The sequence below is a fragment of the Arachis stenosperma genome, chromosome 7, assembly GCF_014773155.1.
Source record: "Arachis stenosperma cultivar V10309 chromosome 7, arast.V10309.gnm1.PFL2, whole genome shotgun sequence".
In the NCBI taxonomy this organism is placed as follows: Eukaryota; Viridiplantae; Streptophyta; class Magnoliopsida; order Fabales; family Fabaceae; genus Arachis; species Arachis stenosperma.
The window spans coordinates 40,961,705-41,033,793 of NC_080383.1; the positions used below are offsets into that span (position 1 = coordinate 40,961,705).

General features: G+C 40.4%; 1 protein-coding gene and 2 non-coding genes across 3 annotated transcripts; 2 read left to right on the forward strand and 1 right to left on the reverse strand.

Moving 5' to 3' along the window:
* The first annotated feature begins 25,311 nt into the window (after nt 1-25,311).
* Nucleotides 25,312-25,419, forward strand: LOC130942306 (small nucleolar RNA R71). The gene has a single exon (XR_009070882.1). It is a non-coding gene; the product is annotated as a small nucleolar RNA R71 (small nucleolar RNA).
* Nucleotides 25,420-31,787: 6,368 nt separating this feature from the next.
* LOC130942881 (small nucleolar RNA R71) lies at nt 31,788-31,895 on the forward strand. The gene has a single exon (XR_009071427.1). It is a non-coding gene; the product is annotated as a small nucleolar RNA R71 (small nucleolar RNA).
* Nucleotides 31,896-45,571: 13,676 nt separating this feature from the next.
* LOC130939729 (uncharacterized) lies at nt 45,572-45,934 on the reverse strand. Its single transcript, XM_057867816.1, has one exon. It carries the CDS (start codon nt 45,932-45,934, stop codon nt 45,572-45,574), a length of 363 nt encoding a protein of 120 aa, XP_057723799.1.
* Nucleotides 45,935-72,089: the final 26,155 nt, after the last annotated feature.

Sequence of the window (72,089 nt, forward strand, 5' to 3'; positions counted from 1 at the left end):
CTAGGCTGGCCCAGTAGCCAATTTCAGGAAATTCAGGGAGGAACTCCTGCGCCCTCCTTTTGATAGAGTTGTCTTGTATTTGTCCTTCCATTGACTTCTTGGTGATTGGATGTTCAATGGGTATGAATTCATCTACTCCCATCTTTACCCCAGCCTCTTTACAGAGCAAGGAGATCAGGCTTGGGTAAGCCAATTTGGCTTCAGTGGAATTCTTATTTGCAATTGTGTAGATCTCACAAGCAATCACATGATGAACCTCCACTTCTTTTCCAAGCATAATGCAATGAATCATCACTGCTCTCTTGATAGTGACCTCAGAACGGTTGCTAGTGGGCAGTATGGAACGCCCAATAAAGTCTAGCCAACCTCTTGCAATTGGTTTGAGGTCTCCCTTCTTGAGTTGGTTTGGGACACCCTTTGAATTGGTTATCCACTTAGTTCCAGGGAGGCATATGTCCTCTAGAACTTGATCCAACCCTTTATCTGCTCTCACCATTCTCCTATTAAAGGATTCAGGATCATCTTGCAGTTGAGGTAATTTGAAGATTTCTCTTATTTTGTCCAGATGGAAGTACATAACTTTCCCTCTGACCATGGTTCTGTAAGTATGGTAAGCGGTTCCAGTCATTCTCTGCTTATCTGTTAGCCACAGATTTTAGTAGAATTCCTGAACCATATTCCTTCCAACCTTTATCTCAGGATTGGTTAGAACTTCCCATCCTCTGTTTCGAATTTGCTCTTGGATCCCCGGATATTCATCTTCTTTCAGATCAAATTTAACTTCCGGGATCACTGACCTCAGACCCATTATTTTGTGATAATGGTCTTCATGTTCTTTGGTTAAGAACTTCTCTTGATTCCAAAGATTCTTTGGATTATTCTCTTTCTTTCCTCTTAAATTGGTTTGTTTTCCCTTAGGAGCCATGATCTTGACGAATCTTGGCTTAGTGATCACGGAAAAGCACACCAAACTTAGAGGTTTACTTGTCCTCAAGCAAAAGAAAGGAAAGAAGAGAGAGAGGAGAAGAGCAAATTCGAATGGTGTGGGGGAATGAGGGGGCCGAACATGTTTATATAAGGGGGGGAAGGAGATTTCGAAAAAATTGAAAAGAGATTTGAGAAGATATGGAGAGAATTTGAGAGAAGGGTGAGTTTTTGAACAAGATTTGGGATTGATTTGAGAGAGATTTGAAGAATGGTTTTGATTTTTTGAAGATTTGAAAGTGAATGATAAAAGGTTGAAGTGTGTTTATGTGGAAGTGTATGAGTAAGAAAAGGAAAGTTTGGAAAAAAATTTGATTGGGAAGCAAAATCTTGGTCCCCCACCTTTCTGGCGTTAAACGCCCAGAATGGCATCCACTCTGGCGTTTAACGCCCATTTGTTGCCCATTGTGGGCGTTTAACGCCCAGCCAGGTGCCCTGGCTGGCGTTAAACGCCAGAATCCCCTTTGTCACTGGGCGTTTTGCTAAACGCCCAGGATGCTGCACACCTGGCGTTAAACGCCCAGAATGGTGCCCATTCTGGCGTTTAACGCCCAAAATGGCACCTTTACTGGCGTTAAACGCCCAGAATGGTGCCCATTCTGGCGTTTAACGCCCAAAATGCCCCTTACTGGCGTTTTTTCGCCAGTAAGCTCTTTTTCTCTGCTTTTTGCGCTGAATCCTTCTGTAACTCTGTGAATTCCTTCATTTTTGATACTTGCCTTTGTAAAAACAAAACATATAACCTGCTAATGACTGGGTTGCCTCCCAGCAAGCGCTTCTTTACTGTCTTTAGCTGGACCTTTACTGAGAATCACTCAAGTCTCAGTTTTGAGCATTCCTGCTCAAAATTGCCTTCAAGATAATGCTTGATTCTTTGTCCATTAACAATGAACTTTTTGTCAGAATCAATATCCTGAAGCTCAACATATCCATATGGTGACACTCCTGTAACCACATACGGACCCCTCCATCGGGATTTAAGTTTTCCTGGAAACAATCTGAGCCTAGAGTTGAAGAGCAGAACTTTTTGTCCTAGCTCAAAGACTCTGGTTGACAACTTCTTGTCATGCCACTTCTTTGCCTTTTCCTTATAAATTTTTGCATTTTCAAAGGCATTGAGTCTGAACTCCTCTAGCTCATTTAGCTGGAGCAATCTTTTTTCACCAGCTAACTGAGCATCCATGTTTAGGAATCTGGTTGCCCAGTAGGCTTTATGTTCCAGTTCCACGGGCAGATGACAGGCCTTCCCATACACCAGTTGGTATGGAGAGGTTCCTATAGGAGTCTTGAATGCTGTTCTGTAATCCAAACTCTTTGCCCAATCCTTTCTTCGGGCCATCACAGTCCGTTCTAGGATTCTTTTTAGCTCTCTGTTAGAGACTTCAGCTTGCCCATTTGTCTATGGATGATACGGAGTTGCCACTTTGTGGCTAATTCCATATCTGACCATAGCAGAGTATAGCTGTCTATTGCAGAAATGAGTGCCCCCATCACTGATTAGTACTCTGGGAACACCAAACCTGCTGAAGATGTGTTTCTGGAGGAATTTCAGCACGGTCTTGGTATCATTAGTGGGTGTAGTAATTGCTTCTAGCTACTTAGATACATAGTCCACTGCTACCAGAATGTTAGTGTTTGAGTATGATGGTGGGAATGGACCCATGAAGTCAATTCCCCATACATCAAACAATTCTATCTCTAATATCCCTTGTTGAGGCATGGCATATCCGTGAGGCAAGTTACCAGCTCTTTGGCAACTGTCACAGTTACGCACAAACTCTCGGGCATCTTTATAGAGAGTAGGCCAGTAGAAGCCACATTTGAGAACTTTAGTGGCTGTTCGCTCACTTCCAAAATGTCCTCCATACTGTGATCCATGGCAGTGCCATAGGATCCTTTGTGCTTCTTCTCTGGGTACACATCTGCGGATCATTCCGTCTGCACATCTCTTAAAGAGATACGGCTCATCCCATAGGTAGTACTTGGCATCTGAAATTAATTTCTTTCTTTGCACTCTGCTGTACTCCTGTGGTATGAACCTCACAGTTTTATAATTTGCAATATCTGCAAACCATGGAGCTTCCTGGATGGCAAAGAGTTGCTCATCTGGAAAAGTCTCAGAAATCTCAGTAGAAGGGAGGGACGCCCCAGCTACTGGTTCTATTCGGGACAGATGATCAGCTACCTGGTTCTCTGTCCCTTTTCTGTCTCTTATTTCTATATCAAACTCTTGCAGAAGCAACACCCATCTTATAAGCCTGGGTTTTGAATCCTGCTTTGTGAGTAAGTATTTAAGAGCAGCATGGTCAGTGTACACAATCACTTTGGATCCCACTAGATAGGATCTAAATTTGTCAATGGCATAGACCACTGCAAGTAACTCTTTTTCTGTGGTTGTGTAATTCTTCTATGCATCATTTAGAACACAGATGGCATAATAAATGACGTGCAGAAGCTTGTTATGCCTCTGTCCCAACACTGCACCAATGGCATGGTCACTGGCATCACACATTAGTTCAAATAGTAATGTCCAATCTGGTGCAGAGATGATTGGTGCTGTGACCAGCCTGGCTTTCAGGGTCTCAAATGCCTGCAGACACTGTGTGTCAAACACAAATGGTGTGTCAGCAGCTAGCAGGTTGCTCAAAGGTTTTGCAATTTTCGAAAAATCCTTTATGAACCTTCTGTAGAATCCTGCATGCCCCAGAAAGTTTCTGATTGCCTTAACATTGGCAGGTGGTGGTAATTTTTCAATTACCTCTACCTTTGCCTTATCCACCTCTATTCCCCTGCCTGAAATTTTGTGCCCAAGGACAATTCCTTCAGTCACCATAAAGTGACATTTCTCCCAGTTTAAAACCAGGTTAGTCTCTTGGCACCTTTTCAGGACAAGTGCTAGGTGATTAAGACAGGAGCTGAATGAGTCTCCATATACTGAGAAGTCATCCATGAAGACTTCCAGGAATTTCTCCACCATATTAGAGAAGATGGATAACATGCATCTCTGAAAGGTTGCAGGAGCATTACACAGACCAAAAGGCATCCTCCTGTAGGCAAACACGCCAGAAGGGCAAGTAAATGCTGTTTTCTCTTGGTCCTGAGGATCTACTGCAATTTGGTTGTAACCTGAATAGCCATCCAAAAAGTAGTAATAATCATGACCAGCCAGTCTTTCTAGCATTTGGTCTATGAATGGTAAAGGAAAATGATCCTTTCTGGTGGCTGTATTGAGCCTTCTGTAGTCAATACACATACGCCACCCTGTGACTGTTCTTGTAGGAACCAGTTCATTTTTTTCATTATGAACCACTGTCATGCCTCCCTTTTTGGGGACAACTTGGACAGGGCTCACCCAGGGGCTATTAGAAATAGGATAAATAATCCCAGCCTCTAGTAATTTAGTGACCTCTTTTTGCACCACCTCCTTCATGGCTGGATTTAGCCTCCTCTGTGGTTGGACAACTGGTTTGGCATTATCCTCCAACAGGATCTTGTGCATGCATCTAGCTGGGCTAATGCCCTTAAGATCACTTATGGACCACCCAAGAGCTGTCTTGTGTGTCCTTAGCACTTGAATCAGTGCTTCCTCTTCCTGTGGATTTAAGGCAGAGCTTATAATCACTGAAAAAGTGTCACCCTCTCCCAGAAATGCATACTTCAGGGATGGTGGTGGTGGTTTGAGTTCAGGTTTGGGAGGCTTATCCTCCTCTTGAAGAATTTTCGAAAATTCCTTTGTTTCCTCTGGTTCTTCCTGATCAGGTTGAGCATCCTTGAAGATGTCCTCAAGCTCTGATTCTAGGCTTTCAGTCATATTGATCTCTTCCACCAAAGAGTCAATAATGTCAGCGCCCATGCAGTCATTTGGTGTGTCTGTATGCTGCATAGCTTTCACAGCATTCAACTTGAACTCATCCTCATTGACTCTCAGGGTTACTTCCCCTTTTTGTACATCAATGAGAGTTCGTCCAGTTGCTAGGAAAGGTCTTCCTAGAATGAGAGTTGCACTCTTGTGCTCCTCCATTTCCAGCACCACAAAGTCAGTTGGAAAGGCGAATGGCCCAACCTTGACAATCATATCCTCTATTATGCCTGATGGATGTTTAATGGAGCCATCAGCAAGTTGGAGGCATATCCGGGTTGGTTTGACTTCTCCAGTCAATCCAAGCTTTCTGATAGTGGATACAGGTATTTGATTGATGCTTGCTCCAAGATCACATAGGGCTGTCTTGGTGCAAGCACCTTCTAATGTGCATGGTATCATAAAGCTTCCTGGATCTTGAAGCTTTTCTGGTAAGCTTTTCAGAATGACTGCACTGCATTCTTCAGTGAGAAATACTTTTTCAGTATCTCTCCAATCCTTCTTATGACTTAAGATCTCTTTCATGAACTTAGCATAAGAAGGTATTTGCTCAAGTGCCTCTGCAAACGGAATCTTTATTTCAAGAGTCCTTAGATAATCTGCAAAGCGGGCAAATTGCTTATCCTGCTCCGCTTGGCGGAGTTTCTGAGGATAAGGCATCTTGGCTTTATATTCTTCAACCTTAGTTGCTGCAGGCTTATTCCTTACAGAAGTGGTTGAAGAATCCTTTTTAGAGGGATTACTGTCAGCACTCTCAGGTGTCTGATCCTCCCTTGGCGTCTGAACGCCAGGAATGGGTGAAGATTGGGCGTTTAACGCCAACTTCTCCCCCTTTTCTGGCGTTTGAACGCCAGAACTGGGCAAGGAATGGGCGTTTAACGCCAGCTTTCCTTCCCTTTCTGGCGTTTGAACGCCAAAAGTATTCCTCTCTGGGCTCTTACTGTCCTCAGAGGGATTTTGGGCAGTGGCTTGGTTATCCTCTGTCAATTGTTCCTTATTTGACTTTTTGCTCTTTTGAGTGGTGTTGTTCAGTCTCTTCCCACTCCTCAGTTGAACTGCTTGACACTCTCCTGTTATCTGTTTAGATATCTGCTGTTTTGCTTGATTCAACTGCAGTTCTATGTTCTTGTTAGCAACTTTAGTTTCATGGAGCATCTCTTTAAATTCTGCTAACTGTTCTGTCATCAGGAGCAATTGTTGATTAAGCTCAATCATCTGTTCTTGAGGATTAGGATCAGTGACTACTGCCATGACTTCCTCTTTTGGAGAGAACTCATTGCTAGAGTATAAATATTGGTTTCTAGCAACAGTGTCTATAAGCTCTTGAGCCTCTTCAATTGTCTTCCTCATGTGTATAGATCCACCAGCTGAGTGGTCTAAAGACATCTGAGCTTTTTCTGTAAGCCCATAGTAGAAGATGTCTAACTGTACCCACTCTGAAAACATTTCAGAGGGGCATTTTCTTAGCATACCTCTATACCTCTCCCAGGCATTATAAAGGGATTCATTATCCTCTTGTTTAAAGCCTTGGATGTCCAGCCTTAGCTGTGTCATCCTCTTTGGAGGGTAAAAATGATTCAGGAATTTATCTGATAACTGTTTCCATGTCTTTATGCTTGCTGTAGGTTGGTTATTCAACCACCTTTTAGCTTGATCTTTTACAGCAAATGGAAACAGTAATAGTCTGTAGACATCCTGATCCACCTCTTTATCATGTACTGTGTCAGCAATTTGTAAGAACTGTGCCAGAAACTCAGTAGGTTCTTCCTGTGGAAGACCGGAATACTGGCAATTTTGCTGCACTATGATAATGAGTTGAGGATTTAGCTCAAAGCTGCTTGCTTTGATGAGAGGTGTACAAATGCTACTCCCATATGCAGCTGTAATGGGGTTAGCATATGACCCCAGAGTCCTTCTGGATTGATCAATCCCACTTAGGTCCATAGTGGATAAAGGGAATTGATATGGATTGCAAACAGATAAATTTTGTTTTTTTTTTTTTTGAATTAACTGAAAAAATAAAATAAAATAAAACAAAAGGAAAATAAAAAAAATAAAAAAATTCAAAAATTAAAAGAAAATAAGATCAAAGCAAATTGAAAACTGAATCAATTAGTTAATTAAAAAGATTTTGAGATTAGCAATTAGAAAGATATGATTGAAAAATTTTTATGAAAAAGATTTGATTTTTGAAATGAAGAAAGAGAAAAACAACAAAATGACACCAAACTTAAAATTTTTAGAAAATCAAACACAATTTTTCGAAAATTTTAAGGGAAAAACACAAAGAGGACACCAAACTTAGAATATGAAACTAGACTCAACTAAAAGACTTTAAACCAACAAAAATAAAACAGTCCTAATCTAAGTAACAAGATAAGCCGTCAGTTGTCCAAACTCGAACAATCCCCGGCAACGGCGCCAAAAACTTGGTGCACGAAATTGTAATCACACTTTTGCAATCCCGCACAACTAACCAGCAAGTGCACTGGGTCGTCCAAGTAATACTTTACGTGAGTAAGGGTCGATCCCACGGAGATTGTCGGCTTGAAGCAAGCTATGGTTATCTTGTAAATCTTAGTCAGGATATCAAAGATTATCAGGGTTGATTGTGAAAAGTAAAAGAACATGAAACAAGTACTTGTTTTGCAGTAATGGGGAACAGGTTGAGGTTTTGGAGATGCTCCATCTTCTGAATCTCTGCTTTCCTACTGTCTTCTTCATCAAACACGCAAGGCTCCTTCCATGGCAAGCTGTATGTAGGGTTTCACCGTTGTCAATGGCTACCTCCCATCCTCTCAGTGGAAATGTTCAATGCACCCTGTCACGGCACGGCTATCCATCTGTCGGTTCTCAATCAGGCCGGAATAGAATCCAATGATTCTTTTGCGTCTGTCACTAATGATGACAAGTCATCTTAGCCTAGTTTTACTAGTCTTTTTTCTTTTGCTTTCACTTGAATTATGCACTTTCTTGAGGTCTAAGCAAGCCAATTTGGGTAGATTTTCATGCTTCCTTTGATTGAATTAACCATAGATGAATTAATGCAATTTCATGAGGTTTTATGCTATATTTGATGCATATTAGGATAGAATGAATATCTCATGATTTTGAGCATAGCTTTGATGTATTTGGTTGATTAATGATAGGTGAAGAAAGCTTGAAGAAAGGTTGAAGCAAGAAGGAATAACTAGAAGCAAAGAGAGGACAATGAAATAAGTGAAATTGAACCAGGAAGCAAAAAGTTGGACTTGAAGTTAGCCCTCAAACTTTTGCACAAACTTTTGGGTGAAAAGTTAGCCTCAAAGTTAGACCCCTAACTTTTGGGCTAACGTTAGAATTTGAAAATCACCCCCTGGGCTACTAAAGTTTGCGCCAACGTTAGACCCCTAACTTTTGGGCTAACGTTGGCATGAGAAAAACCTCCCTGCCACCAAAAGTTTGCGCCAACGTTAGCCCCCTAACTTTTGGGCTAACGTTGGCACATGAAGATACAAGGGGAGGGGCAAAAGTTTGCGCCAACGTTAGCCCCCTAACTTTTGGGCTAACGTTGGCGCCATAGGTGCATTAGGAAGGGCCAACGTTGGAGCAAAAGTTAGACCCCTAACTTTTGCACCAACGTTGGTATCAGCAAATTAGGCTATCTGATATGAAAAGTTGGAGCAAAAGTTAGACCCCTAACTTTTGCTCAAACTTTTACTCCAACTTTTGCAAAACTCCAACCCGATTCAATTGGTTCACTTTGGTTCCTCTCCAAACTCCAAAAGCAATCAACCAAGGCCTCTTTCAACCCAATTCCACCAAGAGCAAAGGCCCAAATCAAAGCTTGAAGATCATTTGAAGAAAGTGTATAAATAGGATAGAATTCAAGTTCTTCGGGGAGCTTCCCTTTTTAGTTTTCATAGAGCTTTCTTTTCGGTTTGCATTGGGAGCTCACTTTTACATTCTAGCATTGTTGTTTTAATTCAAGAGAATTGGGGAAGAGAATTGATCTCTCTTCTTCCTTGTTCTTGCCAAGCACTTTTTACTTTCCTTGCTTCGGATCTTGGATTGGAGAATTGAAGGAAATCTGTTTCAATCTCACCTTGGATCTTGTTTATTTTCACTGCAATTGAATTTCCATTTCTGTTACTTGCTTCTTCATCTAATTTCTTTGCAATTTACAATTTCCTTGCAATTGTTCTTGTTGGATCTAAGAAGGCATTGAGATCTAGACTTGGTTTTCTAGTCTCTTGGGTCCTGAGATCCGGATTTCCGATTTACCACTCCCTGTTTAATGTTTCCATGCTCATTTACTTTTCTGTTTAAGATCCGGTTTGATCCAAGCCATTCTCTAATTCTCTGCTTGTTGCAATTTTACTTTTCCTTGTTTAATTTCTGCAAATCCAACTCCCAATTCCCTTTACAATTCATGCCATTTACATTTCTTGCATTTTAAGATATTGCAATTTACATTTCTTGCGTTCTAAGTTTCCGCCATTTAATTTCTTGTTCTCTTTAATTTCATGCCAATTACCCATTCCCTTTACTTTCTATGCAATTTAAATTCTGCAAATCACAAATCACTCAACCAAATCTTGATTCGCTTGACTAAATCAACCACTAAACTAAAATTGCTCAATCCTTCAATCCCTGTGGGATCGACCTCACTCCCGTGAGTTATTATTACTTGATGCGACCCGGTGCACTTGCCGGTGAGTTTTGTGTCGGATCGTTTTCCGCACATCAAGTTTTTGGCGCCGTTGCCGGGGATTGATTAGATTGACAATGATTAAGTAAGGTGGTAGTTTAGATCAAGCACTTTTTCTTTATTTTTAATTAACCCACTAACTGTTTGATTTTTTGCTTAAACTAACTAAAACTTCAATCCAGCATTAGATTAAAGTGTCACTACCTGAGTGTGTTTCTTATGCTCTGCTTGTATGTCAGGTACAAGAAGAACCACACCCACTTTTCAGGAACAAGACGAAAGAACTCTTAGGAGGTTAAGAAGAGCTGAAAGAGGGAAAAATATTGTTGGAGAAGAGGAATTCGAAGAAGAATTCCAAGATATGGAGGAACATTCAACCAATCCACTTGGTGGAGCAGACAACAACAATAACAATCCACCCCAGAGGAGAGTTTTGGCCTCCTATACCTTTGCAAATCCTAGACATTGTGGAAGCAGCATTTTGGCTCCAAATGTCAATGCAAACAATTTTGAACTTAAGCCACAACTCATCACTTTGGTTCAGAACAATTGCTCTTTTGGTGGAGGATCACTTGAAGACCCGCACCAACACTTATCCACCTTCTTGAGGATATGTAACACTGTCAAAACTAATGGTGTGCCTCCTGACAGTTACAAACTGATGCTATTCCCATTCTCTCTCAGGGACAAGGCCACTCAATGGTTGGAATCGTTTCCAAGGGACAGCATCAACAACTGGGATGATTTGGTAACCAAGTTCCTCGCCAAGTTTTATCCACCTCAGAGGATTATAAGGTTGAAGGCTGAGGTACAAACATTCACACAAATGGAGGCTGAACCCATTTATGAGGCATGGGAGAGGTACAAGGCTCTAGTCAGAAAATGCCCCCCTGCCATGTTTAATGAATGGGAGAAGCTGCAAAACTTCTATGAAGGCTTAACATTGAAATCCCAGGAAGCTTTGGATCACTCAGCTGGAGGTTCCTTGCAACTCATGAAAACTGCAGAGGAGGCTCAAGAACTCATTGATATGGTGGCTAACAATCAATATTTCTTTGCTCATCAAAGAAACCGCCAACCATCACAAAGAAGAGGAGTAATGGAGCTAGAAGGAGTGGATTCAATCCTGGCTCAAAACAAATTAATGCAGCAGCAAATTCAACAACAATTTGAGCAAATGACCAAGAGGATTGATGGCCTCCAAGTTGCGGCAGTTAACACTAGCCAACCATCAACCACATGGGGGCAAAATGAAGAAATTCAAGAAGAGCAACAGCAAGAACAAGTCCAGTACATGCATTCTAGTCCGAATGAAGTCTATGGTGATACTTACAACCCCTCATGGAAGAATCACCCCAACCTCAGATGGGGAGACACTCACAACCAAAACCAACAACCATGGTAGAGGAACTCAAACCAAAATAACCCAAGAAACAACCAAAATTACAACCAGCATCAAACCAACCAAAACACTTACAGAAAACCTCAAAACAACTACCCCAACCTCAACCCATACCAATCCAATAACCAACCCATTAACCAAAATGCCCACCATCCACCACCCACAGCTCACAACCCACCACAAGCACCACCTGAATCCCAAAGACTCACAAACCTGGAGACCATGAGGCTTCCATGAAGAGCCTAGAGAGGCAAATCGGGCAAATCTCCAAGCAAATTTCTGTTGAGAGACCTTCAAGCTCACTGCCCAATGACACAATCCCAAATCCCAAGGAGGAATGCAAGGCAATACAATTAAGGAGTGGGAGAACATTGATGAGCAACAATGACACTACAAAGAAGCAAGCAGAAAGCATCAAAGAACCAACAGAGGATGAGAAGCAAACAAAGGCAGATGAAGCTAAGGAGCAATTTGTGATGCCAAATAAAAGCACTGAGAAATTCAAAGAGAAGGACAACCAGCCACAGAGTTCAAGGGAAATGACTCAAGGACAGCAGCAAATAGGAAAGAGCATCACATCTCCACTGCCATATCCTCAGAGATTCAACAAAGAGGCTAAGGACCAGCATTTCCACAAGTTCCTTGAGACCTTCAAGAAGCTAGAAATCAATATCCCCTTAGCCGAAGCACTTGAGCAAATGCCTTTGTATGCCAAATTTTTAAAGGAGCTTATCAATAAGAAAAGAAGTTGGGATGAGAAAGAAACCGTATTACCCACTGAAGAATGCAAAGCCTTGATTCAAAAAGGGGTTCCTCCTAAGCTTGAGGACCCAGGGAGCTTCTTGTTGCCTTGCACCATTGGGAATTTGACCATCACTAAAGCAATGTGCGATCTCGGAGCAAGTATCAATTTGATACCATCCTCCATGGTGAAAAAGCTGCATATAGAGGAAGTCAAACCAGTACAAATGTCTCTGGAGTTGGTAGATAAGTCAATGATATACCCTAGGGGTGTAATTGAAAATATTTTGGTCAAGGTAGACAGTTTTATACTGGGAAGGCCATTCTTAGCCACTGCTAGAGCTGTCATAGATGTAGAAAAAGGGGAATTAACCCTCAGGATGCATGATCAGAGTGTCACTCTGAAAGAATTATCAGAGGTACAATTCAGCAAGGAGAAGAAAGACTATATGAAAATTGACAAGAGAGAATCACAGTTGAAGGAGGAAAATGACAAGGAAAGTCAAGGCAACATCCCAAAGATAAGAGTTGTGCGGATTAATGAAGGAGCCCAAGAGAACACTGGAATATCAGCCACTGAGAAGAAAGGTCCCCAAGTGAAGCCCACGGCCAGAAAAGAAAGATCAACAAAAGGAAAGATGAAATGCAGAAACAAAACAAAAAGGGGTTGGAAGAATAGAAAGATTCCAACAGAGGGGCTTTCCAAAGGTGACAAAGTGCAACTAATATATCAACAGCTGGGGACAAACCAACAAACTGAGGACTACTACACTGTCAGCAACATACTCTCATTAGAGCATGCTGAAATTGAACATCAGAGAACAAAGAAGAGGATCACAGTCAGGGGAGACAAATTGAGGCTCTACAAGCACCAACCACCATAAAAGAAAGCCTCAATGTCAAGCTAATGACAATAAAAGAGCGCTCCATGGGAGGCAACCCATGATTTAAGATTCATGTCATTTTAAATTCAATAAGTTATGATCATTTGAGCATGAATTCTTTTCTCTTTTCATGAACATATCCATTGATTGCATGCACTGTTTTAAAACATATGATGGGAATTCTAAGTTTGGTGTGCTTTCAAGCACACTGAACCAATGTTACAAATAATTCCGTTTTACATGCTTAAAGTGTCTTGACAAAGCATATGGCCAAACACTAAGTTTGGTGTCCACATAGCTTCATGAAAGTTAGAAATTCATGCATCAATAATCATACAATTGTTATTTTCCAAAATCTTATAAATGGAAAAATCCTTTTCCGGTAATGAAGGCAGCAATTGTGATGTACCCTTTGACAAGAAACAAGTTTGGTGTTCATCAAACTTTGATGCACCGATTTAGGGACACAATTGATCCTTCATAAAAAAAAAGGGAAAAAAAAAGAAAGTGTGATGAAAACAATTCTTATAAACATTTAACCAAGTGTGACATTGGGATTTCACTAATTGGAGGAAGGGACAAAATTTTTTTATGACCAAACATTAAGTTTGGTGTCCTCCAAGGAGAGTCACGGTTCAAATGAGTATAAGGATTGATGATTAGTATAATGGTAATAAAAGAAACACTCTAGTCACGGTTGGATGAAGCTAATGTATGTTGTCTTGTTGTGATGACTAGGAAGTCAAAGAATCTTCAATGAAAGGGACAAGACAAAAGGAAAGCATAGCATGAGGACAAAATCTCATCACATACATCAAAAAGAGAATCTGCCACTCCCTGAGATGATCACGGCAAAGACAATTGAAGAAGCAAGCTTTGTCTTCATTCTTCCTTACATGCACACCTTTGATTCACATAGTATCTAATTGCATCCTAGCCCTTCATTGTTCATTTAAATAACACACCACCTTCAAGCCATGCATATGACCGAATCCTTGCACTCCAACCTTTTAAACTTCATTCCCTTCATCACTTCTCAACATAATAAGCTCAGCCTCAAAATTTCTCTTGCTCCATACACACATCAAAAATCTCCAACACACTTCACTCCTTCGAACTTCAAGAAGCTCAATCGATCAAGTGATCATGGCCTCCTCCTCAAGAACCAAACGGAAAAAAGGAAAAGAGCCTGTGGTGGAGGAGAGCACCCCTGAATATGACCGATGGAGATTCAAATCTTCATACCATCAAATGCAAATGGAGTGGATGAACGATAAAAAGATCTATCCTGAAATTCCATTCTCATTGCCGGATGATGGATGCCAAGAAATGAAGAACAAAATTCAAAAGAGGAGGTGGGAGGAACTTGCATCACCAGCCACCCGAATCAATGCCAATATTATAAGAGAGTTTTATGCAAATATCCCAAGGCTTGACATGCGTGAGCCCCCAACATACAAGAGCTATGTGCGGGGAGTGGAAGTAGACTTTAGCTCGGATGCAATCAAGAAAGTCTTGGGGCTAAAGTCAGTCCGCTTTAGTGAACCGGGATACCAACAAAGATTGAATGAAGATCAGGATTATGATGAGATTGCTAGAGATATTTGTATGGAGAACTCTGAGTGGGAAGGAGATGGCAAGAACAAATATAAGTATTTGAAGAGATGTAACCTCACCCCGGAAGCAAAAGGATGGTATGAGTTGATGAAAAGATCAATTCTGGGCACAGTGAACACCTCAGAAGTTAACAGGGAGAGAGCTGTGATGTTGCATTGCATCATTGTGGGAGGAGAGATCAAAGTTCATGAAATCCTTGCAAAAGATATCCAACGGCTTGCTGAGAAGAATTCAGCCGGGTCTTGGTTATACTACCCAAGTACCATTTGGAGGTTGTGTGTGAAGGCTAAAGTGCCAATGGAAGATGAGAATCCAATGTGGTTAAGCCAAGGCATGCCCATAACCATTGAAAGAATGACAATGACTCCCGAAGCACATCAAGGCCGAAGGCCACATGGAAGAAGGCAAAGAGAAGAACCAATGGAAGAAGATGAGCTACACCTAGAAGAAGAACCACAAGAAGAGGAGGAACAGCCGCACTTTTTCCCACATGGCAACATGGATATGACTCAAATGCAAGAAGCAATTGGAAGATTGTCACAACAATACACAAGAATTCAAGAAAGGCAAGAAGAGTACCATTCACAATACTTGAAGCATCAACAAGAGCAAAAAGAATGGCAGCTGAAAATGATGAACCAACAAAATGAGTTTGAGTCAAAATTCCTTGCGATGCAAGAAGAGCATGCCTTTCAATCTCATGAAGCATTTGAGAAGTTAGCACAAATGCAGGCCGAAACTATGAGGGCTCTCAATGAGTTTACAACCCTCCAAGATGCAAGATATGAAGTCCAAGCCGATTACAACATTAATGGTCAAATCAAACTGAACTATATTGGAGAACATCTGCACAACATGGATCCAGCATTTCCAATTTTTGATGAGTTTTTGGTGCACGAAATTGTGATCACTACTTTTCAAAACATAAACAATCCCTAGTAATGGCTCCAAAGACTTGGTGCTCAATACCATGGCATAAACACAACTTCGCACAACTAACCAGCAAGTGCACTGGGTCGTCCAAGTAATACCTTACGTGAGTAAGGGTCGATCCCACGGAGATTGGTGGTATGAAGCAAGCTATGGTCACCTTGTAAATCTCAGTCAGGCAGACTCAAATGGGTATAGTGGTAAACGAATAAAGCAATAAGATAAAGATAGAGATACTTATGCATATCATTGGTGAGAGCTTCAGATAAGCGTATAAAGATGCCTTCCCTTCCGTCTCTCTGCTTTCCTACTGCCTTCATCCAATCCTTCTTACTCCTTTCCATGGCAAGCTTGTGTAGGGTTTCACCGTTGTCAATGGCTACCTCCCATCCTCTCATTGGAAATACGTCCCTGATGCTCTGTCACAGCATAGGCTAGCCATCTGTCGGTTCTCAATCAGGCTGGAATAGAATCCAGTGATTCTTTTGCGTCTGTCACTAACGCCCCGCCCTCAGGAGTTTGAAGCACGTCACAGTCATTCAATCATTGAATCCTACTCAGAATACCACAGACAAGGTTAGACCTTCCGGATTCTCTTGAATGCCGCCATCAGTTCTTGCCTATACCACGAAGACTCTGATCTCACGGAATGGCTGGCTCGTTTGTCAGGCGAGCACTCGGTTGTCAGGCGATCAACCATGCATCGTGCAATCAGAAATCCAAGAGATAAACACTAGGGCCTCGAATGCTTGTAGAACAAGAATGGTTGTCAGTCACCTTGTTCATAAGTGAGAATGGTGATGATCCATGACAATCATCACCTTCATCAAGTTGAAGAACAAGTGATATCTTGGACAAAGAACAAGCGGAATTGAATGGAAGAACAATAGTAATTGCATTAATACTCGAGGTACAGCAGAGCTCCACACCTTAATCTATGGGGTGTAGAAACTCCACCGTTGAAAATACATAAGAACAAGGTCTAGGCATGGCCGAATGGCCAGCCTCCCAAAGTGATCTAAGATAGCATAAAATTAGAAGATAGCTACCAAGATGTCTAATACAATAGTAAAAGGTCCTACTTATAGAAAACTAGTAGCCTAAGGTGTACAAAGATGAGTAAATGACATAAAAATCCACTTCCGGGCCCACTTGGTGTGTGCTTGGGCTGAGCAATGAAGCATTTTCGTGTAGAGACTTGTCTTGGAGTTAAACGCCAGCTTTTATGCCAGTTTGGGCGTTTAACTCCCATTTAGGTGCCAGTTCCGGCGTTTAACGCTGGAATTTCTTGAGGTGACTTTGAACGCCGGTTTGGGCCATCAAATCTTGGGCAAAGTATGGACTATCATATATTGCTGGAAAGCCCAGGATGTCTACTTTCCAACGCCGTTGCGAGCGCGCCAATTGGGTTTCTGAAGCTCCAGAAAATCCACTTCGAGTGCAGGGAGGTCAGAATCCAACAACATCTGCAGTCCTTTTCAGTCTCTAAATCAGATTTTTGCTCAGAACCTTCAATTTCAGCCAGAAAATACCTGAAATCACAGAAAAACACACAAACTCATAGTAAAGTCCAGAAAAGTGAATTTTAACTAAAGACTAATGAAAATATACTAAGAACTTAACTAAAACTACCAAAAACATACTAAAAACAGTGCCAAAAAGTGTACAAATTATCCGCTCATCACAACACCAAACTTAAATTGTTGCTTGTCCCCAAGCAACTGAAGATCAAATAAGATAAAAAGAAGAGAATATGCAATGAACTCCAAAAACATCTATGAAGATCAGTATTAATTAGATGAGCGGGGCTTTTAGCTTTTTGCCTCTGAATAGTTTTGGCATCTCACTTTATCCTTTGGAATTCAGAATGATTGGCTTCTTTAGGAACTCAGAATCCAGATAGTGTTATTGATTCTCCTAGTTAAGTATGATGATTCTTGAACACAGCTACTTTATTGAGTCTTGGCTGTGGCCCAAAGCACTCTGTCTTCCAGTATTACCACCGGATACATACATGCCACAGACACATAATTGGGTGAACCTTTTCAGATTGTGACTCAGCTTTGCTAAAGTCCCCAATTAGAGGTGTCCAGGGTTCTTAAGCACACTCTTATTGCCTTGGATCACAACTTTATTTCTTTCTTTTTCTTTTTCTCTCTCTTTTTTTTTTTTCGTTTTCTCCCCCTTTTTTTTTTCGTTTGCTTCTCTTTTTTTTTTTTGTATTCACTGCTTTTTCTTGCTTCAAGAATCATTTTTATGATTTTTCAGATCCTCAGTAACATGTCTCCTTTTTCATCATTCTTTCAAGAGCCAACATTCATGAACCACAAATTCAAAAGACATATGCACTGTTCAAGCATACATTCAGAGAACAAAAGTGTTGCCACCACATCAAAATAATTAAACTGTTATAAAATTCAAAATTCATGCAATTCTTTTCCTTTTCAATTAAGCACGTTTTTATTTAAGAAAGGTGATGGATTCATAGGACATTCATAACTTTAAGGCATAGACACTAAGACACTAATGATCATAAGACACAAACATGGAAAAACATAAGCACTAAAATTCGAAAAACAGAAGAATAAAGAACAAGGAAATCAAGGAACGGGTCCACCTTAGTGATGGCGGCTCTTCCTTCCTCTTGAAGGTCCTATGGAGTGCTTGAGCTCCTCAATGTCTCTTTCTTGCCTTTGTTGCTCCTCTCTCATGATTCTTTGATCTTCTCTTATTTCATGGAGGAGAATGGAGTGTTCTTGGTGCTCCACCCTTAGTTGTCCCATGTTGGAATTCAATTCTCCTAGGGAGGTGTTTAGTTGCTCCCAATAGTTTTGTGGAGGAAAGTGCATCCCTTGAGGCATCTCAGGGATCTCATGATGAGAGGGGTCTCTTGTGTGCTCCATCCTTTTCTTGGTAATGGGCTTATCCTCATCAATGGTGATGTCTCCCTCTATGTCAACTCCAACTGAATAACAGAGGTGACAAATGAGGTGAGGAAAGGCTAACCTTGCTAAGGTAGAGGACTTATCCGCCACCTTGTAGAGTTCTTGGGCTATGACCTCATGAACTTCCACTTCTTCTCCAATCATGATGCTATGGATCATGATGGCCCGGTCTAAAGTAACTTCGGACCGGTTGCTAGTGGGAATGATTGAGCGTTGGATAAACTCCAACCATCCTCTAGCCACGGGTTTGAGGTCATGCCTTCTCAATTGAACCGGCTTGCCTCTTGAATCTCTCTTCCATTGTGCGCCCTCTTCACATATGATTGTGAGGACTTGGTCCAACCTTTGATCAAAGTTGACCCTTCTTGTGTAAGGATGTTCATCTCCTTGCATCATAGGCAAGTTGAACGCCACCCTCACACTTTCCGGACTAAAATCCAAGTATTTCCCCCGAACCATTGTGAGATAATTCTTTGGATCCGGGTTCATACTTTGATCATGGTTCTTGGTGTTCCATGCATTGGCATAGAACTCTTGAACCATCAAGATTCCGACTTGTTGAATGGGGTTGGTAAGCACTTCCCAACCTCTTCTTCGGATCTCATGGCGGATCTCCGGATATTCACCCTTTTTGAGTGAAAAGGGGACCTCGGGGATCACCTTCTTCAAGGCCACAACTTCATAGAAGTGGTCTTGATGCACCCTTGAGATGAATCTATCCATCTCCCATGACTCGGAGGTGGAAGCTTTTGCCTTCCCTTTCCTCTTTCTAGAGGTTTCTCCGGCCTTGGATGCCATAAATGGTTATGGAAAAACGAAAAAGCAACGCTTTTACCACACCAAACTTAAAATGTTTGCTCGTCCTCGAGCAAAAGAAGAAAGAAGAGAGTAGAAGAAGAAGAAATGAGGAAGAGGGAGATGGTGGTGTATTCGGCCAAAGGGGGGGAGAAGTGTGGTTTAGGTTGTGTGAAAATGAAGGGTGGTGCGCGAAATTGTGAACAATACTTTTTCACAACTCAAATAATCCCCGGTAATGGCTCCAAGAACTTGGTGGCTCAATACCATGGCATTACACAACTTCGCACAACTAACCAGCAAGTGCACTAGGTCGTCCAAGTAATAAACCTTACGTGAGTAAGGGTCGATCCCACGGAGATTGTTAGTATTGAAGCAAGCTATGGTCATCTTGTAAATCTTAGTCAGGCAAACTCAAATGTATATGATGATGAACGAAAATAACATAAAAGATAAGGATAGTGATACTTATGTATATCATTGGTGTAAGAGCTTCAGACAAGTGTATGAAGATGCCTTCCCTTCCGTCTCTCTGCTTTCTTACTGTCTTCATCCAATCCTTCTTACTCCTTTCCATGGCAAGCTCGTGTAAGGTTTCACTGTTGTCAGCAGCTACCTCTCATCCGTGCAGTGAAAGCTAATGCACACACTCTGTCACAGTGCTGCCAATCACCGGTTTGGTTCCCTCCCCTACCGGAATAGAATAACTCTTTTGCGTCTGTCACTAACGCCCAGTAGGTTACAGGTTTGAAGCACGTCACAGTCATTCAATCATTGAATCCTACTCAGAATACCACAGACAAGGTTAGACCTTCCGGATTCTCTTGAATGCTGCCATCAGTTCTTGCCTATACCACGAAGACTCTGATCTCATGGAATGGCTGGCTCGTTTGTCAGGCGAGCACTCGGTTGTCAGGCGATCAACCATGCATCATGCAATCAGAAATCCAAGAGATATTCACTAAGCCTCAGATGCTTGTAGAACAAGAATGGTTGTCAGTCACCTTGTTCATGGGTGAGAATGGTGATGGGCGTCAATCATCACCTTCATCATGTTGAAGAACAAGTGATATCTTGGTAAAAGAACAAGCGGAATTGAATGGAAGAACAATAGTAATTGCATTAATACTCGAGGTACAGCAGAGCTCCACACCTTAATCTATGGTGTGTAGAAACTCCACCGTTGAAAATACATAAGCATAAGGTCTAGGCATGGCCGAATGGCCAGCCTCCCAATGATCTAAGATAGCATAAAACTCAAAGATAGCTACCAAGATCTAGATGTCTCTATACAATAGTAAAAGGTCCTACTTATAGAAAACTAGTACATAGATGAGTAAATGACATAAAAATCCACTTTCGGGCCCACTTGGTGTGTGCTTGGGCTGAGGAATGAAGCAATTTCGTGTAGAGACTCTCCTTGGAGTTAAACGCCAGCTTTAGTGCCAGTTTGGGCGTTTAACTCCCAATTAGGTGCCAGTTCCGGCGTTTAACGCTGGAATTTCTTGAGGTGACTTTGAACGCCGGTTTGGGCCATCAAATCTTGGACAAAGTATGGACTATTATATATTGCTGGAAAGCCCAGGATGTCTACTTTCCAACGCCGTTCAGAGCGCGCCAATTGGGCTTCTGTAGCTCCAGAAAATCCACTTCGAGTGCAGGGAGGTCAGAATCCAACAGCATCTGCAGTCCTTTTGAGTCTCTGGATCAGATTTTTGCTCAGGTCCCTCAATTTCAGCCAGAAAATACTTGAAATCACAGAAAAACACACAAACTCATAGTAAAGTCCAGAAAAGTGAATTTTAACTAAAAACTAATAAAAATATACTAAAAACTAACTAGATTATATCAAAAACCTACTAAAAACAATGCCAAAAAGTATACAAATCATCCGCTCATCACAACACCAAACTTAAATTGTTGCTTGTCCCCAAGCAACTGAAAATCAAATAAGATAAAAGGAAGAGAATATGCAATGAATTCTAAAAACATCTGTGAAGATCAGTATTAATTAGATGAGCGGGGCTTTTAACTTTTTGCCTCTGAACAGTTTTGGCATCTCAATCTATCCTTTGAAATTCAGAATGGTTGGCTTCTTTGGGAACTTAGAATCCAGATAGTGTTAATGATTCTCCTAGTAAAGTATGATGATTCTTGAACATAGCTATTTATTGAGTCTTGGCTTTGGCCCAAAGCACTCTGTCTTCCAGTATTACCACCGGATACATACATGCCACAGACACATAATTGGGTGAACCTTTTCAGATTGTGACTTAGCTTTGCTAAAGTCCCCAATTAGAGGTGTCCAGGGTTCTTAAGCACACTCTTATTTGCCTTGGATCACAACTCTTATTATTATTTTTTTCGTTTTCTTTTTTTTTCTTTTTTTTTCGGTTTTTTTTTTTTTTTTTTTGAATAGCAATGCTTTTTCTTGCTTCAAGAATCATTTTATTGATTTTTCAGATCCTCAATAACATGTCTCCTTTTTCATCATTCTTTCAAGAGCCAACATTCATGAACCACAAATTCAAGATACATATGCACTGTTTAAGCATACATTCAGAGAACAAAAATATTGCCACCACATCAAAATAATTAAACTATTATAAAATTCAAAATTCATGCAATTCTTCCTTTTTCAATTAAGCACATTTTTATTCAAGAAAGGTGATGGATTCATAGGACATTCATAACTTTAAGGCATAGACACTAAGACACTAATGATCATAAGACACAAGCATGGATAACATAAAGCACTAAAATTCGAAAAACAAAGGAATAAAGAACAAGGAAATCAAGGAATGGGTCCACCTCAGTGATGGCGGCTCTTCCTTGCTTTTGAAGGTCCTATGGAGTGCTTGAGCTCCTCAATGTCTCTTCCTTGCCTTTGTTGCTCCTCTCTCATGATTCTTTGTTCTTCTCTAATTTCATGGAGGAGAATGGAGTGTTCTTGTTGCTCCACCCTTAAGTGTCCCATATTGGAACTCAACTCTCCTAGGGAGGTGTTTAGTTGCCCCCAATAGTCTTGTGGAGGAAAATTCATCCCTTGAGGAATCTCAGGGATCTCATGATGAGTGGGGTCTCTTGTGTACTCCATCCTTTTCTTAGTGATGGGCTTGTCCTCATCAATGGTGATGTCTCCCTCTATGTCAACTCCCACTGAATAACAGAGGTGACAAATGAGGTGAGGAAAGGCTAACCTTGCCAAGGTAGAGGTCTTGTCCGCCACCCTATAGAGTTCTTGGGCTATAACCTCATGAACCTCTATTTCTTCTCCAATCATGATGCTATGGATCATGATAGCCCGGTCTATGGTAACTTCGGACCGGTTGCTAGTGGGAATGATTGAGCGTTGTATGAACTCTAACCATCCTCTAGCCACGGGTTTGAGGTCATGCCTTCTCAATTGGACCGGCTTTCCTCTTGAATCTTGCTTCCATTGTGCGCCCTCTTCACATATGACTGTGAGGACTTGGTCCAACCTTGATCAAAGTTGACCCTTCTAGTGTAAGGATGCTCATCTCCTTGCATCATAGGCAAGTTGAACGCCACCCTCACACTTTCCGGACTAAAATCCAAGTATTTCCCCCGAACCATAGTAAGATAATTCTTTGGATCCGGGTTCACACTTTGGTCATGGTTCTTGGTGATCCATGCATTGGCATAGAACTCTTGAACCATCAAGATTCCGACTTGTTGAATGGGGTTGGTAAGTACTTCCCAACCTCTTCTTCGGATCTCATGGTGGATCTCCGGATATTCACCCTTTTTGAGTGAAAAGGGGACTTCGGGGATCACCTTCTTCAAGGCCACAACTTCATAAAAGTGGTCTTAATGCACCCTTGAGAGGAATCTATCCATCTCCCATGACTCGGAGGTGGAAGCCTTTGCCTTCCCTTTCCTCTTTCTAGAGGTTTCTCCGGCCTTGGATGCCATAAATGGTTATGGAAAAACGAAAAAGCAACGCTTTCACCACACCAAACTTAAAATGTTTGCTCGTCCTCGAGCAAAAGAAGAAAGAAGAGAGTAGAAGAAGAAGAAATGAGGAAGAGGGAGAGGGTGGTGTATTCGGCCAAGGAGGGGGAGAAGTGGTGTTTAGGTAGTGGGAAAATGAAGGGGTAAAGAGGGGTTTATATAGGAAAGAGGGGGATGAGGGTTCGGCCATTTGAGGGTGGGTTTGGGAGGGAAAGTGGTTTGAATTTGAAGGGTGAGGTTGGTGGGGTTTTATGAATGATGGATGTGAGTGGTGAAGAGAAAGATGGGATTTGATGGGTGAGGGGTTTTGGGGAAGAGGTGTTGAGGTGATTGGTGAATGGGGGAAGAAGAGAGAGAGTGATGGTAGGGTCCTGTGGGGTCCACAGATCCTGTAGTGTCAAGGAAAAGGCATCCTTGCACCAAATGGCATCAAAATCCACGTTTTGAGCCTTTTCTGGCGTTAAACGCCGGGCTGGTGCCCATTCCTGGCGTTTAACGCCAGGTTTTTACCCTTTACTGGCGTTTAACGCCAGTCTGGTGCCCCTTTCTGGCGTTAAACGCCCAGAAGGGTGCCAGACTGGGCGTTAAACGCCCAACTGCTAGGCTGACTGGCGTTTGAACGCCAGCAGCATCTTCCTCCAGGGTGTGCTATTTTTCTTCCTGTTTTTCATTTTGTTTTTGCTTTTTTCATTGTTTTTGTCACTTCTTATGATCATCAACCTACAAAAAAGATAAAATAACAAAAGAAAAATAGTTAACCATAAAACATTGGGTTGCCTCCCAACAAGCGCTTCTTTACTGTCATTAGCTTGACAGAGGACTCTCATGGAGCCTCAGAGATGCTCAGAACCGTGTTGGAACTTCCCAACACCAAACTTAGAGTTTGATTGTGGCCTCCCAACACCAAACTTAGAGTCTGACTGTGGGGGCTCTGTTTGGCTCTGTTTTGAGAGAAGCTCTTCATGCTTCTTCTCCATGATGACAGAGGGATATCCTTGGGCCTTAAACACCAAGGATTCTTCATTCACTTGAATGATCAACTCTCCTCTATCAACATCAATCACAGTCTTTGTTGTGGCTAGGAAGGGTCTGCCAAGGATGATGGATTCATCCATGCACTTCCCAGTCTCTAGGACTATGAAATCAGTAGGAATGTAATGGTCCTCAATCTTCACCAAGACATTCTCTACAAGTCCATGAGCTTGTTTTCTTGAATTGTCTGCCATCTCTAATGAGATTTTTGCAGCTTGCACCTCAAAGATCCCTAATTTCTCCATTACAGAGAGGGGCATGAGGTTTACACTTGACCCCAAGTCACACAAGGCCTTCTTGAAGGTCATGGTGCCTATGGTACAAGGTATAGAAAACTTCCCAAGATCCTGCCTCTTTTGAGGCAATTGCTGCCTAGACAAGTTATCCAGTTCTTTGGTGAGCAAAGGGGGTTCATCCTCCCAAGTCTCATTTCCAAATAACCTGTCATCTAGCTTCATGATTGCTCCAAGGTATTTAGCAACTTGCTCCTCAGTGACATACTCCTCCTCTTCAGAGGAAGAATACTCATCAGAGCTCATGAATGGCAGAAGTAAGTCCAATGGAATCTCTATGGTCTCATTTTGAGCCTCAGATTCCCATTGTTCCTCATTGAGGAACTCAGAGGAGATTGGTACACGCCCACTGAGGTCTTCCTCAGTGGCGTCTTCCTCCTCTCTTTCCTCTCCATATTCGGCCATGTCTATGGCTTTGCACTCTCCTTTTGGATTTTCTTCTGTATTACTTGGGAGAGTGCTAGGAGGGAGTTCAGTAACTTTCTTGCTCAACTGACCCACTTGTCCTTCCAAATTTCTGATGGAGGACTTTGTTTCATTCATGAAACTTTGAGTGGTCTTTATTAGATCAGAGACCATTGTTGCTAAGTCAGAAGTATTCTGCTTAGAACTCTCTGTCTGTTGCTGAGAAGATGATGGAAAAGGCTTGCTATTGCTAAACCTGTTTCTTCCACCATTATTGTTATTGAAACCTTGTTGAGGTCTCTCTTGATTCTTCCATGAGAGATTTGGGTGATTTCTCCATGAAGAATTATAGGTGTTTCCATAGGGTTCTCCTAGGTAATTCACCTCTTCCATGGAAGGGTTCTCAGGATCATAAGCTTCTTCCTCAGATGAAGCTTCCTTAGTACTGCTTGGTGCATTTTGCATTCCAGACAGACTTTGAGAAATCAAATTGACTTGTTGAGTCAATATCTTGTTCTGAGCCAATATGGCATTCAGAGTGTCAATCTCAAGAACTCCTTTCTTCTGACTAGTCCCATTGTTCACAGGATTTCTTTCAGAAGTGTACATGAATTGGTTATTTGCAACCATTTCAATCAATTCTTGAGCTTCTGTAGGCGTCTTCTTCAGATGAAGAGATCCTCCAGCTGAGCTATCCAAAGACATCTTGGATAGTTCAGAGAGACCATCATAGAAAATACCTATGATGCTCCATTCAGAAAGCATGTCAGAGGGACATTTTCTGATTAATTGTTTGTATCTTTCCCAAGCTTCATAGAGGGATTCTCCATCCTTCTGTCTGAAGGTTTGTACTTCCACTCTAAGCTTACTCCATCTTTGTGGTGGAAAGAACTTTGCCAAGAAGGCATTGACTAGCTTTTCCCAAGAGTCCAGGCTTTCTTTAGGTTGAGAATCCAACCATATTCTAGCTCTGTCTCTTACAGCAAAAGGGAATAGCATCAGTCTATAGACCTCAGGGTCAACCCCATTAGTCTTGACTGTGTCACAGATTTGCAAGAATTCAGCTAAGAACTGATGAGGATCTTCCATTGGAAGTCCATGGAACTTGCAATTCTGTTGCATTAGAGAAACTAATTGAGGCTTAAGCTCAAAGTTGTTTGCTCCAATGGCAGGGATAGAGATGCTTCTCCCATAGAAATCAGGAGTAGGTGCAGTAAAGTCACCAAGCACCTTCCTTGCATTGTTGGCATTGTTGTTGTTTTCGGCTGCCATTTGTTCTTCTTCCTTGAGGAATTCGGTCAGGTGCTCTAAAGAGAGTTGTGTTTTGGCTTCTCTTAGCTTTCTCTTCAAGGTCCTTTCAGGTTCAGGATCAGCCTCAACAAGAATGCCTTTGTCTTTGCTCCTGCTCATAAGAAGGAGAAGGGAACAAGAAAATGTGGAATCCTCTATGTCAAAGCATAGAGATTCCTTGAGGTGTCAGAGGAAAAGAGAAATAGAAAGAAGAAGGAGAAGATGAATTCGAACTTTAATTAGATAAGGTTCGAATTGTGCATTTAGAAGGAGTGGTACTCCATAAATAGAAGGATGTGGGAAGGAGGGAAGAGAATTTTCGAAAATTCATTTAAAAGATTTTGAAAACATTTTGAAAATTTGATTGATAATTTTCGAAAATTAAAAGTGAAAAAGAAATGAAGTGATTTTTGAAAAAGATTTTGAAATTAGAAATTAAAAAGATTTGATTGAAAACTATTTTGAAAAAGATGTGGTTAAAAAGATTTAATTGAAAAGTTATGGTTTTAAAAAGATGTGATTGAGAAGATATGATTTGAAAACAATTTTAAAAGATATGATTTAAAAATAATTTGAAAAGATATGATTTTAAAAATTAATGACTTGCCTAACAAGAAAAGATATGATTCAAACATAAAACCTTCCTCAACAGAAAAGGCAACAATTTTGAGATGTTCAATCAAATCATTAATTGTTAGTAAGTATCTTTTAAAAAGGAAAGAAATTGATTTTGAAAACATTTGATTGAAAAGATTTGATTTGAAAAAGATTTGATTTTGAAAAACAAAAAATTGATTTGAAAACAAAATCTTCCCCCTAGCACCATCCTGGCGTTAAACGCCCAGAATGGTATACATTCTGGCGTTTAACGCCCAAAATGCTACCTTTTTGGGCGTTAAACGCCCAACCAGGTACCCTGGCTGGCGTTTAAACGCCAGTCTGCCTTCTTCACTGGGCATTTTTGAATGCTCAGCTTTTTCTGTGTAATTCCTCTACAGTATGTTCTGAATCTTCAATTCTTTGTATCATTGACTTGAAAAGACACAAATTAAAAATATTTTTGGATTTTTTTAAAAATCAAAATGCAACAAGAATCAAATAACAATGCATGCAAGACACCAAACTTAGCAGTTTGTGTACTACTGACACTAACAATATGAGAATGCATATGAGACACACAAAATGCTTCAAGTCAATAGAATTCAAAGATCAAAACAAAGAAATATATGCATGGATTCGAAAATTATAACAAAAACATGCATTTGACACCAAACTTAGGATGAGACACTAAACTTATGCAAGAAACATCAAATATTTTTGGTCTTTTTATGATTTTGTAATTTTTTTGTGTTTTTCGAAAATTAAGTAGGAAAAGGTATCAAAATTCTTAATGAGAATTCCAGGAATCAGTGCAGTGCTAGTCTAGGATTCCGGTCCAGGAATTAGACATGGCTTCACAGCCAGCCAAGCTTTCAAAGAAAGCTTCGGTCCAAAACACTAGACATGACCAAAGGTCAGCCAAATCTTAGCAGATCACTGCTCCAAGAGCAAAATTGATGAGAATCAACAAGCTCTTGTGGTGATAAGTTGAAACCTCGGTCCAATCAGATTAGACATGGCTTCTCAGCCAGCCAGATTTCAACAAATCATCATGAAACTCTAGAATTCCTCTTCAAGAATTTCGAAAAAAATAATACCTAATCTAAGCAACAAGATGAACCGTCAGTTGTCCAGCCTAAACAATCCCGGGCATAACACCAAAAACTTGATGTTGTTGCCGGATCTTGGCACTGATGTTACCAAAAGCTTGCTCAAAACTTGAACAATCCCCGGCAACGGCGCCAAAAACTTGGTGCGCGAAATTGTGAACAATACTTTTTCACAACTCAAATAATCCCCGGTAATGGCTCCAAGAACTTGGTGGCTCAATACCATGGCATTACACAACTTCGCACAACTAACCAGCAAGTGCACTGGGTCGTCCAAGTAATAAACCTTACGTGAGTAAGGGTCGATCCCACGGAGATTGTTAGTATTGAAGCAAGCTATGGTCATCTTGTAAATCTTAGTCAAGCAAACTCAAATGTATATGATGATGAACGAAAATAACATAAAAGATAAGGATAGTGATACTTATGTATATCATTGGTGTAAGAGCTTCAGACAAGTGTATGAAGATGCCTTCCCTTCCGTCTCTCTGCTTTCTTACTGTCTTCATCCAATCCTTCTTACTCCTTTCCATGGCAAGCTCGTGTAAGGTTTCACTGTTGTCAGCAGCTACCTCCCATCCGCGCAGTGAAAGCTAATGCACACACTCTGTCACAGTGCTGCCAATCACCAGTTTGGTTCCCTCCCCTACCGGAATAGAATAACTCTTTTGCGTCTGTCACTAACGCCCAGTAGGTTACAGGTTTGAAGCACGTCACAGTCATTCAATCATTGAATCCTACTCAGAATACCACAGACAAGGTTAGACCTTCCGGATTCTCTTGAATGCTGCCATCAGTTCTTGCCTATACCACGAAGACTCTGATCTCACGGAATGGCTGGCTCGTTTGTCAGGCGAGCACTCGGTTGTCAGGCGATCAACCATGCATCATGCAATCAGAAATCCAAGAGATATTCACTAAGCCTCAGATGCTTGTAGAACAAGAATGGTTGTCAGTCACCTTGTTCATGGGTGAGAATGGTGATGGGCGTCAATCATCACCTTCATCATGTTGAAGAACAAGTGATATCTTGGTAAAAGAACAAGCGGAATTGAATGGAAGAACAATAGTAATTGCATTAATACTCGAGGTACAGCAGAGCTCCACACCTTAATCTATGGTGTGTAGAAACTCCACCGTTGAAAATACATAAGCATAAGGTCTAGGCATGGCCGAATGGCCAGCCTCCCAAAGATCTAAGATAGCATAAAACTCAAAGATAGCTACCAAGATCTAGATGTCTCTATACAATAGTAAAAGGTCCTACTTATAGAAAACTAGTACATAGATGAGTAAATGACATAAAAATCCACTTCCGGGCCCACTTGGTGTGTGCTTGGGCTGAGCAATGAAGCAATTTTGTGTAGAGACTCTCCTTGGAGTTAAACGCCAGCTTTAGTGCCAGTTTGGGCGTTTAACTCCCAATTAGGTGCCAGTTCCGGCGTTTAACGCTGGAATTTCTTGAGGTGACTTTGAACGCCGGTTTGGGCCATCAAATCTTGGGCAAAGTATGGACTATTATATATTGCTGGAAAGCCCAGGATGTCTACTTTCCAACGCCGTTGAGAGCGCGCCAATTGGGCTTCTGTAGCTCCAGAAAATCCACTTCGAGTGCAGGGAGGTCAGAATCCAACAGCATCTGCAGTCCTTTTGAGTCTCTGGATCAGATTTTTGCTCAGGTCCCTCAATTTCAGCCAGAAAATACCTGAAATCACAGAAAAACACACAAACTCATAGTAAAGTACAGAAAAGTTAATTTTAACTAAAAACTAATAAAAATATACTAAAAACTAACTAGATTATATCAAAAACCTACTAAAAACAACGGCAAAAAGTATACAAATCATCCGCTCATCAAAGGGGTTAAGAAGGGTTTATATAGGAGAGAGGGGAGATGATGTTCGGCCATTATGGGTGGGTTTGGGAGGGAAAGTGGTTTGAATTTGAAGGGTGAGGTTGGTGGGGTTTTATGAAGGATGGATGTGAGTGGTGAAGAGAAAGATGGGATTTGATATGTGAAGGGTTTTTGGGGAAGAGGTGTTGAGGTGATTGGTGAATGGGGGAAGAAGAGAGAGAGTGGTGGTGGGGTCCTGTGGGGTCCACAGATCCTGTGGTGTCAAGGAAAAGGCATCCCTGCACCAAATGGCATCAAAATTCACGTTTGAGCCATTGCTGGCGTTAAACGCCGGGCTGGTGCCCATTCCTGGCATTTAACGCCAGGTTCTTGCTCTTTTCTGGCGTTTAACGCCAGTCTGGTGCCCCTTTCTGGCGTTAAACGCTCAGAATGGTGCCAGACTGGGCGTTAAACGCCCAACTGCTAGGCTTACTGGCGTTTGAACGCCAGCAGCATCTTCCTCCAGGGTGTGCTGTTTTTCTTCCTGTTTTTCATTCTGTTTTTGCTTTTTCAATTAATTTTGTGACTTCTTATGATCATCAACCTACAAAATAAAATAAAATAACAAAAGAAAATATGTAAAATATAATATTGGGTTGCCTCCCAACAAGCGCTTCTTTAATGTCAGTAGCTTGACAGAGGGCTCTCATGGAGCCTCACAGATACTCAGAGCAATGTTGGAACCTCCCAACACCAAACTTAGAGTTTGAATGTGGGGGTTCAACACCAAACTTAGAGTTTGGTTGTGGCCTCCCAACACCAAACTTAGAGTTTGACTGTGGGGGCTCTTCTTGACTCTGATTTGAGAGAAGCTCTTCATGCTTCATCTCTATGGTGACAGAGGGATATCCTTGAGCCTTAAACGCAAAGGATTCTCCATTCACTTGAATGATCAGTTCACCTCTATCAACATCAATCACAGCCTTTGCTGTGGCTAGGAAAGGTCTGCCAAGGATGATGGTTTCATCCATGAATTTCCCAGTCTCTAGGACTATGAAATCAGTAGGGATGTAATGGTCTTCAATCTTAACCAAAACATTCTCTACAAGTCCATAAGCTTGTTTTCTTGAGTTGTCTGCCATCTCTAGTGAGATTTTTGCAGCTTGTACCTCAAAGATCCTTATCTTCTCCATTATTGAGAGAGGCATGAGGTTTACACTTGACCCTAAGTCACACAGAGCCTTCTTGAAGGTCATGGTGCCTATGGTACAAGGTATGGAAAACTTCCCAGGGTCTTGTCTCTTTTGAGGTAATTTCTGCCTAGACAAGTCATCCAGTTCTTTGGTGAGCAAAGGAGGTTCATCCTCCCAAATCTCATTTCCAAATAACTTGTCATTTAGCTTCATGATTGCTCCAAGGTATTTAGCAACTTGCTCTTCAGTGACATACTCATCCTCTTCAGAGGAAGAATACTCATCAGAGCTCATGAAAGGCAGAAGTAATTCCAATGGAATCTCTATGGTCTCATTTTGAGCCTCAGATTCCCATGGTTCCTCATTAGGGAACTCAGTGGAGGTCAGTGCACGCCCATTGAGGCCTTCCTCAGTGGCGTCCACTTCCTCTCCTTCCTCTCCAAATTCAGCCATATTGATGGCCTTGCACTCTCCCTTTGGATTTTCTTCTGTATTGCTTGGGAGAGTACTTGGAGGGAGTTCAGTAACTTTCTTGCTCAGCTGTCCCACTTGTGCCTCCAAATTTCTAATGGAGGACCTTGTTTCATTCATGAAACTTTGAGTGGTTTTAATTAGATCAGAGACCATGGTTGCTAAGTCAGAGGGGTTCTGCTTAGGATTCTCTGTCTGTTGCTGAGAAGATGATGGAAAAGGTTTGCCATTGTTAAACCTGTTTCTTCCACCATTATTATTGAAACCTTGTTGAGGTCTCTCTTGATTCTTCCATGAGAGATTTGGGTGATTTCTCCATGAAGAATTATAGGTGTTACCATAGGGTTCTCCTAGGTAATTCACCTCTTCCATTGAAGGGTTCTCAGGATCATAAGCTTCTTCCTCAGATGAAGCATCCTTGGTACTACTTGGTGCATTTTGCATTCCAGACAGACTTTGAGAAATCAAATTGACTTGTTGAGTCAATATTTTATTCTGAGCCAAAATGGCAATCAGAGTGTCAATCTCAAGAACTCCTTTCTTCTAACTAGTCCCATTGTTCACAGGATTCCTTTCAGAAGTGTACATGAATTGGTTATTTGCAACCATTTCAATTAGTTCTTGAGCCTCTGTAGGCATCTTCTTCAGATGAAGAGATCCCCCAGTAGAGCTATCCAAAGACATCTTGGATAGTTCAGAGAGACCATCATAGAAAATACCTATGATGCTCCATTCAGAAAGCATGTCAGAAGGACATTTTCTGATCAATTGTTTGTATCTTTCCCAAGCTTCATAGAGGGATTCTCCATCCTTCTGTCTGAAGGTTTGGACTTCCACTCTAAGCTTACTCCATCTTTGTGGTGGAAAGAACTTTGCCAAGAAGGCATTGACTAGCTTTTCCCAAGAGTCCAGGCTTTCTTTAGGTTGAGAGTCCAACCATATTCTAGCTCTGTCTCTTACAGCAAAAGGGAATAGCATCAGCCTATAGACCTCAGGGTCTACCCCATTAGTCTTGACTGTGTCACAGATTTGCAAGAATTCAGCTAAGAACTGATGAGGATCTTCCATTGGAAGTCCATGAAACTTGCAATTCTGTTGCATTAGAGAAACTAATTGAGGTTTAAGCTCAAAGTTGTTTGCTCCAATGGCAGGGATAGAGATGCTTCTCCCATAGAAGTCGGGAGTGGGTGCAGTAAAGTCACCCAGCACCTTCCGTGCATTGTTTGCATTATTGTTGTTTTCGGCTGCCATGTCTTCTTCTTCTTTGAAGAATTCGGTCAGGTCCTCTAAAGAGAGTTGTGCTTTGGCTTCTCTTAGCTTTCTCTTCAAGGTCCTTTCGGGTTCAGGGTCAGCTTCAACAAGAATGCCTTTGTCTCTGCTCCTGCTCATATGAAAGAGAAGAGAACAAGAAAATGTGGAATCCTCTATGTCTCAGTATAGAGATTCCTTGAGGTGTCAGAGGAAAAGAGAAATAGAAAGAAGAAGGAGAAGAAGAATTCGAACATTAATCAGATAAGGTTCGAATTGTGCATTGAGAAGGAGTGGTACTCCATAAATAGAAGGATGTGAGAAGGAGGGAAGTAATTTTTCGAAAATTAATTAGAATATTTTGAAAACATTTTTGAAAAACACTAATTGATTTTCGAAAATAAAAGTGGAAAAGAAATCAAGTGATTTTTGAAAAAGGATTTGAAATTAGAAGTTAAAAAGATTTGATTGAGAACTTATTTTGAAAAAGATGTGATTGAGAAGATATGATTTGAAAACAATTTTAAAAAGATTTGATTTGAAAATAAATGACTTGCCTAACAAGAAAAGATATGATTCAAAACATTAAACCTTTCTCAACAGAAAAGGCAACAATCTTGAAATTTTGAATCAAATCATTAATTGTTAGTAAGTATCTTTGAAAAAGGAAAGAAATTAATTTTGAAAACATTAGATTGAAAAGATATGATTTGAAAAAGATTTGATTTTGAAAAAACTTTGAAAACTTGAAAAAATTTGATTTGAAAAACAAAATCTTCCCCTTAGCACCATCCTGGCGTTAAACGCCCAGAATGGTATCCATTCTGGCGTTTAACGCCCAAAATGCACCCTTTTTGGGCGTTAAACGCCCAACCAGGTACCCTGGCTGGCGTTTAAACGCCAGTCTGCCTTCTTCACTGGGCATTTTTGAATGCCCAGCTTTTTCTGTATAATTCCTCTGCAGTATGTTCTGAATCTTCAATTCTCTGTATTATTGACTTGAAAAGACACAAATAAAAAATATTTTTGGATTTTTAATAATCAAAATGCAACAAGAATCAAATAACAATGCATGCAAGACACCAAACTTAGTAGTTTGTATACTACTGACACTATATGAGACACATAAACACTCAAGTCAAAAGAATTCAAAGATCAGAGTAAGAAATCATCAAGAATTACTTGAAGATCCTTAAGACACATGAATGAATGCATGCAATTGACACCAAACTTAAGATGAGACACTAGACTCAAGCAAGAAACATCAAATATTTTTGGTTTTTATGGTTTTTGTGAATTTTTTTTTTATTTTCGAAAATTAAGTGGAAAAAGATATCAAAATTCTTAATGAGAATTCCAGGAATCAGTGCAATGCTAGTCTAAGACTCCGGTCCAGGAATTAGACATGGCTTCACAGCCAGCCAAGCTTTCAAAGAAAGCTTCGGTCCAAAACACTAGACATGGCCAAAGGCCAGCCAAGCCTTAGCAGATCACTGCTCCAAAAGCAAGATCAACAAGCTCTTGTGATGATAAGTTGAAACCTCGGTCCAATGAAATTAGACATGGCTTTACAGCCAGCCAGATTTCAGCAAATCATCATGAAACTCTAGAATTCATCTTCAAGAATTTCGAAGAAAAAAAAATGCCTAATCTAAGCAACAAGATGAACCGTCAGTTGTCCATACACAAGAACAATCCCCGGCAACGGCGCCAAAAACTTGGTGTTGTTGCCGGATCAAAACTTGGCACTGTTATTGCAGGGAACAAATGCGAAACCGTAGTTAGGACATTTAATTCCCCGGCAACGGCGCCAAAAACTTGGTGCACCAAATTGTGATCACTACTTTTCAAAACATAAACAATCCCTAGTAATGGCTCCAAAGACTTGGTGCTCAATACCATGGCATAAACACAACTTCGCACAACTAACCAGCAAGTGCACTGGGTCGTCCAAGTAATACCTTACGTGAGTAAGGGTCGATCCCACGGAGATTGGTGGTATGAAGCAAGCTATGGTCACCTTGTAAATCTCAGTCAGGCAGACTCAAATGGGTATAGTGGTAAACGAATAAAGCAATAAGATAAAGATAGAGATACTTATGCATATCATTGGTGAGAGCTTCAGATAAGCGTATGAAGATGCCTTCCCTTCCGTCTCTCTGCTTTCCTACTGCCTTCATCCAATCCTTCTTACTCCTTTCCATGGCAAGCTTGTGTAGGGTTTCACCGTTGTCAATGGCTACCTCCCATCCTCTCATTGGAAATACGTCCCTGATGCTCTGTCACAGCATAGGCTAACCATCTGTCGGTTCTCAATCAGGCCGGAATAGAATCCAGTGATTCTTTTGCGTCTGTCACTAACGCCCCGCCCTCAGGAGTTTGAAGCACGTCACAGTCATTCAATCATTGAATCCTACTCAGAATACCACAGACAAGGTTAGACCTTCCGGATTCTCTTGAATGCCGCCATCAGTTCTTGCCTATACCACGAAGACTCTGATCTCACGGAATGGCTGGCTCGTTTGTCAGGCGAGCACTCGGTTGTCAGGCGATCAACCATGCATCGTGCAATCAGAAACCCAAGAGATAAACACTAGGGCCTCGAATGCTTGTAGAACAAGAATGGTTGTCAGTCACCTTGTTCATAAGTGAGAATGGTGATGATCCATGACAATCATCACCTTCATCAAGTTGAAGAACAAGTGATATCTTGGACAAAGAACAAGCGGAATTGAATGGAAGAACAATAGTAATTGCATTAATACTCGAGGTACAGCAGAGCTCCACACCTTAATCTATGGTGTGTAGAAACTCCACCGTTGAAAATACATAAGAACAAGGTCTAGGCATGGCCGAATGGCCAGCCTCCCAAAGTGATCTAAGATAGCATAAAATTAGAAGATAGCTACCAAGATGTCTAATACAATAGTAAAAGGTCCTACTTATAGAAAACTAGTAGCCTAAGGTGTACAAAGATGAGTAAATGACATAAAAATCCACTTCCGGGCCCACTTGGTGTGTGCTTGGGCTGAGCAATGAAGCATTTTCGTGCAGAGACTTGTCTTGGAGTTAAACGCCAGCTTTTATGCTAGTTTGGGCGTTTAACTCCCATTTAGGTGCCAGTTTCGGCGTTTAACGCTGGAATTTCTTAAGGTGACTTTGAACACCGGTTTGGGCCATCAAATCTTGGGCAAAGTATGGACTATCATATATTGCTGGAAAGCCCAGGATGTCTACTTTTCAACGCCGTTGAGAGCGCGCCAATTGGGCTTCTGTAGCTCCAGAAAATCCACTTCGAGTGCAGGGAGGTCAGAATCCAACAGCATCTGCAGTCCTTTTCAGTCTCTGAATCAGATTTTTGCTCAGAACCTTCAATTTCAGCCAGAAAATACCTGAAATCACAGAAAAACACACAAACTCATAGTAAAATCCAGAAAAGTGAATTTTAACTAAAGACTAATGAAAATATACTAAGAACTTAACTAAAACTACCAAAAACATACTAAAAACAGTGCCAAAAAGTGTACAAATTATCCGCTCATCAGTTTTTCAAAAAGAAAAGTGAGGTAGAAGTAAACAAAGCTATGAGCCTTGAAGATAGAGTAGAGGAAGCGATGAATAAAGCTGGGTTCTGGCGGGGTCAACAGCCAACAAACATGGACACAGGGAATGCCAGCAACCAAGTATATGAAAGAAGAAAGAAAAAGCATGACAAATGAAAGGTGGACTTGCTCCTTAATCATCACTACAAAGAAAAAAACATGCATTCTATCTGTTTGAAGTGTCTTTGCATCTTTAAGAAGTTATTTTAATTAATAGTCTTTGCATTATGTTTGTTTATCTTAAAATAAGTAAGCTAGTTTAAGTTTGTGCTTGTGTGGTTACTTCCACTTGACTAAAAGCATGTTCTGTCCCCTGCATCTTTAATTCAATAAAAGAAATGTTTGAAGGAAGTGAGATAGTTCTCTGTTAGATAGAAGTATGATAAAAGTAAGTGGTGGTATGTGTGTGATTGTATAAAAGTTCACTTTTAGTGAATAAAGAGCTAGGATGTCTCCTTCTAAGAATAGAGTGGCCTACCGTATATAAGTCTCAATTAAATAAAGATCCTTGGTTAGAAAGGAAAACAAAAAGAAAGAAAGAAAAGAAATAGCCAAAAAGTGGCAGAAAAAAAAAAGAGAAACAAAAAGAAACAAGGCTGGACACCAATAGCTTGAACTTTAAAATATATGCCTGTGATGTCTTTGTACTAGGATCTGCTTGGATTAGTAAGCTCTTTGGAGTGCTTCAACACTTGGTGACTTGGATTAACTAATCCGGGATCATCAGCTGAAAGTCCACTATCAAGAGCAACCTAACTACAAGGCATTTAGTAACCCAAATAGGTGCTGGGCATCAATATTTTAAGAAGGAATGTGAGCCAAGTGTCCATGGTGAATAATGTGTCAAGTATACAGAAAAGAAAATGAACTTGCTACGCATGACTCTCAAATAAAGCCTTAGAACAAAGTAATAGCCAAGGATAGAGGAATAATGAGAAGTCATAGTAGTATGGTACTTGAAGCTTGAAGGAGACTTTCTAAGCCTAAGAGTCAGTAAGAAGTGAGTATGTGCATATCCACACAAAACCCCATGAACTACCAATAATATTCTGCTAGCATGAACATCCTCTTCCATTTCATTCTTTCTTCTTAATAATTCATTTCTTGCTTGGGGACAAGCAAGCTTTAAGTTTGGTGTTGTGATGACAAGTCATCTTAGCCTAGTTTCACTAGTCTTTTTCTTTTGTTTTCACTTGAATTATGCACTTTCTTGAGGTCTAAGCAAGCCAATTTGGGTAGATTTTCATGCTTCCTTTGATTGAATTAACCATAGATGAATTAATGCAATTTCATGAGGTTTTATGCTATATTTGATGCATATTAGGATAGAATGAATATCTCATGATTTTGAGCATAGCTTTGATGTATTTGGTTGATTAATGATAGGTGAAGAAAGCTTGAAGAAAGGTTGAAGCAAGAAGGAATAACTAGAAGCAAAGAGAGGACAATGAAATAAGTGAAATTGAACCAGGAAGCAAAAAGTTGGACTTGAAGTTAGCCCTCAAACTTTTGCACAAACTTTTGGGTGAAAAGTTAGCCTCAAAGTTAGACCCCTAACTTTTGGGCTAACGTTAGAATTTGAAAATCACCCCCTGGGCTACTAAAGTTTGCGCCAACGTTAGACCCCTAACTTTTGGGCTAACGTTGGCATGAGAAAAACCTCCCTGCCACCAAAAGTTTGCGCCAACGTTAGCCCCCTAACTTTTGGGCTAACGTTGGCGCCATAGGTGCATTAGGAAGGGCCAACGTTGGAGGTAAAGTTAGACCCCTAACTTTTGCACCAACGTTGGTATCAGCAAATTAGGCTATCTGATATGAAAAGTTGGAGCAAAAGTTAGACCCCTAACTTTTGCTCAAACTTTTACTCCAACTTTTGCAAAACTCCAACCCGGTTCAATTGGTTCACTTTGGTTCCTCTCCAAACTCCAAGAGCAATCAACCAAGGCCTCTTTCAACCCAATTCCACCAAGAGCAAAGGCCCAACTCAAAGCTTGAAGATCATTTGAAGAAAGTGTATAAATAGGATAGAATTCAAGTTCTTCGGGGAGCTTCCCTTTTTAGTTTTCATAGAGCTTTCTTTTCGGTTTGCATTGGGAGCTCACTTTTACATTCTAGCATTGTTGTTTTAATTCAAGAGAATTGGGGAAGAGAATTGATCTCTCTTCTTCCTTGTTCTTGCCAAGCACTTTTTACTTTCCTTGCTTCGGATCTTGGATTGGAGAATTGAAGGAATTCTGTTTCAATCTCACCTTGGATCTTGTTTATTTTCACTGCAATTGAATTTCCGTTTCTGTTACTTGCTTCTTCATCTAATTTCTTTGCAATTTACAATTTCCTTGCAATTGTTCTTGTTGGATCTAGGAAGGCATTGAGATCTAGACTTGGTTTTCTAGTCTCTTGGGTCCTGAGATCCGGATTTCCCATTTACCACTCCCTGTTTAATGTTTCCATGCTCATTTACTTTTCTGTTTAAGATCCAGTTTGATCCAAGCCATTCTCTAATTCTCTGCTTGTTGCAATTTTACTTTTCCTTGTTTAATTTCTGCAAATCCAACTCCCAATTCCCTTTACAATTCACGCCATTTACATTTCTTGCATTTTAAGATTTTGCAATTTACATTTCTTGCATTCTAAGTTTCCGCCATTTAATTTCTTGTTCTCTTTAATTTCATGCCAATTAGCCATTCCCTTTACTTTCTATGCAATTTAAATTCTGCAAATCACAAATCACTCAACCAAATCTTGATTCGCTTGACTAAATCAACCACTAAACTAAAATTGCTCAATCCTTCAATCCCTGTGGGATCGACCTCACTCTCGTGAGTTATTATTACTTGATGCGACCCGGTGCACTTGCCGGTGAGTTTTGTGTCGGATCGTTTTTCGCACATCAACTAACGCCCCGCCCTCAGGAGTTTGAAGCTCATCACAGTCATTCAATCATTAAATCCTACTCAGAATACCACAGACAAGGTTTAGACCTTCCGGATTCTCTTGAATGCCGCCATCAATTCTAGCTTATACCACGAAGATTCTGATTAAAGAATCCAAGAGATATCTACTCAATCTAAAGTAGAACGGAGGTGGTTGTCAGGCACGCGTTCATAGTTGAGAATGTGATGAGTGTCACGGGTCATCACATTCATCCGGGTTAAGAACAAGTGATATCTTAGAACGGAAGCAAGCATGATTGAATAAGAAACAGTAGTAATTGCATTAATCCATCAAGACACAGCAGAGCTCCTCACCCCCAACCATGGGGTTTAGAGACTCATGCTGTAGAATGTACACAAAGAAACGTGTAAAGTGTCATGAGGTACAGATACAATGTCAAAAGATCCTATTAATAGTGAACTAGTAACCTAGGGTATACAGAAATGAGTAAATGACGTAAAAATCCACTTCTGGGTCCACTTAGTGTGTGCTTGGGCTAAGCATTGAAGCTTTCATGTGTAGAGACCTTTTCTGGAGTTAAACGCCAGCTTTCATGCCAGTTTGGGCGTTTAACTCCCATTTTTATGCCAGTTCCAGCGTTAAACGCTGGAAATTCTGAGGCTGATTTGCAATGCCGGTTTGGGCCATCAAATCTCGGCCAAAGTATGAACTATTATACATTGCTGGAAAGCCCAGGATGTCTACTTTCCAACGCCGTTGAGAGCGCGCCAATTGGGCTTCTGTAGCTCCAGAAAATCTACTTCGAGTGCAGGGAGGTCAGAATCCAACAACATCCGCAGTCCTTTTCAGTCTCTGAATCAGATTTTTGCTCAGGACCCTCAATTTCAGCCAGAAAATACCTGAAATCACAGAAAAACACACAAACTCATAGTAAAGTCCAGAAAGGCGAATTTTAACTAAAAACTAATAAAAATATACTAAAAACTAACTAGATCATACTAAAAACATACTAAAAACAATGCCAAAAAGCGTATAAATTATCTGCTCATCAGTGGCTCAAACAAGCTGTCCCTAACCATGTGCTTGTGGCGTGAAGGTGTCAAGTGAAAAGCTTGAGACTGCACGGTTAATGTTGTGGTCCAAAGCAAAAGAGTGTGCTTAAGAACTCTGGACACCTCTATCTAGGGACTCTAGCAAAGCTGAGTCACAATCTGAAAAGGTTCACCTAGTTAAAGTGTCTGTGGCATGAATGTATCCGGTGGTAATACTGAAAAACAGAGTGCTTAGGGTCACGGCCAAGACTCTGAAAGCTATATTCAAGAATCAAAAAGAGCTTAACTAGGAGAGTCAATAATATCATCTGGATTCTAAGTTCCTAAAGATGCCAACCATTCTAACTTTAAATGGATAGTGAGATGCCAAAATTATTCAGAAGCAAAAAGCTACTTAGTCCTGCTCATCTAATTATAACTAAGCTTCATTGGAAACTTAGAAATTTATTTTATCTTAGTTTTCTTTTCCATCCTAATATGTTTTTAGTTGCTTGGGGACAAGCAACAGTTTAAGTTTGGTGTTGTGATGATCGCATATTTTATACGCTTTTTGACATCATTTTCATATTATTTTTAGCGTGTTTTATTTAGTTTTTATTAAGTTTTTATAGGTTTTAGTGTTAAATTCACATTTTTGGATTTTACTATGAGTTTTTGTATTTTTGTACAAGTTCAGGTATTTTTTGGCTGAAATTGAGAAGCTAAAGCAGAAGTCTGTTTCAGAGACAGAAAAAGCACTGCAAATGCTGTACGGATCTGACCTACCTGCACTTGGAAGAGCTTTTCTGGAACTACAGAAGTCAAAATGGAGCTCTCAATGGCTATGGAAAGCTGATCACTTCCAGAGCTTTCCAGAAATGTATAATAGTTTATACTTTGTTTTGGATCCAAAGGCCCAAGACGGGCGTCCAACGCTTGCTTCCTGCCCCCTTCCTGGCGTCCAGCGCCCAAAAGCGGAGACCAACATCCAAACACCCAATGAGGACCCCCTAGCTGGCGTTCCATGCCCAAGAGATCTCATAGCACATGGATTTCATCAAAGCTCAACCCAAACACTCACCAAGTGGGCCCCAGAAGTGGATTTTAGCACTAAATAGGCTGTTTTACTCTTACTAGTCATTTGTTTAGGGGATTAAATTTATGTTATTCAAACTTTTACATCACTTTTACCATCATACACGTTTATCATTGTATTTCACTTCAACATGAGTTTCTAAACCTCCTAGCTTGAGGGGAGGAACCCTGCTGAGTCCTATGAATTAATAAAAGTATTACTGTTTCTTCTTCGATTCGTGTTTGATTCACTTCTAAGATGTATATCTGATCTTCATCATGGTGAATAGGATGATCAGAAAGTCAGCTCTGTTCATCACATTAAGATGAACGTGCCTGACAAACACCCGCGTCTACTTGGGTTCGTGTGAATACGTGGTCGGAAAGCATGAACCAACAGCTATGTTTATACATCTCTCAGACGGTTAATCCACGACTTCGTTGGAGACTTCTCAAGACACCAGTTCAGCTGATTTTCATGGAGATTAGGGTCTCCAAGGTATAGGCTAGAATCCATAGAAGCATCATTCCTGAACCGGAAGATTCAATCTTGTCTATGGCGTTTTGAGTAGGATCGCCAAGAGAATGAACTGCTAGAGCTTCACCCTCTGTCAGATTGAATGACCACGGGCAATGGCATTTAATCTAGAGCAGAGGACATCAATGACCACAAGCAATGGCTTTGATCACATACAGCCTGCTATAGAAGAAGATCATTCACAAGCAAATAAGACAGTAGTACCAGAGTTAATTCAGAAAGACAAAGTAACTCTAACTCTCAACTCTATCCTTAAAGTATTAGCACCCTATTATAATAATCTCACAAATATTTATCTACCAACCTTCTAATCTGCCTGACTAAGACCTGCAAGATAACCATAGCTTGCTTCAAGCCACAATCCTCGTGGAATTGACCCTGACTCGCTCAGGTATTACCTGGACGACCTAGTGCACTTGCTGGTACAACATTACAAAAGAGTGGGGATTCGTACTACCACTGGCACTAAACACCAACTTGGCATTTACTGCCAAGGGGCAATTTCAAAACTTCTCCTTTTTGCTCAAAACTCTGCCAAATTGATCCGAATTTCACCTGAAATGAATAAAACACTAAAACAACTCAAAGTAGAATCCAAAGAGGATTTTAAACCCTAAAATATAATTAAACTTACTATATTCTAACTAAATTTAACTAGAAATTAAGTAGTAAATGGGTATAGGATGCTCACGTATCACAACACCAAACTTGAACTGTTGTTTGTCCTTAAGCAACTAAAAACACTGTAGGACTGAGAAGTACGAATTGCTCAAGACTTGAGTGTTAATTTAAGCTCTTGCCTAAATACTGAGTGGGGTTGATGACATTGTGATTCTGAATAGGTTTGGCATCTCACTATTTTTTGGAGCTCAGAAATATTGATATCCCTTAAAACTAGAACTCAGATGATATTGTTGATTCTCATCCTACTTAAGCTCTGATTGATCCTTGAACACAGCTTTTTCTTTTCTTTTGTTTTCTTTGGTGCTTTGCACCTTGAGCCTACCCATGAATCTTTGTGTTTTGTTCTCAAGCTTAAATTGGCACAAAAACCACCACAAGCACTTAACTGGAGAAGTCTTTAAATTCTAAGTTTTTTTTTCAATTTCTCCCAATTAGTGGTGCTCAAAGCCTTTGGCATACTCTGTAATTTGCACTTGGTCTCAACTCTTATTACTCTGTCTCAAGGATTACTTGACACATTCACACCACAAGCATATAGTTAGGAAAACACTCTTTGAGCTTTTAATCATTTTTGACCTTCCTAACAATCGATGCTAAGAGCCTTGGACCTTGCTTTTTATTTTGTTTTTTCTTTTTCTTTTTCTTTTACTGTTTGTTTTGCTTCAAGAATCAATTTCTTACTTACTTTAGAGAATCTATAATATTTCTCTAAATTCCTGTACCTCAGGAATCAACATTCTTAACTTCAAGATCAAATATGCACTGTTCAATTTATACACTCAGAATCACAAATAATACCACCACATCAATGTAATAAGAATAGCTCATAATATATAACTCAAGCCTCATGCATTTTACTATTTCTTTTCTTTCTCTTTTGATTTTTCAAGCTCAGTGAGTAATACATGAGACAATTTTTCAAAATAAACATAAAATAACGAAATAAATACTAAACTAGAAAAATAATAAGGTACTACTAATGATCATGCAAAAGACTTTCAAATAAATAGCAGGAATCAAATAAAATACGGAAAAATAGAAAATAAGAAAAGCAGAAGACAAGAAACTCAACCACCTCAGTCATAGTGGCTGCCGCTCCCTTCCGGGAATCCTCTCTGGCCCCTCAGCTAATCCAAGTTGTGTCTCTGCCTCTGCTGCTCCTCCATTGGCTGATGCAGAAGGACTGAGTGGTCCTTATACTCTATCCTCATCTGAACAACAGAAGATGCCAACTGCCCAATACATGCTGCCAGCTGATCCTAGTACTCTCATAGAGGAAAGTAGTGTCTCTGAGGTATCTTAGGCTGCTCCTACTGAGGAAGGGGAATCGGCTCCTCAGGTGGTGCTTGTCCAAGCTCTTGAGCATACTACATGCCCCTCCTAGTGATCAGTCTGTCAACTGAAATAAGAGTGTCTCTATCAATTCGGACACAAGCAGCCTCGCACAAGCAGAAAATAAGGTGAAGGAAGGCTAATCTAGCTAAGGTGGAGGCCTTTGCTTCTATGCTGTATATCTCCCGAGGGATCACATGGTGAACCTCCACCTTATTGCCGGGCATGATGCAGTGAATCATCACGGCTCGGTCAACAATAACCTCGGACCGGTTACTAGTGGGGATGATGGGGCACTGAATGAACTCCAGCCATCCTCTAGTAACTGGCTTCAGATCGTGCCTTCCCAACTGATATGGCTGATCTCTGGCGTCCCTCTTCCACTATGCTTCTGGGAGACATATGTATGTGAGGACCTAGTCCAAATTCTGATTAGTGTTGACCCTCTTGGTGTAAGAGTAAAGGTCATCTCTAGATGGTGGCAACTGAAGCATCTCCCTCACTCTCGCTGGAGCAAACTGTAAGATCTCCTCTCAGACCATAGTGCGCCACATTTTGAACTCAGAGTTCGCATCCTTGATGTTCTTATAGGTCACCCATAAATTAGCATAGAACTTTCTTACCATCAGAGATCCAACCTCAGTCACAAGGTTGGCCAGAACTTTCCAACCCCTACTCGGAATCTGTTCTTGGATCTCCGGATACTTGTTCAGCTTCAAGTCAAATTGCACCTCCAGGATCACTTTCTTTTTGCTAACAGTCTCATTATAGTGCTCCTGGTGAACCTTAGTGCAAAACTGGTTGACAGATTGTGGAGGGAGCCTTCTCCTTCCTCTTCCTTGAAAAGGTTTTTCCAACTTTTGGTGACATAAGAAATGTGAGAAAAGTGAAAAGTGGAGTGCCCCAACACCAAACTTAAAGCCTTTGCTCATCCCCGAACAAATAAAAAGAAAGAATGCAAAAAGAGAGGGCAAAGAAAATGGAAAAGAGAAGGGGAAAGGCATAAAAAAGGTGAGCGGGTTGGGGTTGGGTTTTGGCTACAATGAGAAAAAGGGAAAGAAAGGGAATAAGAAGAAAGGGAACGTGAAGGTAGAATGTGAGGAGAGTAGAAAGAAGAAGAACAGAGGTGTGGGGAAAGGTGAAGAGTGAGGTGGTATATATAGAGGGGAAATTTTTGGGTTAGGGAATTAAGTTGGGTTATAGGTTGGGTGATCTTAGGAGAGAGGGATAGAAGAGAAAAGATATGATATGATATGATATGATATGGATATTTGAGTGATGGAATGTGATTTGGTGGTTGAAAAAGGTAATTTGATGGGGTTAGGAGTAATAGAGAGAGAGAGAGAGAGAGAGAGAGAGAGAGATAGAGAGGAATGTTTGACTGGTCAAAATTCTAAGAAAAAGGGGAAGAGGATCGTTTGCAACAGTCAAAATGTGCTCAAAGTTTGAATTTCAACGTTGCTGGCGCTAAATGCTAGCTCCAGTTTTTAGCGCCCTAACGTGGTGATGCCCATGCCATTTAGAGCATTTAATGCCACAATTATTTTTTTTTCTTTTCTTTTTTTAAGGACGAGTGTTAGCGCTAAACGCCCAGTTAGCGTTTAGTGCCCTGTGAGGCATAGATTTCTTTAAAAATTTGGATCCCCTTTTGGGCGTTAAACGCCTAGCTAGTGTTTAAAGCCAACTCCTTGCTGCCATCTAGGGCGTTAAACACACACCTGGCGTTTAATGCCAACCCTCAACTTGCCAACTCTGGCACTAAACGCCGACCCTGGCATTTAGCGCCAGAGCACTTCGAGTTGATTTTGCTCCAGGGTATTCTGTTCTTCTTCCCGATGCCTTCTGTTCATGTCCTAAACACTTTGCATGATCACAAACAAAATTAAACGAAGGAAGATTGATATTAACATGAAAAAGAAATGAAAATCAACGGAAAGGAAAACCAAAGGATACTCAAGGTTGGGTTGCCTCGTAACAAGTACTTCTTTACCGTCACTAGCTTGACGGTTAGTTCTGCTAAGTCAGTAGATGAGTGGACCTCTGGCGATCAATCTTGCCTCCAAGGTAGTGCTTTACCGTCTGGCCATTGACTATGAATCTTTTATTTGAGTTTTCTTTTTAAAGTTTCACATGACCATAAGGTGATACTTCGGTGACCACAAAAGGTCCTGACCACTGGGATTTGAGCTTTCCTGGAAAGAGCTTGAGCTGGGAGTTGAATAGGAGAACCCTCTGGCCTGGCTCAAACACTCTTGTGGCTATCCTTTTATCATGCCACTTTTTGGCTTTTTCCTTGTAAAGCTTAGCATGATTCTCATAAGCATAGTTTCTGGACTCAACAAGCTCATTCAGCTGGGGCAGCCTCTTTTCTCCTGTGGCCTTGGCATCAAAGTTCAAAAAATTTGTTGCCCAATATGCTCTGTGCTCTAACTCCATTGACAAGTGATAGGCCTTACCATAAACCAGCTGGTAGGGAGGCATTCTAATAGGGGTCTTGAAAGTAGTCCAGTATGTCCAGAGAGCAACATCAAGTCTCCTTGCCCAGTCCTTTCTTGAAGTACTTATAGTCTTCTCAAGGATCCTCTTGAGTTCCCTGTTGGAGACTTCAACATGTCTACTTGTCTGAGGGTTATAGGGAGTTACCTGGTGTGCAAAATTAGAACTCACACAACTTCATCGGCAAGTACACCGGGTCGTCCAAGTAATACCTTAGGTGAGTGAGGGTCGATCCCAAGAGGATTGTTAGATTGAGCAAGAAATAGTTATCTTGCTGGACTTAGTCAGGCAAATAGTAAAAGATGGTTGTGTTGATGTAAACGCATAAATCAGCGAATAAAGAAAAATAGTTTAGCGCCACAGAAACCTTAATTACCCAAAACTAACCGGGTTATATGTAACAACCCTGATTTTCGAGTACATGAGATCTTTTCTGAAAGTACGAATTTCTCCGGAAGATCAGTAAAGGGAACACCACTGTTATATCATCAAGCATCTCAATCCTCATTTTCATTATGTCATCCTTAAGCTAGAACCTCCTTTGAGGCAAGCTCGATAATGCAATCGCGAAGAACCTAGTTTTTTAACCGTATCGGTTGGCAGTTTTGATTCTGATTCTCGTAAATAGTCTCGGTTTGACGAACCGGACTCGATTCATGAGAGGAGAGAGATAATAGTATAATATTATCATTATATTAGTATTAGAAAATGCTTGAATGATATTATAAGGTTACCTGGTCTGTTTTAGTTAAAAACAGAAAATCGGTTTAACCGGGTTTACGGTTTACTGGTGCAGCTTAGCACCAGCACTCTCTGATGACTTTAGCAATGCTAAGGCCTCATCATACATGTTTTATTCTCATATTAAATATGTTACTAGTGTCATTTATGCTAGTAGCTCAGAAAATAATTTTTAGAGATGTTTTTACAAGTGTTCCGATACATCTAGTTTTAGTAGATATACACCTGAGATATTTTAATATTATTTTAATCCACCTCCAAGCCAACCAATCACAACTCACCCTACACCCCCAAAACCCCCAAGGCTGCCTCATTTGCTCATTGTGGCCGAAAATCACCAAGAGAAAAAGGAGAGAAAGTTCTTGGTTCATAAATCTTCAAAGCTTGATTTCTTCTGAAGTAAAACTCAAATCAAAACTCCGATTTCACCAAAATGATCCTCTCTTCTTCCTCTACATAACCATATAACATATCAAGGCTGGAAATAAGGTGAGATGGCTGTCTCCCTCCCTCTTCAATTCGGTTTTCAAGGAAAACCATGTAAACATGTGTTTTCTTGATGTTTTTCCTTAGGAATCATGCTTAACTTGACTTGAGGGCCAAGAAACGTGAGTTTCCAGCAATTCTAAGGTGATATATCTCTTCCTAACATGCTGAGTGAGATTTGGTCAGTTGAGAGTTTTTGGATTTAAAGTTGTTCTTGATGTGATTTAGGAGGAAAAAGTGCTTAAGGACCACCTGAAAGTTTAACCGAATTAGGAGCAGCAAAACCAGGTAGGGTTTGACGAATTTAATCTTGATTGATTGTGTTTGAGTTGTGTAATTATGATATGGTTTGGCTGTGCTTGAAATTGATTGTTTATATAAGTGTTTCTTGTTGAAAGTTTGTTGAAAATTTGATGAAATTTGATGATATTTAAGCTATGAATGTTGTTCTTGAGGGCTGTTGGAAAACGAAACCCTAGGCCTTAAATTGGGGTTCAATTTGTGTTAAAATCATGTAGAAAAGATGGGGTTTTAGTGGCTGGGAATTTATTATGAATTGTAGTAAAAATCGGTTGCTGAAAAGACTGAAAAACGGGTAAAAACAGAGAAAGAATTTGAAGAATATATGAAGAACATGAAGAACACTTTGAGTGTGGTGAAGAACAATGAAGAACACCTTTTTGATTCATAAAAGGGCAAAGAAGTAATTATTTTGGTGTTTGAGGGGTTATTTTGTAATTTCTGAAAGTTAGGGTGGTAAAAGTAGAAATATTAAAAGTTACCAGGGTAAAAAGTGAATTTTAAAGGTTAAAAGTAAAAGTGGGTTAATTTTCGAAAATTTAATAATAAAATAATAAATAATAATAAAATATTAAATAATAATATTTAATTAAAAATAATATTTTAATAAAAATAATAAAATAATGCAGAAAAGGCAGTTTTCTGTAAAAGCTTTAGAAAGACAACTTTAAGTGCAGAATCTCATAATTACCTTCATAAAACACTTAGGGAGTGGTAATAAAATGTTAGTGAGGAAAAGATAAAGAAAAGATAAAAAGTTAAAGAAAAGATAAAAACCAAAGAAAAAGTCTGTAAAATTTTAACGACAGAAAAACAGACAGAGACTAGTGAACGAACTAGGGCAACATAGTTAGTCCTTGAGTTGCGACTAGTGTTAGGTATAATATGAAAAGTTAAACTGTTTCAGTATAGACTTAATGAACCTATACTTGGGACAGGCTAACTATTCATACCAAAATTTACATAAGCTTTAAATACATACGTTAAGCAGAGAAATCAGAGCAGAATAAAATAACACAGAGAACATAGTAACCAGAACAGAGTAAAGAGATACGAAGGGAAAAGAGTAATATGATAAAGAGAAATGGTTTGAGCCAAGCTTTTGTACAAGTGAAAGCTGTAAAGTTTGTATAGTATGGTTGAACAAAGAAAGAGAGAGATATTATATGTATATATATGTTGCTTAATGCAACCCAAGAGATATTATATATATATATGTTGCGTAATGCAACCCAAGAGATATTATATGTATATATATATGTTGCTTAATGCAACCCAAGAGATGTTTGTTTATTTATCTGTTGCCCTGAGGCAACCCAAGAGTAATTTTCCGTTCCCAAGAGTATATTTTCCTGCGAGTAGAAAGCAGAGGCTGTCTCAATAGAGCTGCTAATAATTATATGCGCATTTATTTGAACGGAAAATCGTATCCGGGAAATCGTGAACTCGTGACCGGATAAATGTCGGGAATGCAGGTGCTAACCGACACATGAGCTCATGGCCTGTACTAGGGCTAGACATGCATCATTCTTGTCTGCGCATCATTCTCTGTTGCATTTCTTTCTGTGTGTGATCTATTTCTTTGTGTTTATCTACTTGTATGCTATTTCTATGCTTTATTTTCTTGTACTCTTTTGTTTGTGTTCCGCTTTCTATTGTCTCTACTTTCTCTTTCTGTTTTTATCTTTTGTTTACTGCTTCGCTATATTATGTTATTCGTCTGTTAATCGACCCCAAATAAATGAACGTAACTAATAACCCCGACCCTACTAAGAACTCCCCAGTTCTTACCCCTTCTCTCTCCCTTCCTCCCCCAGATGGAGACGGGCGTGATCTTCTATGAGTTCGAGGACCCTTACGTCTACGAGGATCCGGTACATCACAGTTATTTCATCATGGGATTGGAGCCTCGTATTAGACGATACGTGTTACCTGATCGAGCCTTTCAGCATCCTCTGTCTAGTCCGCATTTTGACCCTGATGCTCCTTATGACTTTCCCTTATCCTGGTTACATCCTGACGCACCTGTACATCCTTTTCCTGATGATCCCGAGCACCCTATACCAGCTCAACCTTTGAATGAGGTGGAACCTGAGCCTATCATTCCTGATGAGCCCGAGTTAGCTGGTGACTACGTACCTGTGATACCACCAGAGTAGGACTTTCCCCCTGAGCCGATCCCTGACTTTCCACAGCCTGATGAGCCGGCACTACCGAATGATGGGGTAGCTCCTATATACGCGAACGGACCTGTGCTCACGAATGGTTTTGTACATAGTGACAGCAGTGTCTCTGGTGAATCTGAGGGTATAGTTGTAGCTGCGGATGATGAGGAGGAGGAGGAGGATCCTGAGATAGAGATAGAGCAGGATGAGGAGATGGACGAGCCTCACGGCGACTCTCCGAACGGCCACAAGTAGATATAGTTTGACTGCGGAAGGGGCATTCTTTTGATGACACTCTAGTCTAACATTATCAGATAGATAGTCTCTCACTTGTGTTAGTACACCCGAGAGCTAGGAGCTATATAGTGGTTAGGCTAGCCTGGGTGCCAGTTTAGCGGCTTTTTGTATGGGCCAGGCCCTGGGAGTGTCGCGTAAATATTAGCTACGTAGGATGACGAGGATGTAAACTGACTTGATCTTGTGTAAACGCTACATGTTTTGTTATAGTGTACAGGATGTATATTATCTGCTATATTTCTATATTTCTCTATGCTTGCTTTTATTGCTCTCAATGTATGCTTGCTTATTTTACATTAACATCCGCAGTGATTAAAAAAAAAAAAGTTACTCGTAAAATTGGCAACGTTCTAACAAGGAACAGGCTCATATATTAAGTAATAGTTAATAATTAGGAAAAACAAGTTGGTAACACTTAGCTTCTTGTATGACCATGGCATACTGGGAGTTGGGTCGTTACATTATATGTCACATATCTCATTAGCCCAGATAGATTGCAGTTTAGGAGGAATGTTTTCAAGTTGTAGCTCAAGCGACCTTGGTCTGAGTATCATAGGAAGGTCAGGGTTGACAACATCTGCTATCTTTTCTTCGTCTCTGCACAAGACTTTTCCAAATTCGCCCAAAATTCACCTAATATCATCAAAATAACACAGACTCAAAGTATCATCCAAAGATGAATTTTGCACTAAAACATGGTAAAAATTAATAAAATCTAACTAAAAACAACTAGAAAATGCTAGGAAAAAGGGTATAAGATGCTCACGCATCACAACCTACCAAACCTAAACTGTTGCTTGTCGTCAAGCAACCAAAAACAATTATAGGACCAAATGGAAGAGAAAAATACATCAGGTTTTAGAGTTGTCATTCAAGCTTAGCTCTAATTACTGAATGGGGCTATTAATGCTCTATTTCTGAATAGCCTTGGCATCTCACTTTCCTTTGAAGCTCAGAAATATTGGCATCCTTTAGAACTAGAATCTGGAGGATATTATTGATTCTCTTCTTTAAGTTTTTCTGGATTCTTGACCACGGCTTTTCTTTTGGTGCTTTGCACCTTTGAGCCTAGCCGTGACTATAAGTGTTTTGTTTTCAGGTATTACCACTTGATACATAAACATCACAAGCACTTAACTGGAGGAACCCTTTGGATTTGAGTTTACCTTTGCTTAAATTCCCAGACAGTGGTGCTCAGAGCCTTAGGCATACTCTTTATAGCATTGGGTCATGACTTTAAATATTAAGTCTCAAAGTTTACTTGACACCTTCACACCACAAGCATATAGTTAAGGATAGCAACTCTTTTGAGCTTTTTAGGCCAATTTTGACCCTCCTAACCATTGATCCTCAAAGCTTTAGACCTTTTTCTTTTGATTTTTCTTTTATCTTCTTTTTCTTTTGGCTGTTTTTTTTTTTTTGCTTCAAGAATCAATCTTTTTGATATTTCAGAGAATCAATAATACTTTTCTAAATTTATTGTTCTTCAAGAACCAATATGCTCAACTCCAATGTCAAATATGCACAGTTAATTCATACATTCAGAAAATAAAGATAAGGCCACCACTTCAACGTGATCAGAATAACTCATAATATAACTCAAGACCTTGTGCACCTTACTACTTCTCTTTCAATAAATTTTTCTTTTTAAGCTTGATGTGGGATACTGGTGGACGAAATTGTATCTCTTTATAGAATATGATAATAGAATATGGTCCAAGATCAACTTCGTTCAACTGACCAGCAAGTGTACTGGGTCGTCCAAGTAATACCTTACGTGAGTAAGGGTCGAATCCACAGAGATTATTGGTTTGAAGCAATCAATGTTTATTTTATTTGTCTTAGTCAGGATTTCAAGAAAATTGTTTGGGCTACTTGAACAACAGAGTTATTTGTTTATAAAGGATTATGGAATATATTGGAATAATAAAGAGTACTAACGTTACTTGTTGTGCAGTAATGGAGAATATGTTGGAGTTTTGGAGATGCTTTGTCCTTTGAATTTCTACTCTTTCTTGAATTCCTCTTCTCACACGCAGGTTCCTTCCATGGCAAGCTCTTTGTAGGGTGTCACCGTTGTCAGTGGCTACTTCCCATCCTCGCAGTGAAAGCTAATGCACGCACTCTGTCACAGTACGGCCAATCACCGGTTGGTTCCCGCTCCTACTGGAATAGAATCCCTCTTTTGCGTTTGTCACTAACGCCCAGCAGGTTAAAGTTTGAAGCACGTCACAGTCATTCAATCCTGGAATCCTACTCGGAATACCACAGACAAGGTTTAGACTTTCCGGATTCTCATGAATGCTGCCATCAATCCAGCTTATACCACGAAGATTCTGTTGGGGAATCTAAGAGATATTCATTCAATCTGATGTAGAACGGAGGTGGTTGTCAGGCACACGTTCATGGGTTGAGGAAGGTGATGAGTGTCACGGATCATCACCTTCTCCACAGTTAGGCGCGAATAAACATCTTAGATAGGAACAAGCGTGTTTGAATGGAAAACAAAGGAATTGTATTAAATCATTGAGACGCTGCAGAGCTCCTCACCCCCAACAATGGAGTTTAGAGACTCATGCCGTCAAAAGTATGTAATTCAGATCTGAAAATATCATGAGGTCCAAGATAAGTCTGTAAAAGTTGTTTAAATAGTAAACTAGTAACCTAGGTTTACAGAAAAATGAATAAACTAAGATAATTGGTGCAGAAATCCACTTCTGGGGCCCACTTGGTGTGTGCTGGGGCTGAGACTAAAGCTTTTCACGTGTAAAGGCCTTTCTTGGCGTCAAACTCCAGGTTTTGATGTGTTTTGGGCGTTCAACTCCGGATCATGACGTTTTTCTGGCGTTTAACTCCAGACAGCAGCATGTACTTGGCGTTCAACGCCAAGTTACGTCGTCTATCCTTGCGCAAAGTATGGACTATTATATATTGCTGGAAAGCCCTGGATGTCTACTTTCCAACGCCGTTGAGAGCGCGCCAATTGGACTCCTGTAGCTCAAGAAAATCCATTTCGAGTGCAGGGAGGTTAGGATCCAACAGCATCAGTAGTCCTTTTTCAGCCTAAGTCAGATTTTTGCTCAGCTCCCTCAATTTCAGCCAGAAAATACCTGAAATCACAGAAAAACACACAAACTCATAGTAAAGTCCAGAAATATGATTTTTGCCTAAAAACTAATAATAATTAACTAAAAACTAATTAAAACATGCTAAAATCTACATGAAATTACCCCCAAAAAGCGTACAAAATATCCGCTCATCACAACACCAAACTTAAACTGTTGCTTGTCCTCAAGCAACTAGATGAATAAAATAGGTTCTAACAGAAATTAAGAAGTAGTATATATTTCAGAGTTTTAGATGAAGTTCAGATTTATTAGATGAGCGGGGCTTGTAGCTTTTTGTCTCTGAACAGTTTTGGCATCCCCCTGTATCTTTAAATTTTCAGAATAATTGGCATCCTTAGGAACTCAGAATTCAGATAGTATTATTGACTCTCCTAGTGTAGTATGTTGATTCTTGAACACAGTTATTTTATGAGTCTTGGCTGTGGCCCTAAGCACTTTGTTTTCCCGTATTACCACCGGATACATAAATGCCACAGACACATAACTGGGTGAACCTTTTCAGGTTGTGACTCAGCTTTGCTAGAGTCCCCAGTCAGTGGTGTCCAGAGCTCTTAAGCACACTCTTTTGCTTTGGATCACGACTTTAACCACTCAGTCTCAAGCTTTTCACTTGGACCTTCATGACACAAGCACATGGTTAGGGACAGCTTGATTTAGCCGCTTAGGCCTGGATTTTATTTCCTTGGGCCCTCCTATCCATAGATGCTCAAAGCCTTGGATCCTTTTTACCCTTACCTTTTGGTTTTAAGGGCTGCTTGGCTTTTATTCCTTTTGATTGTAATTATATATATATATATATATATATATATATATATATATATATATATATTTTTTTGACTGCTTTTTCTTGCTTCAAGAATCAATTTCATGATTTTTCAGATCATCAATAATATTTTTCGTGTTCCTCATCCTTTCAGGAGCCAATATTCATCAAATTCAAAATACAATTTATGCACTGTTCAAGCATTCATTCAGAGAACAAAAAGTATTGCCACCATATATAATTAATTATAAATTTTATTATTAAGAACTCGAAAAATATAGATTACTTCTTTATTCTAAAATAAAATCTACTAATTTATTCATGCCTGATGATGATGAGAAAAATAAACTATAGCTTAATTGGAAATAAAATCAAAATAGACATACTAATTACTACTAAATATCTCCTAAGGTGAATTTCAAATAAAAAATGCTATTACTAAATTAAAGCAGGAAAATTGGAACTCAGCAACCTTTTGTTTTGAGGAAGGACGTGTTCTTCTAATCTCTGGGGTGTTGTTCAAGGATTAATTTTTGGCGCTTCAGCTCCCTTAGATCACGCCCTTGCTCCTCCTGTTCTTTGAGCAGTTTGCAAAGCATGCTACTTTGATTATTCTGTTCTTCCTTTATTTGATCCATAGCTTCTTGCAATCTGGAAATAGAGGCTTCAAGATGTTCCCAATATTCGAATTGAGGCAGTTCTGGGAGAGCTTCTTGTGCTCTCTTCCTGGTTGAATCATCTTGTTGCTGTCTGACTATTGATATTCCAGTAATTGGCTTTTCAACTGGGATGTACTCTGTTATTCCCATCTTCACTCCGGCATCTTTGCAGAGCATAGAAATTAAGCTTGGATAGGCCAATCTGGCGTCTTTAGAGTTCCTGTTTGCTACTTTGTATAGCTCACATGAGATCAGTTGATGGACTTCTACCTCTTTTCCCAACATGATGCAGTGAATCATGACAGCTCTTTTGATGGTTACTTCAGAACGGTTGCTGGTGGGCAATATGGAACGCCCTACGAAATCCAGCCAGCCTCTGGCTACTGGTTTTAGATCCTCCCTTTTGAGTTGAACTGGGTCGCCAGTTGTGCTGGTAGTCCACTTGGCTCCAGGAACGCATATATCTTCCAAGATCCTGTCCAATCCTTTATTGACCCTCATCATTCTCCTATTAAAGGAGTCTGGGTCGTCTTTTAGTTGAGGAATCTTGAATATCTCCCTGATCCTGTCAGGATTGGTATGAATGATCTTTCCTCTGACCACGGTTTTATGATCAAAGATAGCAGCTCCAACGATTCTTTGCCTTTCTGTCTGCCATAGATTAGCATAGAACTCTTGAACCATGTTTCTTCCCACTTTGTTTCAGGATTGGCCAGAATTTCCCAATGCCTGTTTCTGATTTGCTCTTGGATCTCCGGATATTCATCTTCTTTCAAATCAAATCTGACTTCCGGGATCACTGATCTGTGACTCATTATTTTATAATAATGATCTGAATGTTCTTTAGATAAGAACTTCCCTTGATTCCAAAGTGGCTTTGGAACGCTTTCTTTCTTGCCCTTTTGGGTGGGTTGTTTTCCTCTTGGGGCCATGAATTTGATGATCACGGATATCCACACCAAACTTAGAGCTTTGCTTGTCCTCAAGCAAAAAGAGAAGAAAGAAGAGGGATAGGATGAGAGCAGTTTGGATGATGAGGAGGGCGCCGAACACAAGATATAGGGAGGGGGTGGGTTATTTTTCGAAAAATAAGAAAGAGATAAGATAAAAGATATGATTTTAAAAAATATGATTAGAAAAAGATATAATTTTTTAAAAGAGAAAGATATGAATAAGAATTTAAAAGACAAATCTGAAAAATTTAATTTTGAAAAAGATTTTTTTTTTTTTTTTAAAAAAAATTATTGAGTTTTGAAAATTTTTAAAAGAGTTTGATTGGATTGAAAATTAATTTGTCCTTTATGGATTAAGATACCTTTGATATTATGAAAAAGGGATATTAGAAATTAGGATTTTTAGAACTCTAATTTGGGATGAGAGATGATAATTTGAAATATGTTGATGCAAGAAATCATGAATTGAAACATAAAAATTTGGAAAAAATATAAAGAAAAACGAAATTGTACCTCCTCCCACCATCCTGGCGTTAAACGCCCACATGGTGCATGGTTTGGGCGTTTAACGCCCATGTGATGCTTCTCCTGGGCGTTCAACGCCCATGTGATGCTTCTTTCTGGCGTTGAACGCCAGGAAGTCCTTCTTTACTGGGCGTTTTTCTAAACGCCCAGAATGCTAGCAGATTGGCGTTAAACGCCCAGAAGGTGCATCTTTCTGGCGTTTAACGCCCAGAAGATGCTCCTTTCTGGCGTTTAACGCCAGAAGGCTACCCTTACTGGCGTTAAACGCCCAGTGGGTGCTTCTTTTGGGCGTTTAATGCCCAAAGTGTTTCTTACTGGCTTTTTCATGCCAGTGAACTTCCAAATTTCTCTGTAACTCTTGGGACTTCAGTTAATTTGTTATTTCACCTTTGAAGATACTTAGACCTAAACCTGTAAAGAAAGAAAATTTATTTAATTAGTAATTAAACTTTGTATATGGCGGGGTTGCCTCCCAGCAAGCGCTTCTTTAATGTCATTAGCTGGACTATCACTGATTCTTCAATTAAGTCTCAGTCTTGAGCATTCTTGCTCAAAATTGCCTTCAAGATAATGTTTAACTCTTTGTCCATTGACAATGAACTTTTTGTTAGAGTCATTATCTTGAAGCTCTATGTAGCCATATGGTGATACACTTGTAATTACATATGGACCTCTCCACCGGGATTTTAATTTCCCGGGGAATAATTTGAGCCTAGAGTTAAATAGCAGAACTTTCTGCCCTGGTTTAAAGACTCTGGATGACAATTTCTTATCATGCCATTTTTTTGCTTTTTCCTTGTAAATTTTTGCATTTTCAAAAGCATTGAGTCTAAACTCTTCTAGCTCATTTAACTGGAGCAATCGTTTTTCTCCAGCTAATTTGGCATCAAGGTTCAGGAATCTGGTTGCCCAGTAGGCCTTGTGTTCCAGTTCCACTGGCAAGTGACACGCCTTTCCATACACAAGCTGGTATGGAGAGGTCCCTATAGGGGTCTTAAATGCTGTTCTGTATGCCCACAGAGCATCATCCAAGCTTCTTGCCCAATCCTTTCTGCGGTTAATTACAGTCCGTTCCAGGATTCTTTTAAGTTCTCTATTTGAGACTTCTGCCTGCCCATTAGTCTGTGGGTGATATGGAGTAGCCACCCTGTGGTTGACTCCATAACGGACTAGAGCAGAGTAGAGCTGCTTATTACAGAAATGAGTACCCCCATCACTGATTAACACTCTGGGGATACCAAATCTGCTGAAGATATGTTTCTGGAGGAATTTTAACACTGTTTTAGTGTCATTAGTGGGTGTTGCAATAGCCTCCACCCATTTGGATACATAATCCACTGCCACCAGAATATAGGTGTTTGAGTATGATGGTGGGAAAGGTCCCATGAAGTCAATACCCCATACATCAAACAACTCAATTTCCAAGATTCCTTGTTGAGGCATAGCATAACTGTGGGGCAGGTTGCCTGATCTCTGGCAACTATCACAGTTAAGCACAAATGCTCGGGAATCTTTATAGAGAGTAGGCCAGTAGAAGCCACTCTGGAGGACTCTTGTGGCTGTTCGTTCACTTCCAAAATGTCCTCCATACTGTGATCCATGGCAATGCCAAAGGATCTTCTGTGTTTCTTCTTTAGGCACACATCTACGGATTACTCCGTCTGCACATCTCTTAAAGAGATATGGTTCATCCCAGAGATAGTATTTTGCATCTGTGATTAATTTCTTTGATTGCACCTTACTGTACTCCTTGGGTATGAATCTCACTGCCTTGTAGTTTGCAATGTCTGCAAACCATGGCACTTCCTGGACGGCTAGTAATTGCTCATCCGGAAAGGTTTCAGAAATTTCAGTGAGAGGGAGGGACGCCCCTTCCAATGGTTCTATTCGGGACAGGTGATCTGCTACTTGATTTTCTGTCCCTTTTCTGTCTCTTATTTCTATATCAAACTCTTGCAGAAGCAGCACCCATCTGATGAGTCTGGGTTTTGAATCTTGCTTTGTGAGTAGATATTTAAGAGCAGCATGATCAGTGTACACAATCACTTTTGATCCTACTAAGTAGGATCTGAATTTGTCAATGGCGTAAACCACTGCAAGTAGCTCTTTTTCTGTGGTTGTGTAATTCTTCTGTGCATCATTTAGCACACGGCTGGCATAGTAAATGACATGCAGAAGCTTGTCATGCCTTTGCCCCAACACTGCACCAATGGCATGGTCACTGGCATCACACATTAGTTCAAATGGTAATGTCCAGTCTGGTGCAGAGATGATTGGTGCTGTGACCAATTTAGCTTTCAGAGTTTCAAATGCCTGCAGACACTCCTCATCAAAGATAAATGGCATGTCTGCAGCTAGCAGGTTGCTCAGAGGTTTGGCGATTTTTGAAAAATCCTTTATAAACCTCCTATAAAACCCTGCATGTCCCAGAAAACTTCTGATTGCCTTAACATTAGCAGGTGGTGGTAATTTTTCAATTACTTCTACCTTAGCTTGGTCCACCTCTATCCCCTTGTTCGAAATTTTGTGCCCAAGGACAATTCCTTCAGTCACCATAAAGTGACATTTTTCCCAGTTTAAAACCAGGTTAGTCTCTTGGCATCTTTTCAGAACAAGTGCTAAATGGTTAAGGCAGGAGCTGAATGAGTCTCCAAATACTGAAAAGTCATCCATGAAGACTTCCAGGAATTTTTCCACCATATCAGAGAAAATTGAGAGCATGCACCTCTGAAAGGTTGCAGGTGCATTGCATAAGCCAAATGGCATCCTTCTGTATGCAAATACTCCAGAAGGGCATGTGAATGCCGTTTTCTCTTGATCCTGGGGATCTACTGCAATTTGATTATAACCTGAATATCCATCCAGAAAGCAGTAGTATTCATGACCTGCTAGTCTTTCTAGCATCTGGTCTATGAATGGTAAAGGAAAATGATCCTTTCTGGTGGCTGTATTGAGCCTTCTATAATCAATACACATACGCCACCCTGTAACTGTCCTTGTAGGAACCAGTTCATTTTTTTCATTGTGAACTACTGTCATGCCTCCTTTCTTAGGGACAACTTGGACAGGGCTCACCCAGGGGCTGTCAGAAATAGGATAAATAATCCCAGCCTCTAGTAATTTAGTGACCTCTTTCTGCACCACTTCTTTCATAGCTGGATTCAGCCGCCTTTGTGGTTGAACCACTGGCTTGGCGTCATCTTCCAACAAGATTTTGTGCATGCACCTGGCTGGGCTAATGCCCTTAAGATCACTAATGGACCACCCAAGAGCTGTCTTGTGCGTCCTTAGCACTTGAATTAGTGCTTCCTCTTCCTGTGGCTCCAAGGTAGAGCTTATAATTACAGGAAAGGTTTCACCTTCTCCCAGAAATGCATATTTCAGGGATGGTGGTAATGGTTTGAGCTCGGGTTTTGGAGGTTTCTCCTCTTCCTGAGGGATTTTCAGAGGTTCTATTATCTTCTCTGACTCCTCCAAATCAGGCTGAACATCTTTAAAGATGTCCTCTAGCTCTGATTCGAGACTCTCAGCCATATTGACCTCTCTTACCAGAGAATCAATCATGTCAACACGCATGCAGTCATTTGGGGTGTCTGGATGTTGCATGGCTTTGACCACATTCAACTTGAATTCCTCCTCATTGACTCTCAAGGTTACTTCCCCTTTTTGGACATCAATGAGGGTTCGGCCAGTTGCTAGGAAAGGTCTTCCTAGAATGAGAGTTGCACTCTTGTGCTCCTCCATTTCCAGCACCACAAAGTCAGTAGGAAAGGCAAATGGCCCAACCTTGACAATCATGTCTTCAATCACGCCTGATGGGTATTTAATGGAGCCATCAGCAAGTTGAAGACATATCCTGGTTGGTTTGATTTCTTCAGTTAAACCAAGCTTTCTGATAGTAGATGCAGGTATTAGGTTGATACTTGCCCCAAGGTCACATAAAGCTTGCTTGGTGCAATTACCTTCTAATGTGCATGGTATCATAAAGCTCCCAGGATCTTTAAGCTTCTCAGGTAAGCTTTTTAGAATGACTGCACTGCATTCTTCAGTGAGGTAAACCTTTTCAGTCTCCCTCCAATCCTTCTTATGACTTAAGATCTCTTTCATGAACTTAGCATAAGAGGGTATTTTCTCAAGTGCTTCTGCAAACGGAATCTTTATTTCAAGAGTCCTGAGATAGTCTGCAAAGCGGGCAAATTGCTTATCTTGTTCCGCTTGGCGGAGTTTTTGAGGATAAGGCATTTTGGCTCTGTATTCCTCAACCTTAGTTGCTGCAGGTTTATTACCTACAGAAGTGGGTTGGGAAGCCTTGTTATCAGCACTTGTATGTGACTGATTCCCTACTGGCAATTGAATGCCAGAGGTAGGAGCTGGAGTGGCGTTAGACGCCACTTCCTTGCTTGTTACTGGCGTTTGAACGCCAGAACCATGCTCCTTTTGGGCGTTCAACGCCAGATTCAAGCTTGTTTCTGGCGTTGAACGCCAGGAATCAGCATGGTCTGGGCGTTCAGCGCCAGCTTTATCCCTTTCTGGGCTCTGCTTGTCCTCAGAGGGATTTTGATTAGCTATTCGTTCATGTCCTTGCTTCTTGCTGCTTTGAAGTGAGGTATTTAATGTTTTCCCACTTCTTAATTGAACTGCTTGGCATTCTTCTACTATTTGTTTTGACAGTCGTTTTTCTGTTTGCTTTAATTGCACTTCCATGTTCCTGTTTGCCATTCTTGTTTCCTGTAATATCTCCTTGAATTCGGCTAGCTGCTGAGTTAGAAAGTCTAATTGCTGATTAAATTCATTAGCCTGATCCACCGGACTGAGTTCTGCAGTTACTGTTTTAGCTTCTCCTTTCATGGAAGATTCACTGCTTAGATACATATGTTGATTTCTGGCAACTGTATCAATAAGCTCTTGAGCTTCTTCAATTGTTTTTCTCATGTGTATAGATCCACCAGCTGAGTGGTCTAGAGAAATCTGAGCTTTTTCTGTAAGCCCATAGTAGAAGATGTCTAATTGCACCCATTCTGAAAACATTTCAGAGGGGCATTTTCTTAGCATCTCTCTGTATCTCTCCCAAGCATCATAAAGGGATTCATTATCTCCTTGTTTGAAGCCTTGGATGTTTAGCCTTAGCTGTGTCATCCGTTTGGGAGGGAAATAGTGATTCAGGAATTTTTCTGACAGCTGTTTCCATGTTTTTATGCTGTTCTTAGGCTGGTTATTTAACCACCTCTTAGCTTGATCTTTTACAGCAAATGGAAACAGTAGTAATCTGTAGACATCCTGATCTACTTTCTTATCATGTACTGTATCAGCAATTTGCAGAAATTGTGCCAGAAACTCTGTAGGTTCTTCATGTGGAAGACCGGAATACTGGCAGTTTTGCTGCACCATGATAATGAGCTGAGGATTCAGCTCAAAGCTACTAACTCCAATGGAGGGTATACAAATACTACTCCCATATGAAGCAGTAGTGGGGTTAGCATATGACCCCAGAGTCCTCTTGGACTGTTCATTCCCACTTGCTTCCATACTAGATCACAAGGGATAATTTATATGTTGATAATTATTTATTTTATAGTTGTGGAATAAATAAAATAAATAAAAAAAGAAGGAATATATAAAAATATTTTGAAAATATTTTATGAAAATAAATTTTTTTTTTTAAAAAATAAAATAAAAATGAAATAAATAAAAGAAAGCGAAAATATTTTGAAATTGAAAATTGAATTTTTATATAAAATTTTCGAAAAAGTAGTTCAAAATTAGTTAGAAAATAATTTTTTTTTTGAATTTTGAATTTTATGGTGAAAGAGAAAAAACACACAAAAGACACAAGACTTAAAATCTTTAGATCCAATGCTCCTTATTTTTCGAAAATTTTTGGAGGGAAAACACCAAGGAACACCAAACTTAAAAATTTTAAGATCAAGACACAAGAAAAACTCAAGAACACCTTGAAGATTCACAAGAACACCAAGAACACAAGGAAGAACACCAAACTTAAAATTTTTAGAAAACTTTGATGAAATTTTCGAAAATATGAAAGATTAACAAGAAAACACCAAACTTAAAGTTTGGCACAAGATTAAATCAAGAAAAACTATTTTTGAAAAAGGATTTTAAGAAGAAAGTGCCCAATTGCCAAGAACATAAGCCAACACTATAACCAACTGAATTAAAAATGTAATGTATTTTAAAGATGTATTATTTTTATGGATAAAATAAATTTTTTTTTTTTTTAAAAAAAACTAATGTTTTGAAAAAGCACAAGAAAAACAAGAAAAGACACAGAACAAGAAAAATTAAAGATCAAACAAGAAAAATAAACAAGAACAACTTGAAGATTAAGGAAAAACAAAGGACACTCACACGAAAATTTCAAAGAAAGATATAAAAGATGCAATTGACACCAAACTTAGAACAAGACACTAGACTCACGAAGAATTAACAATTAATAAGAAAAAAAAAATAATATTTTCGAAAAATATTTTTGAAAAGGGAATAAAAGACTCAAATTTAATGACTCTGTAACATCAATACTATATTCCTAATCTAAGAAATAAAATAAGCCTTCAATTGTCCAAACTCAATACTCCCCGGCAACGGCGCCAAAAACTTGGTGGACGAAATTGTATCTCTTTATAGAATATGATAATAGAATATGGTCCAAGATCAACTTCGTTCAACTGACCAGCAAGTGTACTGGGTCGTCCAAGTAATACCTTACGTGAGTAAGGGTCGAATCCACAGAGATTATTGGTTTGAAGCAATCAATGTTTATTTTATTTGTCTTAGTCAGGATTTCAAGAAAATTGTTTGGGCTACTTGAACAACAGAGTTATTTGTTTATAAAGGATTATGGAATATATTGGAATAATAAAGAGTACTAACGTTACTTGTTGTGCAGTAATGGAGAATATGTTAGAGTTTTGGAGATGCTTTGTCCTTTGAATTTCTACTCTTCCTTGAATTCCTCTTCTCACACGCAGGTTCCTTCCATGGCAAGCTCTTTGTAGGGTGTCACCGTTGTCAGTGGCTACTTCCCATCCTCGCAGTGAAAGCTAATGCACGCACTCTGTCACAGTACGGCCAATCACCGGTTGGTTCCCGCTCCTACTGGAATAGAATCCCTCTTTTGCGTTTGTCACTAACGCCCAGCAGGTTAAAGTTTGAAGCACGTCACAGTCATTCAATCCTGGAATCCTACTCGGAATACCACAGACAAGGTTTAGACTTTTCGGATTCTCATGAATGCTGCCATCAATCCAGCTTATACCACGAAGATTCTGTTGGGGAATCTAAGAGATATTCATTCAATCTGATGTAGAATGGAGGTGGTTGTCAGGCACACGTTCATGGGTTGAGGAAGGTGATGAGTGTCACGGATCATCACCTTCTCCACAGTTAGGCGCGAATAAACATCTTAGATAGGAACAAGCGTGTTTGAATGGAAAACAAAGGAATTGTATTAAATCATTGAGACGCTGCAGAGCTCCTCACCCCCAACAATGGAGTTTAGAGACTCATGCCGTCAAAAGTATGTAATTCAGATCTGAAAATGTCATGAGGTCCAAGATAAGTCTGTAAAAGTTGTTTAAATAGTAAACTAGTAACCTAGGTTTACAGAAAAATGAATAAACTAAGATAATTGGTGCAGAAATCCACTTCTGGGGCCCACTTGGTGTGTGCTGGGGCTGAGACTAAAGCTTTTCACGTGTAAAGGCCTTTCTTGGCGTCAAACTCCAGGTTTTGACGTGTTTTGGGCGTTCAACTCCGGATCATGACGTTTTTCTGGCGTTTAACTCCAGACAGCAGCATGTACTTGGCGTTCAACGCCAAGTTACGTCGTCTATCCTTGCGCAAAGTATGGACTATTATATATTGCTGGAAAGCCCTGGATGTCTACTTTCCAACGCCGTTGAGAGCGCGCCAATTGGACTCCTGTAGCTCAAGAAAATCCATTTCGAGTGCAGGGAGGTCAGGATCCAACAGCATCAGCAGTCCTTTTTCAGCCTAAGTCAGATTTTTGCTCAGCTCCCTCAATTTCAGCCAGAAAATACCTGAAATCACAGAAAAACACACAAACTCATAGTAAAGTCCAGAAATATGATTTTTGCCTAAAAACTAATAATAATTAACTAAAAACTAATTAAAACATGCTAAAATCTACATGAAATTACCCCCAAAAAGCGTACAAAATATCCGCTCATCAGATACATAAGGCATCTTTAAATAAAATGAAAAAAAACTAATACTAAAAAGATGACGAAATCCTAAGTATGATCATGCACTAGAATAGAAAATAGATAATAAAATAAGGTACAATGAAAATAGAGATAAAATAAATAAAGGAAGAATGAAACTAGACCACCTCAGTGATGGTAGCCACTGCTCCCTCCGGGAATCCTCTGAAGTATTTAAGCTCCTTAATGTCTTGCCTCTGCCTCATTTGCTCCTCCTTCATGCTCCTCTGATCTTCCATCATCTAATGGAGGATGGCAAACTGGTCTTAATATTCTATTCTCAACTGATCAATAGATGAAGTCAGCTCCCCTAGAGATATGGTCAATTGATCCCAATAGTCACATGGAGGGAAGTGCATCACTTGAGGAATCTTCAGGATCTCTTGTGGAGGTGGTGGAATGTATTCTTGTTGTGGTCCTTGTGCAGGCTCCCTTGTGTGCTCCATACCCCTTCTTATGATAGGTATTTCCTTGTCAATCAGGGTATCTTCTCCTATGCGAACTCCAGCTGCTCCATATAGGCAATAAATGAGATGAGGGAACGCCAGCCGTGCTTGGGTGGAGGACCTTTTAGCTACTTTGTTAATCTCTTGAGGGATCACCTCGTGTACCTCTACCTCAATGCCAAGCATGATTCAGTGGATCATCACTGCTCTCTCAATTGTAACCTCAGAGTAGTTACTTGTAGGGATCATTGAGTGTTGGATAAACTCCAACCATCCACTAGCCATTGGCTTAAGGTCAAGTCTACCCAGTTGATAAGGCTTGTCTTGGATGTCCTTCCTCTATTAAGCTCCAAGCACACAAATATCAGTAAGAACTTGCTCCAGCCTTTGGTCAGAGTTGACCCTTCGAGTGTAAGAGTGCAGGTCACCTCGTGACAGAGGCAATTGCAGCGCCGTCCTCTCACTTTTGGGCTCCTGGTTCACACTAGTGTCATGCTTCTTGGTGACCCAGGCACTAGCATAAAATTCTTACACCATTAATACTCCAACCTCAAAAATTGGATTGGCAAGAATTTCCCAATCTCGTTTCAGAACGTGGTGTAGGATCTTCGGGTACTCATCTTCCTTAAGCCTAAACAGGACCTTGAAAATCACCCTTTTCTTCCTCACCACGTCATAAAAGTGGTATTGATGGGCTTTGGTGAGGAATCTTGATGTCTTCTACGGTTCGATAGTGTAAGCGGAGGCTTTTCCTTTTTGTTTCCTTGAGGATTCTCTGATTTTTGGTGCCATGGAGGTAAGATAAAGAGAAAAAGTGGAGCTTTCCAATACCAAAATTAAGAACTTTTCTCGTCTTTGAGCAAATAAAAATAAACAAAACGGAAAAGAAGAGAAAAAAGAAGAAAAAGTTATAGGGAGAGGGTAGAAGGGAGAAGGGAGAAGGAATAGTGTATGAAGAAGAGTGTGGAAGAGTGAAAGAGTAAGGAATAGTGTGGTGAGAGTGAGTGAAATGGGGGATATATATATATATATATAAGGGTGGGGGTGTGGGTTCGGTTATTATGGGGGGAATGGGAGGGGGATTTTGAATTTGAGGTGGGTAAGGTTGGTGGAAAAAGGAGTTGATGGGATTTATGAGTGGTTATTGGGAAGAGGGAAAGGTGGGGTACGGGAATCAAGGAAATTGATGGAGATGTGATGGATAAATGTGGAGGATAAAGTAAGTGTAAGAGGAGAGAGAAGGGATAGGATCGAATGAATGGTGGGGTAGGTGGTGGTTGGGTGGGACCCAATGGCTAATGAAGCTTTGAAATTTGAGTACCCATGTTCCCCTACGCCAGAATGGGCATTGAACGCCAGGGGTAGACTACTTTTTTTTTTGAATTGGGAGCGGGGACAGGGGGCATTCAATGCCAAGAATGAGCGTTAAACGCCCAAAGGAGACCAAAAGGTGGTCTTGAGTTGCTCCTAAGAGGGTGTTGAACGCCCTGCTTCTACCCTCTTTCTGGCGCTGAGCGCCAGTCCTTGTGTTCAACGCCAGAAAGGGGCTCCCTCCAAGGTGTTCTGTTTTCTCTCCTACGCATTCCTGTTTCTGTTCTAAGTGCTACACATGATCACGAACGTTAAAAAGAAGAAGAAAACTATGAAAAATAATAGAAAATAAAATGATATAAAATCAAAACCAAAATGATATAAAGGAAAATAAAATTAAGATATATTGTACATATGGTTGGGTTGCCTCCTAACAAGCGCTTCTTTACCGTCATTAGCCTGACGGACAGCTCCTTTACGGAGGTTCATAGGGGCTCAGATCTTTACCGCTCATGGTGAACTTCCTTCCTGTGCTCTCATGAATTAATTCAACATGTTCCAAAGACAAGATCTGGTTCATAGTATGTGAAATGACTTGCCTGCTTGTGAAGACAACTCTCATGCTAGGTGAGAAGTCTTCAGTTGGGATCTTCTTGTTCTGCCAGCCCTTAGGTACTTTCTTCTTAATACTTCCCTCCTCAGTAGTTGATTATGGATGCCTAACAGCAAACTTAGGTTTGATGTCTGGGGGCTCTATAAAGCTCTGCACTGAGAGAAAAGGCTGGAACACTAAGTGTTGCACAGTAATACATCTTTTATCCGAAAGAGAGTGAGGTTTGGAAATCTTAAATAGGATATGATCCTTCCATAGCCTCAGAATTAGCTCTCCTTTCTCCACATCAATCAAGGCTTTCACAGTAGATAGGAAGGGCCTTCCAAAGATGATGGAGTTATCCCTATCCTCTCAGTGTCAAGTATCACAAAGTCTACAGGGAGGTAAAGGTCTTTAACCTTTACAATGATGTTTTCCACTGGTCAATATGCCCATTTTAGGGACTTGTCTGTTATTTCCAATGAGATCCTTGTAGGCTTCACCTCTTAGATCCCCAGCTTCTTTATCACAGAGAGAGGCATAAGATTGATGCTTGATCCAAGGTCGCACGGTGCCTTCTCAAATGTGATGGTCCCTATAGTACAGGGAATCAAGAAGCTTCCGGGATCTAGCATCTTCAGAGGTAGCTTCTTTTGCACAAGGGCAATGCATTCCTTGGTTAGCACCACAGTTTCATCCCCCTTCAGGGCCGTCTTTTCAGAAATTACACATTTTAAACAGGCCATATAAGGGGATTTCTTCTCCAACACCTTTGTAAAAGACATATTAACTTGTAGCTTCCTAAGGTCTGCTAAGAACTGAGCAAGTTGCTCATCCTCAGGCTGCTTTTGCACATCTAGAGAGGGTTAGTTGATGAGCGGATAATTTATACGCTTTTTGGCATTGTTTTTAGTATGTTTTTAGTATCTTTTAGTTAGTTTTTATTATATTTTTATTAGTTTTTAGTTAAAATTCACTTTTCTGGACTTTACTATGAGTTTGTGTGTTTTTCTGTGATTTCAGGTATTTTCTGGCTGAAATTGAAGGTTCTGAGCAAAAAACTGATCCAGAGACTGAAAAGGACTGCAGATGCTGTTGGATTCTGACCTCCCTGCACTCGAAGTGGCTTTTCTGGAGCTACAGAAGCCCAATTGGCGCGCTCTCAACGGCATTGGAAAGTAGACATCCTGGGCTTTCCAGCAATATATGATAGTCTATACTTTGCCCAAGATTTGATGGCCCAAACCGGCGTAGCAAATCAGCATTAGAAATTCCAGCGTTAAACGCCGGAACTGGCATAAAACTTGGAGTTAAACGCCCAAACTGGCATGAAAGCTGGCGTTTAACTCCAGAAAAGGTCTCTACACGAAATTACTTCATTGCTCAGCCCAAGCACACACCAAGTGGGCCCGGAAGTGGATTTTTCTGTCATTTACTCATTTCTGTAAACCTTAGGATACTAGTTTACTATTTATAGGATCTTTTGACATTGTATCCGTACCTTATGACCTCATGACATTTTTTACACGTTTCTTGTGTACCTTCCACGGCATGAGTCTCTAAACCCCATGGTTGGGGGTGAGGAGCTCTGCTGTGTCTTGATGGATTAATGCAATTACTACTGTTTCTTATTCAATCATGCTTGCTTCCATTCTAAGATATCACTTGCTTCTAACCCGGATGAATGTGATGATCCGTGACACTCATCATCATTCTCAACTATGAACATGTGCCTGACAACCACCTCTGTTCTACCTTAGATTAAGTAGATATCTCTTGGATTCTTTAATCGGAATCTTCGTGGTATAAGCTAGAACTGATGGCGGCATTCAAGAGAGTCCGGAAGGTCTAAACCTTGTCTGTGGTATTCTGAGTAGGACTCAATGATTGAATGACTGTGACGTGCTTCAAACTCCTGAAGGCGGGGCGTTAGTGACAGACGCAAAAGAATCACTGGATTCTATTCCGGCCTGAACGAGAACCGACAGATGATTAGCCATGCTGTGACAGAGCATCGGGACGTATTTTCACTGAGAGGATGGGAGGTAGCCACTGACAACAGTGAAACCCTACATACAGCTTGCCATGGAAGGAGCCTTGCGTGTTTGATGAAGATGACAGTAGGAAAGCAGAGATTCGGAAGATGGAGCATCTCCAAAGCCTCAGCCTATTCTCCATTACTGCAAAACAAGTACCTTTTTCATGTTCTTTTGCTTTTTACAATCAATCCTGATAATTTCTGATATCCTGACTAAGATTTACAAGGTAACCATAGCTTGCTTCAAGCCGACAATCTCCGTGGGATCGACCCTTGCTCACGCAAGGTATTACTTGGACGACCCAGTGCACTTGCTGGTTAGTTGTGCGGGGTTGCAAAAGTGTTATTGCAATTTCGTGCACCAAGTTTTTGGCGCCGTTGCCGGGGATTGTTCGAGTTTGGACAACTGACGGCTTATCTTGTTGCTTAGATTAGGACTGTTTTATTTTTGTTGGTTTAGAGTCTTTTAGTTGAGTCTAGTTTCATATTTTAAGTTTGGTGTCCATTGCATGCTTTTGTTTTTCTTCTAGTTTTTCGAAATTGCATGTTCTTAGTCCCTTTTTGATTCATAAAAATTCTAAGTTTGGTGTCCTCTTTGTGTTTTTCCTTTAAAATTTTCGAAAATTAGTGTTTGATTTTCTAAAAATTTTAAGTTTGGTGTCTTTTTGTTGTTTTTCTCTTTCCTCTTTTTAAAAAATCAAATCTTTTTCATAAAAACTTTTCAATCATATCTTTTTAATTGCTGTTTTCAAAATCTTTTTAATTAACTAATTGTTTCAGTTCTCAATTTGCTTTGATCTTATTTTTCTTTTTGGTTTTCAAATTTTTTGTTTTATTTTCCTTTTGTTTTATTTTATTTTTATTTTTTCGGTTAATAAAAAAAAAAAAACAAAATTTATCTCTTTGCAATCATTATCATTTCCCTTTTGTCCATTATGGACTCAAGTGGAATTAATCAGTCCAAGAGGACTCTGGGGTCATATGCTAACCCCATTACAGCTGCATATGGGAGTAGCATCTGTATACCTCCCATCAAAGCAAGCAGCTTTGAGCTAAACCCTCAACTCATTATCATAGTGCAGCAAAATTGCCAGTATTCTGGTCTTCCACAGGAAGAACCTACTGAGTTTCTGGCACAGTTCTTACAAATTGCTGACACAGTACATGATAAAGAGGTAGATCAGGATGTCTACAGACTATTACTGTTTCCATTTGCTGTAAAAGATCAAGCTAAAAGGTGGTTGAATAACCAACCTACAGCAAGCATAAAGACATGGAAAGAGTTATCAGACAAATTCCTGAATCATTTCTACCCTCCAAAGAGGATGACACAGCTAAGGCTGGACATCCAAGGCTTTAAACAAGAGGATAATGAATCCCTTTATAATGCCTGGGAGAGGTATAGAGGTATGCTTAGAAAATGCCCCTCTGAAATATTTTCAGAGTGGGTATAGTTAGACATCTTCTACTATGGGCTCACAGAAAAAGCTCAGATATCTTTAGACCACTCAGCTGGTGGATCTATACACATGAGGAAGACAATTGAAGAAGCTCAAGAGCTTATAGACACTGTTGCTAGAAACCAATACTTATATTCTAGCAATGAGTTCGTTCCAAAAGAGGAGGTCATGGCATTAGTCACTGATCCTAATCCTCAAGAACAGATGAATGAGCTTAATCAACAATTGCTCCTGATGACAGAACAGTTAGCAGAATTTAAAGAAATGCTCCATGATACTTGTTCATACCCTGGGTCAACCTGTCCGACCCGGGATGTTCAGCAACAAACCAACCGACCTCTTCAGGTCAGGCTATCCGACCTCTTCTTAAAGAGCTCGGACCAATATCCGACCTCTTCTCAAGGAGCTCGGCTAAATGCCCGACCTCTTCTCAGAGAGCTCGGCTAAATGCCCGACCTCTTCTCAAAGAGCTCGGCTAAATGCCCGACCTCTTCTCAAAGAGCTCGGCTAAATGCCCGACCTCTTCTCAAAGAGCTCGGCCAACTCGCCAAAGGAGCCTAAAGCAGGCCCAAAACGAAGGAACACAGCCCAATCTAAAGGCAGCTAAAACCCAGAAAGATAAAGGCGGTTCCCTTGAAGATATGATGACCTCACTTAAAGATAAGATAAAGATAAGATAAGATAACTAAACTTATTTTATCCACAGGAGGCCACATCTCACCATTATAAATACACTGGAGCACCCAGGTATAACTCATACTCTGATTCTACATAAAACCTGCTTGGACCCATGCTAACTTAAGCATCGGAGTGTCATTGCAGGTACAACCCCCCGCCGCTCAGCACACCAAGCTCGGGTCACGGAACCCCTACCTCGGGTCTTGCCAGACGACCGAGCTACACGTTTCAGGTAACCCTCGGAACATTGGCGCCGTTGCCGGGGACCCTGGAAGTCATCCCATCACCATGGCGGACAACCATGACAACGACCACGATCCAGTCACGAAGATAGCCCCCACAAAGATCAAGACCCATTCACCAAAGAGATCATGAAAGCTAAAGGTCCCAAAGGACTTCAAAGCTCCCAACATGATCCCGTACGGCGGCACATTGGATCCAAGCCATCATCTCAGTAATTTCAGAAGAATGTACCTCACCGACACATCGGACGCCATTCGATGCAAAGTCTTCCCGACTACTCTAACGAAGACAGCAATATGGTGCTTCGACAGTTTGTCTCCAAGATCCATCACAAGTTTGACGACCTTGTTAAGAAGATTCCTCGCCAGGTTCTCCATCCAGAAGGATAAAGCCAAACACACTTCAAGCTTGCTGGGAATTAAACAAGGAGATCAGAAAAGCCTTCACAGCTACATTGAAAGATTCAACAACGCATGCCTTGACATACAAAGTCTTCCAACAAAAGCGGCCATCATGGGACTCATCAATGGCCTAAGAGAAGGACCTCTCAGCCACTCAATATCCAAAAAAGCACCCAACATCTCTGAACGAGGTACAGGAACGGGAACAGAAATACATCAACATGGAAGAGAACTCTCGACTAGGAGAAAGCTAAAAAACCGAATTCTCCTAACCCACCACGGGACAAGGATAAAGAGTCCAAGAAAAGAGAAGATCAATCGGAGAAGATCCCACCACCTCGCCCAATCAAAAGCAAAAAGGAGAAAGAGGTCGGATGAGTTGAAGGTCCACCTCATACCAAAGAGGTCGGACAAGTTGAAGGTCCACCTCACACCAAAGAGGTCGGACGAGTTGAAGGTCCACCTCACACAGAAGAGGTCGGGCGAGTTAAGGTCCACCTCACACCAAAGAGGTCGGGCGAGTTGAAGGTCCACCTCACACCGAAGAGGTCGGATGAGTTGAAGGTCCACCTCACACCAAAGAGGTCGGACGAGTTGAAGGTCCACCTCACACCGAAGAGGTCGGGCGAGTTGAAGGTCCACCTCACACCAAAGAGGTCGGACGAGTTGAAGGTCCACCTCACAACCAAGAGGTCGGATGAGTTGAAGGTCCAC

Bases quoted from the DNA above. Each gene is read 5' to 3' on its own strand.
- LOC130939729 (XM_057867816.1), bottom strand. From the start codon at position 45,934: ATGCCTCCCTACCAGCTGGTTTATGGTAAGGCCTATCACTTGTCAATG.